Source organism: Bubalus kerabau, chromosome 8 (genome assembly GCF_029407905.1).
Source record: "Bubalus kerabau isolate K-KA32 ecotype Philippines breed swamp buffalo chromosome 8, PCC_UOA_SB_1v2, whole genome shotgun sequence".
NCBI lineage: Eukaryota > Metazoa > Chordata > Mammalia > Artiodactyla > Bovidae > Bubalus > Bubalus kerabau.
The window spans coordinates 79,908,156-79,978,813 of NC_073631.1; the positions used below are offsets into that span (position 1 = coordinate 79,908,156).

A 70,658-nucleotide genomic window follows, 5' to 3' on the forward strand; every position below is an offset into this window, starting at 1 on the left:
GGCGGTGGGCCGCGGCGCGCGCTCAAGAGCGAGTTCCTGGTGCGCGAGAACCGCAAGTACTACCTGGACCTCAAGGAAAACCAGCGCGGCCGCTTCCTGCGCATCCGCCAGACGGTCAACCGCGGCGGCGGTGGCCCGGGACCCGGTGGCCTGCAGAGCGGCCAGACCATTGCGCTGCCCGCGCAGGGCCTCATAGAGTTCCGCGACGCGTTGGCCAAGCTCATCGACGACTACGGCGGCGAGGATGACGAGCTGGCGGGGGGCCCGGGCGGCGGCGCCGGAGGCCCTGGGGGCGGCCTGTACGGGGAGCTCCCAGAAGGCACTTCCATCACGGTAGACTCCAAGCGTTTCTTCTTCGACGTGGGCTGTAACAAGTACGGAGTGTTCCTGCGTGTGAGCGAGGTGAAGCCGTCCTACCGCAACGCCATCACGGTCCCTTTCAAGGCCTGGGGCAAGTTCGGGGGCGCGTTTTGCCGATATGCGGATGAGATGAAAGAGATCCAGGAACGGCAGAGGGATAAGCTTTATGAGCGACGCGGCGGAGACGAGTCAGAGGGAGAGGAGGTGGATGAGGATTGAAACGCGCGGCTTCCTCCCTTACGGGCCTCCCCACCCCACCACCGTCTCCTTGGCTAGAGAACTCCCCTTCCTGTTCATCCCCATTGAGCTAGTGGAGGGGAAGCAAGGGAGGCCCCGGAGGGGGAAAACAAAATTTTAAATAATATAGTTAATTAAGAGAAATAACCATAAGAGAACAGTCAGGACAATTAGAGAAAAGCAGTAAAGTTCCAAGGAATTGACAGTAATCTGCAAAGAGAGGACAACAGCGTCTCCTCACCTGAGCAGAAGTCTCAGCTTCTCTTCCTTCCCAGCTAAGGTTCCTAAATCCATCAGGATAACCCTGGATGGGATAGATCCTTGCACGCTGGCCAAGGAACACCTCATCAGTTACCCAGACCCGTTGATGACAGCTCAATTTGTGTTATATTTGGGTAACTTGATCTAAAGATCTTTCTAGACCTCATTGTTGTAGTGTCTATCCCTTCACCTCCATTGAAATCAGCGTTTTGGATCTAGATCTTCATGGAATTCTTGTGAAGAGAGAGGCCTTTGCAGTTACCCAGTCCTGAGGGTACAAGTTTCATGAAAAGGAATGCAACTTTACATAATCATAGACAGGGCAAAATAAGAATTAAAGAAGCCACCAGGGACAGAAACAAATTGGATCCATTTTTAAATGGTTTTGCATAGAACCTGGACCAAGGCCCATGTCTTGTCTTTGCAGAATTATTTTCCGGGATGCAAATGGATTCAGATGTCAATCCTTGAACTAGAATCCCTTACTATAATGTTTTGGAAGTTGGCAGATATTTTTCAAAGATAAAAGCAGTTTTACATTGGGGGTTGCTGAGGTAGGCACAATAAGAAATCAGGCATAAAGCACAAGGAAAACTGTTTGAGTGGATTGGTTGCTGCTCACTAAAGTTCTTCCCCGATCTCCAAATATGGAGGTCATGGCTTAGATATGAATGAGAGCCAGATACCCGTGGCTCCACCGTGTGAGCCAGTGAATTATGGCTAATTCGGCTGTTTCGGCCACTGGTTGGCTGGATTTTAAACCATAAAACTTGGACATCTTTACAAAAGGAACATTGTGGCTACAAGCCTGAGCTTTAATGGAATATAAGTCCACACAGAAAAGTTGAAAGTAACCAAAACTGAAGTCATCTACCTTCAGTTTAATCTGTGGATTTGTTCAAATACTAAAGATCCTCAGGTCCAGAATTCCAGCATCATTTATTCTTTTAAAATAAATTTTTAAGAACTTGGTCCATTGTATCAGTACCTCACAATCAAAGTTGGCAAATGATGGATGAGTGATTCAAGCAGCGTGCCCTTTGAAGCTGAAATCCATTTGAATGGAGCTGAAATGAACGTGAATATGCTGACTATATCCTGGAAGCATTTTTATACCATCTTGAAATTTCAACAAACTGGCTTTTGCCAGTTTATCCAGCTGTCTTTCAAGAATAAAAGTTGGGGTTTTCAAGGATCGCCTCTTCTATATTTTAAATGGATTTTCAGTATGATTTTTACTAATCAAGTTAATCCCACCCCATCAAAAGGTATTCCTAGAAGTGTCATAGACCTAGGTAACTTTGAATTGAATGGGAGCTAATGGTCTTTCCAAAGTTTTCAGGTATACTTTGTGCGACACCTTCTCAACAAGGAGGCAAGTAACCCCACCTCCACAATCTTAGTTTCGTTTTTTTTTAAACTGCATGCCTGCCCTTTATTTGAGCTGCCTTTTAATTTATTGCATACCTTTTTATTATCTTATTTTGGTATTATTCAACCTACAATCTTTTTGTATTTATTGGGAAATAAGTAGTATACAAAAAGGTCGTTTTCATGAATTGTGGCTGAGAGGGAGGGAATAATTGTGTATATAAAATTAGGCTTTTTTAAAAAATTAGATTTGATTCAGAATATCATTGATGTTAGATTTTTTTGTTTTTGTTTTTAAAAAGTGGAAGAGCCACAAACATTGGTGCCCTTTTCAGACTATTTCTCTACTCATCATCCACAGTAGACTTTTTAAACAGATTTTTTTTAAGCTTTTCTTTTTTAAAAAAAAATTTTCTCCGTTGCAAAGAATGTTTCCTAAATTGTATGGGAGCAATAGTATTTTTGATGTTTTAATGACATCTGTATACTTGTACTGTATTTTGTACTACAAGGCAGCTGTTTTCAATAATGTCCTGCTGTATTTACCTATGTGTTTTGAGTGTTTATTTCTTTGCTGCGGAGAACAAATCCCTAAATAGTTTTAGTAAAGGGGCTGAGAAGATAGCATTATTAGGTTTGCATAAACTGTTTATAAGTTTCAAACTCTGAGGCAGCAATGAAGATTAAAGTTGCAGCTCTTAGTTGATTGCTGTAACTTTTTCATTTTCAAAACATGTATAATTCCTGTATAGACCAACTTGTTTTCCTGCTTCAGTGGTGGTTCTATTGCTCAGCTGCAGTGAGCCAGTTCAATTTTGCAAAGGTGCAGTACCTCTCCTTTTTAAGGGGTTGGTTTATTCTTTTTTCTTTTCTTTTTGTTTGGCTGAATTGCAGTAACTAGCCTTGCCTTTCTACTCTGTAGAAATGACAGGGTCTTCACAATCCTTCACCAGTGGCTACTAAGCTATAATTAGCTGAATAGAAAGAATGTGGAAGTGGTCTGAGGCATATAGAGTATATGCCAAGAACACTACCATATATGGCATCAGCTTTGGTTACCAGAGAAATTTTCTTAGTCATTAGACCATATAACAGTAATATATCATATGTAAATCTTTAGATATCAATTTGAGAATCCTCCAAAAAAAGGAGCAAAGAATGCATAAGCTATGTGTTGGAAAAAGTAATTTATATTAAAATTTTGACCTGCCTATGTAAGATTAAATGGTAAATGTCATAGTGGTGGGTTTTTAAGTCTTAACCAATCTCAAAGGTTTGTTTCTCCTGCAGGGGGTGGTTCATGGCCTCTCTTCTCACTGCAGGAAGATTACAGGAGGATGTGGATTAATTGTAGCATTCACTGATCCTCATTCAGTACTAGGGACAATAGAAATCTGCAAAGCACAGACTACACTTTCGGTGTGTGGTTTGTTAAACAAAGTGATATTAACAGGCTGGCTTTCAGAACTCATTCATAAATACTGCCTATTAAAGGAAATGATCTTTGTTAATTCCAGTCAGAAAATAGCATTATACACACTATGGGAAAGCAATTTTGTGTTTTGTCTTTCAGCCACTACTATGAACAGTGATTTAGGACTGTTTTTCAACTTTGGCAAACATCCCAGCTGATCATGTGTTCAAAACAGTCATATTCCTGAGAAGTAGGAAACTAAAATTCTTTTTCGGAGAATTGGTAGAATGTCTGTTTCTCAAACTGCTGCAGACACAAGAAATTTTAAGAACAAAATCAAAGGATCAAAAATTTGTGATGAGATACTACTCTTGCCTTCTGGTTTCTATTGTCCCTACCTTTCATTCAAGTAGAATGGCAGTTCTAGTCAGCAGAGAAAGTTTTCAGTGCATATGCTGCACAGTACACAGTGTAAGTCTGTATGGCACCAAAAATCAAAGTGAAAACCAAACCAAAAACCCAGACACCCTATGTTACTATGGGAGGCATGCAGGTGGTATAAATGACTGTAGCTGTGATACACACATGGCTACTCGTCAAGTCACTTTCCATAATTATTTACTGCAAAATGATTGAGGCTTTGGTGCAGGCAGGCTGTTAACCTATTGCTTCCCTGTTACCTCTCTATCACTTTGCAATAAATTGCAGGTCTTTTAAGAGATTCAAGCTTCAGTTTTCTCAAAAAACAAAACAATTATCCTGACTTATCTGAAAATGCAGGGTTGTGGGCAAAAGAGGCTGGTTATAATAATGCCCTCATATTGAGTGGTCTGTAAATGGCTGCACACTTCAGGCACTATAGTTGCTGAGAATGCTTTGTTAAATGTGACCTTGACTGGCTTTACAGGGGGTAGAATGTGCTCTCCACAAGGTATTAAAAGGTAACTACCCATTTGTGTCTACCTTGCTCTTGAGGTGGATGAACTTGAGAAGCTTGAGTGTGTAAGCCATGCACATAGGTATTCTTCACTGTAAATTTTGTTTTCATTTTTAACCCAGTTATGGTACTTTGTCCAATGCACAGCTGATCTCTCAGTAGATATTCATTTGAGAATAGTGTGGCCTTGATCTGTGAGAAGGGGAAGGAGAGAAGTGACTTTTTGCTTATGTAAAAATGACTCTTTGTCGAGAGGCATTCTGTAGCACTCTTGGTATCTAATGTGGTCGGTCTCCTTGTTTATTGGGGAAAGTTAATGTTTTTGACCCTGGAGTTATTAATTCAATTGAGTTGTCTTCTATTTTTAGGAAGTATCAGAATTGCTCTGATAAGTAAGAAAGTAGACTGCTTTGATGTACAATCTCAGGTTTTAGAATACATATAGTGGTGTAAAATTCCACTGTTAACTCTTAAAACAATTTTAATTTAGTATACCCTAAAAGTCACCTGCATAAGGCCTGTTCAAAGAGCAGCGCCTCCCATCTTTTTGCTCCTTTTCCATTTTGTACTTCACTTGAGAAAGTGTCAAGTGATTTTTTTCCTTGTATATTTCCATTTTAGCCCTGACATATTTCTCAAAGATAAAGCACTTTTTGATCATGAAATACATGGAATCTGTGTGTGATGTGGATCATGGTTTCTCAGGCTCCCCTAGATAATTTGCTTTTGAATATTGTTTTAACTCTGTATAAGAAAAGTAGAAATCTTTGCTAATGTTAGAAAGTTTGTATTACTGATCTAGAATGCATTTTGCTAGTTTCCAATGGACGGGAGAGTAAACAATGCTGCATTCACAATTTAATAAGTTACTTTCCCTTGAGCCTTAAGGTAACTTTTTTTTTCTGTCAATACGGCACTGAAGTTACAGTAAATGAATGAAATTGCCAGTTTTCAGGGTTGGTTTTAGAGTACTGTAAATCGATTAGGTGTCTTCCTAAACAGTTACTATTCCCGTTGAATAAACTGGATAATGGGGCGGGGGGGCGGGTGGTGATTGTTTGTAGAAAAAGAAAAAAAGAACCACATTTACCTAAAAAATATATGTATAGACACACAAAAGTACATGACAGTGCCCATTTGGAATTCCAGGCATAAGGTGGAAATGGACATTATCACCTCATTTCCCCTGTTTTTAATCTAGAAAAACAAAGTCATTAATTTTCAAATGGTAACACCCAGAAGCTTCAAGAGAGAGTGGACTGTTGAATGATGACTTCTCTTGATATGTTTACCTGCTATTCAGTTAAAGTCGCTGTTCGCAGCCCTCAGTCTTAAAACTTAGTTTCATTACTGATGGATTTAACAGACTCTTATTTAATAAATGTGGTCCAATTGTCAGGATGAAAATTAAATTTGAAAAATACTGCGTCATGAAGACATTAGTAATTTCTAGATATCTAGAAATTGATATCTAGTTGATATCTGTACCCCGATCCAAGTTAAGACCTTTATGAATGTATTTTATATTTCCTAATGAAATAGGGAATATGCCATCAATGTTATCGCCTTTATTTGCAACCTTTTACTCTTCATTTGAAAATTAACTCATGCCTCTTGAATTAGACATTGCAATGGGGATAGGTAAAGCTATGTTAAAATAACAGCAAATGCTGTATTGGTAGTGTCACTGCTTAGTAGGACTTCTAATTACAGCCTCCTGTAAAAAGCTTTATTTGATGCAGAAATGTTATTTTTTTCCATAGGTGATTCTAACATGGTTTGATAAAAGAATATGACTGTACTTTATTAACATGGAATTTTGAGTCTAGGAGCAAATTTCATTTTCCCCATATTATATATATAAAATGCCTACTGACATGGATAAGAGAGGGCTGATCATACCTTTAGTGTGATGAAATGTGGGCCCAGAGTATTGGAGAGAAAGCAATAAACCTATCCAAGTTCATTGTCCACTAGCATGTTGAAGAAGACATGAGTTTGTCTTTTTTTTTTTTTTCTTCCCTACTTCAAAGACATCAGTGAGTAAATCTTTCAAGAAAATTTATGTAGATTGTCTCATTTCTTAAACTCATCCCCATTCTTGCCCTATATTACAAGATCAAGCTGGCTCAAAAAGTCTTTATTATACATATTTGGAAGTAGAGTGGCAAGTGGTAGATTTCTTCCCTTTTAAAATTCCTTTTTCAAGGACATACATAACTGCAGGTAGAGAAATAAAATTGAAAAACAGAAACATTTGTAGAAATTTGAGAGTTGCATCTTAAACTGTTCAGATATGAGGCATAAACCCTTTTCTCCTAGCCCACATGTCACTTCTGTTTCAAAAGCTGCCTGTATTCCTAGAAGCTAATAGATTGGGCAGAAGTCCAGAAACTGATTTTAAATAAGTACAGGGCATATTTGAGAGCTGTGCATGTTACAGTAGCAGGCAAGTAAATTTGAGTTTTTTCCCACTGATTATCAGTAATTGGAATAATAACTGTGGTTATCAGTATATTTGGGTTTCTCTTTTTCTAAAGTTCTAAAATGATTAGTATTTATTCTGTCTTGCACCTCTATGCAGATGTTTTTCCAAGTCCATTTTTTGAAGTCTGTCTATTTTCTGACATATTTCCAAATAACACACTTTCTATAGTAACCTTCACTGCCAGTCAGATCTACCAGGGGCTTCCTTAGACTAGATGATTCTTCATTCCAAAGTTGGGACTGATGTCCTGCCCATAGAGAATCTACAGACATAATTAGAATGAATTAAAACCAAATCTTGATAGCAGGAGACAGAGCTTCCTGATCTAGATGTACAACTAGAGTTTAGGTTGGAAGTTACTTTAAAGAGGGTTTTTTGGGATGTCTTCAGTCTCTGTAAATATCCAAATGCTTGTGCATTGTAAACCAAGTGTGTACTCCTATGTATGAATTTGTAGAACTGATTTCTGCTTCAAGAGAAGCTGCACCTTTAATTTTATAAGGTCCCCTCCACCTGTTACCCTATAAATATTTGTAAATAGAACACTAAAATTTGTAGTGATAGGATCAATTTGGGAATATCTGCTGAGAGACCAAAAAGTTCATTTTTTTAAGTACCTTGGTTAAAGAGTAAAGATTATTCCTCTTATTTTTTAAAAGAAGAATGCACTTTAACAAACACAGCTGCATGGGCAATTCAAACAAATCCGTGAAGTGCAGTACCCATTCAGAACTCATACTTCCTGGAAACCATTCAAAAGCATAGTCTAGACGGGCTGTTGATCTCACTGCCTGGAGGTTGAAGCTGATTCCGGTCAATTTTGAGACGAGCAGGGCTGCTTCAAAAGAACAATGTGAATACAGCCAAAAGCTTCAGTCAGTCTGTAAAATGGCGGGTCCCGTATTTACCACTAACTAGCAAAACTGACAGAAAAACTCATAGAGAAAAAAGAATCCTTACTGCTGGTGTGCACTCCTTACAATAACAGACTTTTGCAAATGGAGTTTTACAGTCTATATTTAAAAAATTGTATGTTTGTAACAAATAAAGTATGCGGAAACGTGAATGACAGTCTTGTGCTGGTTGTCTCTCATTTAAGGAATTACGTGTTGACTGGGAGGGAAATAGCACACACCCTCTACTGGGGTTCATAAATGGGTCTGGAATTGGGTGAGTTTCCACTTGAAGTGATTTAAAAGCTGTTTGCACATTTCATCTGAGATACAGCCATTTAGTTCCAGACCCTCTGGGTTTGCATAACCCTTTTCTAGTTAGTAAGCAGTCTGTGGAGTAAATCAAAGTTGCAAATGGTTTCATGCTTTGGTTCATATTCCAGAGGAAGTGCTTGTTGCTTCCCCTAATTTCTTCCTATTCTACCTGCTCTTAGGCCCTATCACTTCAAATGGCTGTAAAGAAACTCATGTGTTCACTTGTCATTTATCATAACTAACTGCTTAGAAAGTAGGTTAAGCCAGTGTTATATAACCCAAGCTAAAGGAAAAATAAAAATTTTGTATTGATAGATCCTGGCTGTGGTTCCAAACTTTTTGGTCTCAGGAACCCTTTTACTTCCTTAAAATTCACTAAAGACCTTCAAGGAGCAATCCTATTTCAGGCCTGTATCAATTGATACCTATCATATGAAAAAGAACTTTTTTAAGACAACAGTACACATTCCATCTGCCTCAAAGCAGTGACATCACATCATTTAGCCTCTGGAAAACAGTATAAACTTGTGAGAATGAAAGTGAACAAAGCAGCTAACAATTGGGAAAGTAGTTTACACTTCTGGACTCCCTGAAGGTCTTGGGGCTGCTGGAGGTTTCTGGATCACTCTTAGAGACCCGCTGAACTAGCCTGGTTATATGAATTATGCTTTTATATAACATATATATGTTGCCTAAGTTACCCACACGAAGTCCACTTAAACCCCCAAGTAACTAAACTTGAGAAAAGTTTGCAAATGGAATCATCAAGCATTGCATTGGTAGTCCCCTCGCTGGGGAAATGTGTGGCTTTTATTAGCAGAGAGAACCCTTTCGTGTGCATCAGTCACCTCCTTCTGTCCCCTCCCCCCAACCACCACCAGCCCGGCTGTTTCAAGTTTCTGAGCAGGTTTGGGTGTAACCTGAGAAGCTGTATTTCTAACAAGTTCCCAGGTGCTGCTGCTGCTGGTTGAGGATCACACTTTGGGATTCTGCAGCAGAAATCATGAAAGTTCTAGGAAAAATTAGCTATTGCCACCAATTTAAGGTGGCAAGAGGTCAGGAAGCCTTTACCCTGATGCATCAGTTTGCCACAGCCCTGCTGAATTTTTTTTCTTGATGTGAAGTTGTCACCTCAAATTTAAGGATGAAATGTAACCAGGCTATATAGTCTGCAGTTTTATTGGAGCCAGTGCCTCAAGGAATAGGGCTGTTACCACATAGTTTCTGTATTTTGGATGTTGTGAGCTAGGTTCTGTCCCCGAATCTGTCATAAACTGATAGTGTGAGTCTGAGATAGTATCTTTAACACTTAAAAATCCTTAAGGTCCTACAACAGTGTCCCGTTTCCCCAGAGAAGACACTGGGTCTTAGGAAGATGAGAGCCACCTGCTGGTCAGTACTGAAATCTTTTTAATAACCTTTGTGAGATCATACCATTTGTAAATTCATGCATACTATATGCCAGGTGCTAAACTAGGTGTAGAAAATATGGTCCATGATCCAAATGGAACTTAACAGTTTATTCCAGAGGAAAAAAAAGCTTTTAGGAAGAACTAGGAGGAACTAAGTTACATTGGACTGAGGTATATTTAGGATCAAATGTTTTGATCCCTGTGACCCTAGAACTTCAGGAGGCTCCGATGGTTTGCAGCTCAAATTTACTAGACATATCTCCTTCCTCAGTAAAACACCTCTGTGCAGTCTCAGATCCTAAGAAGCTACTTCCCCAGACCCCAGGGAGGAAGTGGGCCAGCGTAGGTGAACAGAGGAAGGAAGGAGTAGGAGAGTTTGCTCAGAGCCCTGATCTGCATTCTCACCACACAGGACCTGGGAGGGGAGAGGTCCCATTGCTGGGGCGTGTGCCCCAAGCTTATGCAGCTAGTGAGCACCAGCACTGGGCTTTGACAAGGCCCTGTAGGTCCTCTTTCTTGCCCACCCTTCCATCAGTTCAGTCGCTCAGTCGTGTCTGACTCTTTGCGACCCCATGAACCCCAGCACATCAGGCCTCCAATCCATCACCAACTCCTGGAGTCCACCCAAACCCATGTCCATTGAGTCAGTGATGCCATCCAACCATCTCATCCTCTGTTGTCCCCTTCTCCTCCTGACCTCAATCTTTCCCAGCATCAGGGTCTTTTCCAATGAGTCAGCACTTATCATCAGGTGGCCAAAGTATTGGAGTTTCAGCTTCAACATCAGTCCTTCCAATGAACACCCAGGACTGATCTCCTTAAGGATGGACTGGTTGGATCTCCTTGCAGTCCAAGGGACTCTCAAGAGTCTCCTTCAACACCACAGTTCAAAAGCATCAATTCTTCGGTGCTCAGCTTTATAGTCCAACTCTCACACCCATACATGACCACTGGAAAAACCATAGCTTTGACTAGACGGACCTCTGTTGGCAAAGTAATGTCTCTGCTTTTTAATATGCTGTCTAGGTTGGTCATAACTTTCCTTCCAACGAGTAAGCGTCTTTTAATTTCATGGCTCCAATTACCATCTGCAGTGATTTTGGAGCCCAGAAAAATAAAGTCAGCCACTGTTTTCCACTGTTTCCCCATCTGTTTGCCATGAAGTGATAGGACCGGATGCCATGATCTTAGTTTTCTGAATGTTGAGCTTTAAGCCAATTTTTTCACTCTTCTCTTTCACTTTCATCAAGAGGCTCTTTAGTTCTTCTTCACTTTCTGCCATAAGGGTGGTGTCATCTGCATATCTGAGGTTATTGATATTTCTCCCGGCAGTCTTGATTCCAGCTTGTGCTTCATCCAGCCCAGCATTTCTCATGATGTACTCTGCATATAAGTTAAATAAGCAGGGTGACAATATACAGCCTTGAAGTACTCCTTTCCCAATTTGGAAGCAGTCTGTTGTTCCATGTCCAGTTCTAAACTGTTGCTTCCTGACCTGCATACAGGTTTCTCAAGAGGCAGGTCAGGTGGTCTGGTATTCCCTTCCCTTTCAGAATTTTCCAAAGTTTATTGTGATCCACACAGTCAAAGGCTTTGGCATAGTCAATAAAGCAGAAATAGATGTTTTTATGGAACTCTCTTGCTTTTTCGATGATCCAGTGGATGTTGGCAATTTGATCTCTGGTTCCTCTGCCTTTTCTAAAACCAGCTTGAACATCTGGAAGTTCACGGTTCACGTACTGCTGAAGCCTGGCTTGGAGAATTTTAAGCATTACTTTACTAGCATGTGAGATGAGTGCAATTGTGCGGTAGTTTGAGCATTCTTTGGCATTGCCTTTCTTTGGGATTAGAATGAAAACTGACCTTTTCCAGTCCTGTGGCCACTGCTGAGTTTTCCAAATTTGCTGGAATATTGAGTGCAGCACTTTCATAGCATCATCTTTCAGGATTTGAAATAGCTCAACTGGAATTCCATCACCTCCACTAGCTTGGTTCATAGGCATGCTTTCTAAAGGCCCACTTGACTTCACGTTCCAGGATGTCTGGCTCTAGGTGAGTGATCACACTATCGTGATTATCTGGGTCGTGAAGATCTTTTTTGTACAGTTCTTCTGTGTATTCTTACCACCTCTTCTTAATATCTTCTGCTTCTGTTAGGTCCCTACCATTTCTGTCCTTTATTGAGCCCATCTTTGCATGAAATGTTCCCTTGGTATCTCTGATTTTCTTGAAGAGATCTCTAGTCTTTCCCATTCTATTGTTTTCCTCTATTTCCGTAAATCAGTTCCTAGTGAGATCTGAGTAAACAAGTCTCCCTCAATCCAGGCAATAGAGAATTTGATTTGCAAGCCTCCTGCCCCAGGCCTTTTACTCCTTACAGGAGACAAGAGAAACTATACTAAGAATGGGATGGGGGGAGGAAAGGGAGGCTCTTGAGGGAGGGGATATACATGTACATAGCTGATAAAAACTTGTACAGCAGAAACTAACACAACTTTGTAAAGCAATTATACTTATACTCCCAATTTTTAAAAATTAAAAAATATATACACTATGCAAATGAACTAAACACAAAAGCTAAAAGCATAAATTAAAAAAAAAAGAAACTGTAGGGACTTCCTAATGGTCCAGTGGTTAAGAATCCACCTCCCAATGCAGAGAACATGGGTTCAATCCCTGGTCTGAGAAGATCCCACATGCCACAGGGCAACTAAGCCTGTGTGCCACAATTACTGAGCCTGTGAGCTTTGGAGCCCACATGCCACATTGAAGATCTCGTGTGCTGTAACGAAGGCCCAACACAGCCAAATAAATAAATAAATAACCAAAACTGTAAATAAAAATGTTCTCCACACAAGAGGTAACTTCTCTTCAACTTCTGTGGTACCCTGGAAGACGTCTCAGTGGACCCAATTAAGGTCTCCAAACTAATTAGCGGCAAGAGTGAACACACATCTAAACTGGTTCTCTCAGCTGCTACACCACAGAGCCACAGAAAGGAGTGCATTCCTGTGCTGGGAGCCTAAGATGACACATGATGAATCCACAGGTATTTCACAAAACTCTGCAGAACTGAGTAAAGTTTCTGCCCAGAGGCAGTTAGATGTAGAAACTGTGGGTCATGTTAATGTTTTCAGGATAAAGTCTCTGAGAACCAAATTTAAAATAGTTCCTCTAGTTTAAAAAAAAAAAAGATAAAAACATACCAGTCTGATTCATTTGTATCAATGACCAAAAATAAAATTCTAGTCTTCTATCAGGGTAAACAGCTTAGGATCCCCATTTCAATCATAAGTACCAGCAGCCCACCCTCTACATGTTAAAATCATGTCCTCATCAGAATACAAATGGTTACAATGTCATGTTGCCAGAGCAGATTGGAATCAGGTACTCACTATGAAATCAGCAACATAAAGCAATATGGATCTGAAAATACCTCTTTTCTATGTCATTTTGTATTTTTCCTATCTTAGGTGTCAAACCAAGAAATAGCCGAGAATGAGCAGTGGTCCACATGCAACTCTAGATCTGGATTCCCACAGGTATTTTATGGAACAGATGTTGGGGAAGATGGAGTGAGGCTCTCAAGCCTATACGTACAGGACTGGCCAAGACACAACCATTACGTGGGCTTCCCCATCTTCTCACCTTCAGGACTCTACCAGGAAGCTGTCCCTAGATGTCCAACCCTCAAAACTGCCTTGTCCTTTGCCTGTTTATTCAGTACCCCTCATAATTGGCGGGCATCATTTTTGGCAGTTATAATCTCCAAACTTTCATCATAAAAATGAATGCAGTCAATTTAACAAGTATGAACAAAAGAGAATCACTGTAAAGAAACAAAAATGAATGTGCTCTCTTCCTTCAAACGCACTTTTGTTTTTTGTTTTTTTGGCTGAGCCATACAGCATGTGGGATCTTCATTCCCCAACCAGGAATCCAACCTGTAGCCCCTGCAGTGGGAACTCAGAGTCTTAACCACTGGACTGCCAGGGAAGTCCCTAAACCCACTTTTTAAGGGTAACTACTGTTACATAATTTAGCATACATCCTTCTGAAATTTTTTGATAATTAAAAAAAACTCAACAGGATTAAATGGCCATCACATTTACATATGTAGTGATATACATTGAAAAAATGTTATATTAACTAAATAGGTTTAATAAGGAGTTCATGTTAGGTACACTGATAACTATTGCCTGTGATATTTTCTAATGTACACACTTTATTATTAAGCTGTGCCACAAAGCCAACAACTCATGGAGAAATTAAATTGAAAAGTAATTTAATTTTCATTATTTTAGGTTCCATCACAGGCAAACACATCTTCTCTGGTGGTAAAACAAAAAACTCTCCAGCCTCTAGGTTTAGAGAAAAATGTCTTTATTCCATGAGGTCTGAAAAATGAGCATTTACTGATTGCATTTCATAGATCTTTTCTACTTTGTGTTTCTCTTTCAGGTAAACAATGTGCATAAAAATTAATAAATCAATAAATGAAGTGATTGGGGATTAACCTGGCAATCCACTGATTAAGACTCTGCCTTTCAAGGAGAGGGCATGGGTTTGATACCTGGTCAGGGAACTAAGATCCCACATTCTGTGCAGTGCAGCCAATAAATAATTTTTTTCAAAAATGAAATGATTGCTGAGAATCCATTCAGCTGAGTAGAGGTACCCATACCCTTAGGTTTTATGTTAAGAGATTACTGTTATGAATAAGAAAACTTGGTTTTGTTATATGACCTATAGTGAAGTATTCTGTTTGTAGATTTAAAAAAATTATACCTATATCTAGCTGCTTCTAATCTTGAAGATTTTGCTCAGAATTAAGACAGCATCTTTATGAATATATAATATCTCCTATAAGAAACCTATATGCAGGTCAGGAAGCAACAGTTAGAACTGGACATGGAACAACAAACTGGTTCCAAATAGGAAAAGGAGTACATCAAGGCTGTATATTGTCACCCTGCTTATTTAACTTATATGCAGAGTACATCATGCGAAACACTGGGCTGGATGACGCACAAGCTGGAATCAAGACTGCCGGGAGAAATATCAATAACCTCGGATATGCAGATGACACCACCCTTATGGCAGAAAGTGAAGAAGAACTAAAGAGCCTCTTGATGAAAGTGAAAGAGAAGAGTGAAAAAGTTGGCTTAAAACTCAACATTCAGAAAACGAAGATCATGGCATCTGGTCCCATCACTTCATGGGAAATAGATGGGGGAACAGTGGAAACAGTGTCAGACTTTATTTTTTTGGCTCCAAAATCACTGCAGATGGTGACTGCAGCCATGAAATTAAAATACGCTTGCTCCTTGGAAGGAAAGTTATGTCCAACCTAGATAGCATATTAAAAAGCAGAGACATTACTTTGCCAACAAAGGTCCGTCTAGTCAAAGCTATGGTTTTTCCAGTAGTCATGTATGGATGTGAGAGTTGGACTATAAATAACTCTGAGTGCCGAGGAATTGATGCTTTTGAAGTGTGGTGTTGGAGAAGACTCTTGAGAGTCCCTTGGACTGCAAGGAGATCAAACCAGTCCATCCTAAAGGAAATCAGTCCTGAATATTCATTGGAAGGACTGATGCTGAAGCTGAAACGCCAATACTTTGACCACCTGATTTGAAGAACTGATTCACTGGAAAAGCCCCTGATGCTGGGAAAGATTGAAGGCAGGGGGAAAAGGGGAGGACAGAGGATGAGATGGTTGGATGGCATTACTGACTCAATGGATATGAGTTTGAGCAAGCTCCAGGAGTTGGTGATGATCAGGGAAACCTGGTGTGCTAGTCCATGGGGTCAAAAAGACATGACTGAGCGACTGAACTGACTAATGAAGTGAAGTCGCTCAGTCGTGTCTGACTCTTTGCAACCCTGTGGACTGTAGTCTACCAGGCTCCTCCATCCATGGGATTTTCCAGGCAAGAATACTGGAGTGGAGTGCCACTGATAGTATAATCCTAACCTTTGCTTTTACAGCAAGCTGAGTAGTTTACTTGGAATAACAAAAGGATTTCCTTATATTTTTGACTTCTCACTGACTACAAGTCAAATTTGAGGAGCCTCAGAATATTGTTTAAAAAGAAATTATAGGGAGTTCCTTGCTGGTCCAGTGGCTGAAACTCTGAGCTCCCAATGCAGGGGATCTGAGTTTAATTCCTGATCAGGAAACTAGGTTCCACATGCCGTAACTAAGACCTGGAACAGTCAAATAAATAAATAAATATTTTAAAAAAGAATTTCTGGTAGTCTTTAGAAAAAGAAATTATAGGCAGGTGGTTTTTTTTTAATAAATAGATGACATTCTATATATTATTTTTAAATTTTTAATTAATCAATTTATTTAATTGTTGGCTGTGCTGGGTCTTTATTGCTGTGTGCAGGCTTTTCCTAATTGTGGCCAGCAGAGGCTACTCCTCGCTGCATGCATGGGCTTATTTCAGTGGTTTCTCTTGGGGAGCACAGACTCGGTAGTTGTGGCACATGGGTTTAGTTGCTCCATGACATGTGGGACCTTCCTGGACCAGGGATCAAATCTGCGTTGGCAGGTGGAGTCTTAACCACTGGACCACCAAGGAAGTCCCTATAAATTATTTTACTTCTTGCTTTTCTTTAACTTTTAAAATAAAGAATGTTTACATATTTCAAAATCAAAACAATATAAAAAGGAAATTGAAAAGTCTTGTTCCTAACTGTCTTCTCTACGCATTTCCATTCTTTCCACAGGTCGTGTTTGCTCTGGACCCTCCCATTTTTGTCTGTTTTCACAGTGTCCCATTTGTCCAACTTTTATTACAAGGTAATATTTATTTCTACTGCTATTAAAATAAGCAGAAATGGGTTTGGAAATCAAGAAGGGTAAGTCCTCCAACTTCACTCTTCTTCAAGGTTATTTTGGCTGTTCTTGCTCACTTATTTTCCCATATGAATTTTAGGATGGTTTCATCAATGTGTACAAAGAAGCATGCTGAGATTCTGGTTGTATCTTTAACTTTATTCACCAGTGTTTTGTAGTTTTCAGAGTATGTCTTGTGTTTCTTTTGTGAAATTCATTCCCAAGTACTTTATTCTGTTAGACGCTGTTATAAATGGAAGTTCTTTTCAGTTCACTCTTTGCTAGTGTATGGAATAAAACTGATTTTTGTATGTCGATCTTATATACTGCAGTCTTGCTGCACTTGTTTCTTAGTTTCAATAGCTTTTTAGTGGATTCCTTTTTCTTGCCTAATTACCCTTACTAGAAGTTCCAGTAAAATGTTAGATAAAAGTGGCAAGAGTAGACATCCCCATCTTGTTCCAGATCTCAGGAATATTATCTTTTCCTATAAGTATGATAGTTGTGGGTTTTTCAGATGACTTGCATCAGGCTAAAGAAGTTCCCTTCTAATCCTAGTTGTTGAATGTTTTTTGATGAGACTATTGCATCTTGTTGAACGCTTTCCTTCCTGCATTGAAATGATCATGTGGTTTTGTCCATTAGTCTATTAATATGGCACGTTATATGGATTGAATTATTAGGATATTGGCCTGTAGGTTTTTTGTTGTTTTGTTGCTGTATCTTTGTCTCTTTTTGATATTAGAGTAACACTGGCATCATACAATGAATGTGGAAATGTTCCCTCCTATATTTTGGAAGAGTTTGTGATGGATTGGTATTCTTTTTTTAAAAAATTGATTTAAAAGTATTTTTGGCTGCACTGGGTCTTTGATGTTGTGAGAACTTAGTTGCTTCAAGGCGTGTGGGATCTTCCTGGACAAGGGATCAAAACTACGTCCCCTGCATTGCCAGGCAGACTCTTAACCACTGGACCCCGACAGAAGCCCGGTATTAATTCTTCTTTAAACATTTGATAGAATACAACAGTAAAGACTGGGCTTTTCTCTGTAGGAAGTTTTTTTTTTTTAATTGGAGGATACATGCTTTACAATGTTGTGTTGGTTTCTGCCACATAACAACTTGAATCAACCATAAGTACAGATATATATATATATATATATATATATATATATACACACACACACACACACACACACAGAGATAGATACATAGATAGATAGATAGATAGATAGATATCTCCCCTTCCTCTTGTGCCTCTCCCACCCCACTCCCCATCCCACCACTCTAGGTCATCACAGAGCATAGGGCTGGCCTCCTGTTGGAAGATTTTAAATCACTAATTCAATTTCTTTATTTGTCATAGGTCTATCGATTTTCTATTTTTTTCTTGAGTAAGTTTCAGTAGTTTATTTCTTCCTAAGAATACCCATTTCATCTAGGTTATTTAATTTGCTGGCACACAGTTGTCCAAAAGGATTCCAATAGTCCTTTTTATTTCTGTAAGCTCAGTAGTGATTTACCCTCTTTAACGTCTTAGTAACTTGAATCTTTCTTCTTTTCTAAAGATTTGTCAATTTTGTTGAACTTTACAAAGAGCCAACTTTTGATTTCATTTTTTCCTATTGATCTTATTCTCTATTTCTGTGTGTGTGTGTGTGTGTGTGTGTGTGTGTGTATGTTAGTCGCTCAGTCGTCTCTGACTCTTTGAGACCCCATGGGTGTAGCCCATCAGGCTCCTCCATCCATGGGATTCTCCAGGCAAGAATGCTGGAATGGGTTGCCAATTCCTTCTCCTTTTTTTTTTTTTCCTAATCTTTATTGTTTTCTTGGTTCTGCTTGTTTTTTGTTTGCTCTTTTTTTAAAAAATATTTATTTATTTATTTTTGGCTGTGCTGGGATTTTGTTACTGTGGGCTTTTCTCTAGTTCTGGTGAGTGGGGGCTACTCGAGTCACAGCGCACAAGTTTCTCATTACAATGGCTTTTCCCACTGCGGAGCACAGTCCCTAGGCCCAGGGGCTTCAGCTGTTACAGCTCCCAGGCTCTAGAGCACAGGCTTAGTAGTTGTGGCATTCAAGCTTGGTTGCTCCGCAGTAGTTTGGGATCTTCCTGGACCAGGGATCAAACCTGTGTATCCTACATTGGCAGGCGGATTCTTTACTACTAAACCACCAGGGAAGTCCTGCTCTTCTTTTTTGTCTTCCTGTTTAGGTAAGCAATGAATGTATATTGTACAAATTCAAGATGACCCGTTTTTGTAAGGAAACTATTTTCCTGTAAAAATATTTATTGTCCCTTTCCTTTACTTTGAATTTGTTTCAGTGTAACCCACTTAGGGGAGGGGCAGATGTAAATGTGAACGTAAAATAAAACAAATGTGGCCATGAATTAATGATCATTACAATTGTATGACATTGTACATCAGGTTCATTTTACTATTTTCTTTACTTTGTATATCTTTAACTTTCCATAATAAAAAGTTAGAAATATATATATATCTCATCAGATCAGATCAGATCAGTTGCTCAGTCGTGTCCGACTCTGCGACCCCATGAATGGCAGCACGCCAGGCCTCCCTGTCCATCACCAACTCCCCGGAGTTCACCAAGACTCACGTCCATCGAGTCAGTGATGCCATCCAGCCATCTCATCCTCTGTCGTCCCCTTCTCCTCCTGCCCCCAATCCCTCCCAGCATCAGAGTCTTTTCCAGTGAGTCAGCTCTTCGCATGAGGTGGCCAAAGTACTGGAGTTTCAGCTTTAGCATCAATCAGGGTCCATTCGGTGTGCAGAAAACATACCAATTATTTGAACAAAGAGTACTAACAGAGTACTACTGTTAACTGGATATGAAGTTGTTAACTGCTAAATGGTAAAAAGAGAACTCTAAGGTGTCATGGAAGTTAACAAATAGCTACCCTGAAGAAACAAAGGGAACGCCTTAGAAACCTAGAGGAAGGGCCCCGTGGAGCTAGAAAGAACTCAAACCTCTGGGAAAGGAGCTGGTTGCTGGTAAAGGGGGAGGGAGGAATGAGACTGGTTTCTCAAGTGTTGAGAAAGCTAATTTAGCTGCTTTTACAAAAGGAACTGCTGCTGCCAGAGTAAAGAAGCACTGCGTGGGGGATGATGCTGAGGAACAGAAAGCAGCAAGTCCCTTCTTCCTCCACTCTTACAGTTTCCCTCTAGTGCTCCTAACGGGCAAAGCCTTAGCAGGGAAGCAGAAGGCAAAGCAGAAATGTTTGCAGAGTCCCAGCCTCAGAATCACAAAGCTCAATGTAGGTAGGTGGATACTGCATCCTGACTGACCTCATTAGAATCTGACAGCTTCTGGCTCATGTAAATGGCTGCCCAGCCACTGGGATCTGGCATTAACCTCCAGGAATATTTTCAAAAATAAAAAGAATTTGTCCTATAACTAGAGTGACTAAAAGAAAATTTCTGTCTCTTAACAGCTTTATATTATTTGAGGGGAGTACTGCAGTGTTAAAGGGGAATTTAAAATTAAACATAGAAATTAAAAACTCCTGGAATCTATGTAATGATTAAGACCCTCCTCTCTAAAGGCTAAAATATTTCTACTATACTGACAACATTGGTTGCCTATCCAGAGGTAAAATGGATAATTGGGTAAGGGATGGGAAGGGTCTTTTCACTGTATATCCTTCGAACCTTTAAAATATTGTACATGTGAATATATTGCCCTATCAAAAACTAACTAAATTTTTTCAGAGAGACACCATCGTCTTATATCAGGCTTCCCAGCAGACTCTGAGGCTTCACTGGGGTGGCTCACTAGTAAAGAATTTGCCTACAATGCAGGAGATGTGGGTTCGATTCCTGGGTCAGGATAATCCCTTGGAGAAGAAAATGGCAACCCACTCCAGTATCCTTGCTTGGGAAATGCCATGGACAGAGAAGCCTGGCAGGCTACAGTCTATGAGGTCGCAAGAGTCCAACACAACTCAGTGACTAAACAACAACCCCCAGATTCTAATTTACCTTCATGAAGTTTACTGTGATTCCACAGTGATATTCTTGGCAACATTATTATGAGAAAATGAAGGAAATAGGATTAAGTAGAGGGAGAAGTTGAACTGCCACACAGTTCAAACACTGGTGTTAATCACACAGAAAATTCTGGACCTGAAATGACCCTTTAGAGAGTTGTCCCAAATTAAGGCAAAGCAGCTGGGCAACTATCTCACTTTACCAGTCCTTGGAAGGAGGCTGCCTGCTGAAAAGGGGTTAAACTTGGGTGTTGCAGCTCATTTTGAGCAAGTACAATTCCTCGGAGGAGACTACTAGGCAATAATCAGTCAACACTGAACTATAGACCATAGTTTATACTATACCAGTGGTTCTCACATTTTAGTGTGCACCACATTCCCCTGAAGGGCTTGATGGGCCCCACCGCAGTTTCTGATTCAGTAGGTGTAGGCTGGAGGTCAGAATCTACATTTCTCACAAGTTCTAGGTGGTACTGATGCTGCTGTTTAGGGATCACATTTTGAGAACCAATACTGGGGCTTTCCAGGTGGCTCAGTGCCAAGCAGGAGATGGGGGTTTGATCCCTGGGTCAGGAAGATCCCCTGGAGGAGGAAATGGCAACCCACTCCAGTATTCTTGCCTGGGAAATCCCATGGACAGAGGAGCCTGGTGGGCTACAGTCCATGGGTTGCAGAGTTGGACACAACTTAGCAACTAAACAACAATAGCACACTGTGCCTTACTGGGTTAAATCTAGCAAAGGTGAATAATTTGTTAATGTTTGGTAGTTTATAATTTATAGATGCTAATACTTAAGATTCTCTAGTTAGATGTGCTCCTTATGAGTCAATACTGCCTTCCTTGCAACCCCAGTTCACTGTAAACTAGATTTTATTCACTAACACACTTGCTTCATAGAGTTAATAGGCAGTTTTTCTATTTACAGATGTCAGAAAACTTGCATCCATTTTCCCTAAGTCTGTGGGCTTCGATGTATTTAATTCCTAAACAGGATGTATAAATCACTAAAGAGATTACTATTGTCTGTGATGAGAACCAGTTTCTTTCAACCTGATTCCATTTTCATCAAAATGTGAATCAATGAAATGGAGAATGGCAAGTGAGAAAATGAACTTCCTGTTAAGGAAAGAAATTAATATTTACTGGCTATTTATTACATGCTACTGCTAAGTCACTTCAGTTGTGTCCGACTCTGTGCAACCCCATAGACGGCAGCCCACCAGGCTCCCCCGTCCCTGGGATTCTCCAGGCAAGAACACTGGAGTGGGTTGCCATTTCCTTCTCCAATGCAGGAAAGTGAAAAGTAAAAGTGAAGTCGCTCAGTCGTGTCTGACTCTTCAAGATCCCATAGCTGAAGCCTACCAGGCTCCTCTGTCCATGGGATTTTCCAGGCAAGAGTACTGGAGTGGGTTGCCATTGCCTTCTCCAATTTATTACATACTAGGTACCTTTTTATACATCATTGAATTAGTCTTAATTCAAAACCTGTAAAATAGGTTTTGCTATTCTCAGTTTTACAAATGACAAAATAGATAATATTAAATCCCTCACCCAGATCACACAACTAGTAAGTAAGGAGTTTGGATTCAAACTCAAATCTTTCCACAGACCACACTGCCTATCTAAAAATTAGTTCTTTTCATTTGCCAAGTGACATTTTCAGGGTACTAAGTACTGTACCAAGCAAAGAGTGACAACCAAGGGAGATCAACACAATTGAGCATGACAAGGACTGATGATAGCAGAATATACTAGGTGATACAAGGCATCCAAATCAGGGCTGTCAAGGAAGACATACTGAAGAAAGTGATATTTAGGTTGGCCCTTGAAGGATGATTAAAAGTTAGCCAAAAAGAAGCTAAGATGGAGGAATGTTCCAAGCAAAGGCATGAGCAAAGGCAAGATTGAGTTTCAGGGGTGGTAAGGAGAAGAAACAAAATCTGAGATGAGCAAAAGCCAGAAAAATGTAGGGCTTTTACACCATGCTAAGGATCTGGATTTTATTCTAAAGTCAATGAGGTTAAAGGAAAATATATCAAGAATTGTATTTAAGAAAGAGTGAAGTGAAGGAAGAAAAGGACAGGACATTTGTTAAGAGGTTTTTGCACTATTAAGGTGGAAAATGGCAAATGCTAAACTGCTGCTGCTGCTGCTAAGTCGCTTCAGTTGTGCCCGACTCTGTGTGACCCCAGAGACGGCAGCCCACCAGGCTCCCCCGTCCCTGGGATTCTCCAGGCAAGAACACTGAAGTGGGTTGCCATTTCCCTTTCCAATGCATGAAAGTGAAAAGTGAAAGTGAAGTCATTCAGTCGTGTCTGACTCCTAGTGACCCCATGGACTGCAGCCTACCAGGCTCCTCCGTCCATGCTAAACTAAATCAGTGTTAATACACAGGGGTGGGGGTGGGGCAGAAGCCAGATTTGATATTCAGAAAGTAGAGGGATCTGGATATAATTGCAACAGCCACACCAGCTTGCTTTTAAAGTCCCTTCATTGTGACAATTCTTTCTCACCTTAAGAACCTTTATACTTGCTTTCTTCTTCACAGAACACTGCTAAATTACACCTTATGAAGAGAAATGAATGACAGAGGATGAGATGGTTGGATGGCATCACTGACTAAATGGACATGAGTTTAACCAAGCTCAGGAAGATAGTGAAGGACAGGCAAGCCTGGCATGCTGCAGTTTATGCAGTCACAAAGGGTTAGACACCGCTTAGGGGCTGAACATTGTAAATTACATCTCCTCCACTTCTTCTCTCAAAACACCTTGTTCTTTTCCTACTATGCACTTGCATTTATTATAATTCACACATTTGACTGTTTACTTCTTTAAGATCTCACCCCTGCTAGCAAGGACTGTTAGGGCAGGGACAAGTCTATTTTGCCAATCCCTGAATCCCAAGGACCTAGCACAGTGCCTTCAAACAGTGCCAACAAACCACTAGGTGACTGGTTGATGGTGAAGTCACAGATGGATGCCTTGGCAGACGTATAATGCCATCCACTGAGGCCAAAAACACGAAAGGAGGAGCAGCAATTAACTAAAAATGGTTATTGCTTACTGAATTGACTCCCAACTCTTGCACCTTTTCAGGGTTCCCTCCCCCTGTCTTCAGGCACCTCCTTCCTCACGTTCATCTACACCTTCACTCATTATTTTTCCAAACACTCTCACTCCAACCAGTCCATTCTAAAGGAGATCAGTCCTGGGTGTTCTTTGGAAGGAATGATGCTAAAGCTGAAACTGCAGTACTTTGGCCACCTCATGCGAAGAGTTGACTCACTGGAAAAGACTCTGATGCTGGAAGGGATTGGGGGCAGGAGGAGAAGGGGACGACAGAGGATGAGATGGCTGGTGGGCATCACCGACTCGATGGACGTGAGTCTCAGTGAACTCCGGGAGTTGGTGATGGACAGGGAGGCCTGGTGTGCTGCAATTCATAGGGTTGCAAAGAGGCGGACACGATTGAGCGACTGAACTGACTGATATTTTTCCAAACTCTTATGTAGAAGCTCTGCCTTTTCCTCTCCTGGAACTCGTTACATTTCCTTAGAGACTCAGGGGTCCCTCCACCCAACATGTTACTTCTCCATATCAGAAGAGAATTCTCACTTTGGGATAGGATCTGCCCATCTGGTATACTTCTGAAATTCCGGCCTTGGTAAATCCCGCCAGAACAAAATCTCCGCGGGGACCATCGGCTCCACACACCAGGAACGCTGCCCGGCGCGGTCACTGCAGACAACTGTGAAAAGAAGCAAAGGTTCCTAACTGCAGCGGGTGAGAACTGGCCCGGAGCCTGGGCCTGGGACCCGGCAACCAGGGGCGGTGCGGTCCGGGGGATGATCAGGCCAGCACACCGCCTAGGGGCTGCCGCGGTTGCGGGGAGTGGGGAGCAGCCGTAGGCTGACAAGTGAGAAAGCCCTGCTTCAAGCCGGTCCCTCAGCTTCGCAGCGGGCGCGGGGACTCCAACCCCATTTCCGAATTTCTCTCCCTTTGCAACGAGCATCTAACCTAAGGCCAACGGGAAGGCGCTGCGGAGAAGGGCTGCCAGGCCTGGAAATAGTGCCCACCGCGGAGCGAGTCCCCGCTAGCACAGAGAAATCCTCGGAATCTGTGAAAAACCACGAGGAGAAACAACGAACACGACCGTTTCCTTCCCAATCAAATCTCAGAAATCCTAGAGTCGACGCTGAGAAAGAGCGGGAAAGCCCGCGCAGCCACCAATCTGTCCACCCATTGGCCAATCGCGCTGTCTTTCCCTAAGGTCCGCCTCCCTTGCTCGCGGGCGATGTTCTTATCGGCTGATTTCCGCCAGCCTTCAGCTCTCATTGGTCAGCTCCTCCGTTCATCAGGTTGGGCCTTGTAGACAGGCGGAGAACGGCGTCTGGCTCCGCCCCCAGTCGCGCACAGGCGCGTCTGTGTAGGAGTAGGAGGCTCCGCCTCCGCGTGCCGTGTGCAAAAACAAACAGCCGTTAGGGAGGAGGGGCTGAGGGGCGGGGCCTGGTTAGAAGGAAGTGCGCGATTGGGCAGCCGACAGGGTTCAAACGAGCAAGGCGAGCGGGCATTGGCCGGGGCGGCGCGAGGCGGGCCCCGGTTATTGTCCGGGCTCTCGCGGCCGCGGCGGCAACGGCGGTCGGTGCTGCGCTAGCGGCGGCGGCGGCTCGGCGGGACCGAGGGCACGAGCGGCCGAGACCATGGTGAGGGCTGCGGGGCGGCCGGGAGGGCGGCGATGGCCGAGTGGCGCCGCTACCTGTTGAGGCGGCGGGCGTCAGGCGGCGACGACATCGGTGGGGCGGGCGTCAGGCGCCCGGGCTGCCAGCGGTCCCGGCCTCGCTCGCCGCGGCGCCGGCGCGAATCGAGGTGCGCGGGCTGAGGCCGGGTGTCCATGAGCAGGACAACCCTCGCGGCTCCACAGCACCTCCGCTGCTGCTGCGACTGACTTTGAGTCCTAAATTGTGCGTTGGTAAGAAAAGTGCGGCTTTTTAGAAACGCGAATGGAGGGAACCGGGCTCCTTGTGAAGTTGAGAGGGAAAGGCGTTGGAGGGGGGCCGTGCCCTGCGCGGGAGTGAAGCAGTAAAGCCGAGGCGATGAGTGGTGTCCGCCCGAGCGCCCTCCGGAGACAGCCCTGCCAGAGGCTGAACCACAAACAGAAATTGTGGTTATTGTGACGTTCTCGCGTCTTAGATCTGGAGTCGACCTTGCGGATGGTAGCACCCGGGCTCTGTAACTTGTTGTGCCGTTAACGGAAGCGCTTTCACAGGCAGACTCTGGCATAGATTACATCTGTTCTGTAAACTGATTTGTTCGAGCCGACAATTCTCGTGATGCTTGCTGGTTTCAAAAGGTGTCACTCATTTAATCTCTAGCAACCTACCATATACTGGCTGTCCCTTTACCAGCAGCTAAAAATACATACACGTTCGCATGGCTAAAAATACAGGAGGCGTGGAGTTGTCATTCTTGTTTTGAAATTTTAAACGTGATGGGAAGTGAACATCTATCTGTTAAACAAATTTGCAACTTGCTTGACGTCCAGTTTGCGACTTTTTCTGAATGAAATATACTCCATTAGCCTCCATAGGCATATTTTCTACCTGGATATGCTTACTTAGCCCAGGTTAATACTAACTCAGTTTTCAGAATAAAAAATTTTATCGTTCTTGTATTTTGTTTCTCAGCAAACGTATTAAAATGATTGTGCGAAGTTGGGAGGGTGTGTTTATAGACTTTGAGGAGGTTGTGAAACGAAAGTATTCATTTACTATGCAATTTTATATTCACAAGTTTAATTAAAATTTTGTTTTTGTTGAGTATAAGAAATGTATCTGGACTCTTCCAAGCCACGGAAATAGTCATTTAATTTACTGAGATTTTTAAAAACTGATTTCCTGCCTACTTCCTTAAAAAACAAATAGGTTATACAGCAAATGTAATGGATTTGAAACGGTAGGGATAAAATTGCTTAAGATAAGTAAATTGGGAAACCTGAGGAGTTTTGCAGTTAATAACTTTTTTATTGATAACTGTGTGTTTCATAATTCAGTCATAGAGAAATAATGATTATAGTTTTACCCTCATTCATTAGTTGAGATGTTTCTTACGTTTTACATCAGGGCAAATAGAGCTGAAAAGATTTATTTGAAGAATAAGTGAAAACACATGGTTACTTGAACGACCTCAGAAATCCAAAGATGATGCAGTATCTTTTTCTTGTATAGCAGTATGGTCAGAAATTATTAAAAATATATGAGGCATTCTTGTAGAAATCTAAAGATTTTCAGTTCTCTTTGTTAAACTTAAATCAGTCTCTCTTGCTAGATTATTAAATTTAAGAAAGATACTAATTATTCATTTTTTGTTCCTGCTCCTAACAACTGCCAAGGCCTTTTATTTTTTTCCCTTAAATATAGATTTGAGAGATAAACATTGGCTCAACTGAAACATGGGGTATGGGGCATACCTAGTTGATTTTTAGTCTAAAAAATAAAAGCATTACAAAAGGGATATGCCATTTCTACTTCACAAATACCCTCAAACAACTGGCCAGTTTTGTAAACTGATTTTTTTTTTTTTTTAAACAGACAAGAAATAGATTTAAATAGTAAAATCGAGCAGTTCAAAAGGGATTATTGGTTTCCTTCTCAAGTCAGATCCTTAGTATTCCCTCCCTAGTAGCAAATAACTTTTCTGGTGTGTTGTGTGACCTTCTAGAAATGTATGTTATACACATACTCTGCAGTACCTCATTTTTACATAAACAAAAGCTCACTGCGCTTGCACATACCTTGCCTTTTACCCAAATATGTATTGTGATTTCTTCCATATCAGCACATGTCTATAATTCATTTGTTGAAATGGCTGTATAATATTCCATTGCATTTATATACTGTGTCCTATTTGTGAACATTCAGGTTATTTGAGAAACATTTCTATCATTTGAAAGTGTTTTTTCTTTAACTCCTTAAGAATAAGTTTGAATGTCTTTTCTTTTTTTTAAACACACATAACAGTGACCATTTTGCAATTTTTTAAATGCCTGCCAAGTCTCTATTCCATCCTCTTCCCAGCCTCTGGCAGCCACCCTTCTGCCTTCTGCTTTATGTTCCTGTGATTTTGACTAGGTAGGTCATGTTAAGTGGAATCAGACATATTGGTCCTTTTGCAACTGGCTTATTTCACTTAGCATCATGTCTTCAAGATTTATTCGTGCATTAGCATGTATCAGAATTTCCTTCATTCTTACAGTATGTACCACAATTTTCCATGATGGACATTTAGGTTGTTTCTGTCTTTTAGCTGCTATTTATAATACTGCTGTGAATAAAATAGCAAATAGTATACAAAATATATTTGAGTCCCTACTCTCAATTATTGAGTATGTGCCTAGAAGTGCTAGATCATAAGGTAATTCTGTGTTTAATTTTTTGAGGGTTTTTTTTTTTCTCAAGATGGTATTTTTTTTCCTCTCAAAAGAGGTAAGTTGTGAATATTTCTATGGAAATGATAGATGCTAACATTTAAAAATTATTTTATTATAAACTATTTCTAACATAAGAGTTACATTGATGAATATTCTTCAGTCTGAAATTTGAAAAATATGTTCAAATTTTTAGAAATCTCATTTTAAATAAATATTTAAGTTTTGATTTCGTCTTTATATAAATCAATAAATGGTGATATGGCATGTATATTTAAAATTGAAAGAGATTTTTTTTAACTATCTAAAATAAAACTAGAAGAAATTTTGTTTCCTAGATATTTTTGAAATAGCATTTTTGATTCTTCATCTGGAACTTTTTTCACTTAGGCTGGAGGCAAAGCTGGAAAGGACAGTGGGAAGGCCAAGGCCAAGGCAGTGTCTCGCTCACAGAGAGCTGGGCTACAGGTAACCGATTCATTATTAAATTAATTTCTTAACAGTTGTAACTCATGACTCAAATGTTTCTTTAATTACAAAAATGTATTATTGACCTCTGATAGTGAAATTAATTGGTCAAAATATAAACAACAAAGCAACTGCCTTTTAATTTTTACTCTCTTCTAAGCAGCGACAAGTTAGGAAAACATCTTAGGCAAATTTGGTGATTTTGTGGTCTTAAAATCTGTTATTTCTAGATAATAATTATGTTTCTAGTACTTTTATAAACTATCATATTGAAGTGAGTATGCTGTTGCTTTCATTTTGAAGAAGGTGTTTGTAGTGGTATATCAGCTTTCAGGATGAAATAGAAGAATGGACTGTCCACTAGTCCTCTGAGTCTTTCCCCAATACCTTCAAATGTAGACTAAGTTATATATACTCAAGAACACTAGATAATTTCAAATTTTATATATATGAATTGCTGCAACTTTAATCCATAAACTCAAATTTTTCTGGATGAGTAAGAATTAATTGCCTTACATATAAGAGATACTTTTAAACAGGAAAGTTTGAAGGCCAGACTATAAGGTAGTGATGGAAAATTTTTAAGGAAGAAGATGACATTTTCTGAATGGTACTGAAGGAAGTGGGGGGGCAAGAACTTACCCTTTACGGGTACTTTCTCTGTTTTGGAGCATCATGCAAATATCAATTAGAATTTATTTGAGGGAATTCCTTGGCAGTCCAGCGGTTAGGACTTGGTCCTCTCACTGCAAAAAGCCCGGGTTTGATCCGTGGTCAAGGAACTAAGATCCTGCAAGCTGCATAGCCAAAAAAAAAACAAGTGGAATTTATTTGAAGTATCCTTACCTTGAAGTTGCAGGTGGAAGACAGATTACAGGTTATTGCAGTGGTTTAGGAATAAGGTAACGCATACTTGAACTTACATGTGTGTGTGTGTATGTTGGTTGCTTAGTCGTGTCTGACTCTTTGCAACCCCATAAACTGTAGCCCACCAGGCCCCTCTGTCCATGGGATCCTCCAGGCAAGAACACTGGAGTGGGTTGCCATTTCCTTCTCCAAGAGGAACTATAGAAAGAAAGAAAGTAAAGTTGCTCAGTCGTGTCCGACTCCTTGCAACCCCATGGACTGTAGCCTACCAGGCTACTCCATCCATGGAATTTTCCAGGCAAGAGTACTGGAGTGGGTTGCCATTTCCTTCTCCAACTTGAACTTGAGTGGGATGTAAAAGAATAGAAGGCATGTATATGCTCCTAAAAAATGAGAGGAGAGGTACAGGTTTGAGAGGAAGGTCAGAAGTTTCTCTAAGGCCTAGACCCTAAGGAGAGTTTGTAGTAGGAGCAAGTTATAAAATAAAAATTTAAGTGGAATCATTTGGAAATTCCAGTAAAATATCCATGTGAAAATATCCAAAAGTTGTAGATTTGAGTCTAGCTTTCCAAGAGAAGTGATCAAAAGAATTACAAATTTAAAATCACTTAAGTAAAATGGGTAGTTTGTGATATGGATGAGTTTCCTCAGTAGTGCTTGAGAAAAGAACAAAAAGGCATTGGTGGACTCCTCATCGTATTTGACATATTTGAGTCAAACAATGAAGACTGAAAAGTAGTCAGTGTTAGAACTGTGTAATCCCTGTGGCCTGAGAAGAATGGTTTTTGAGGTCCTCTGTGTCAGACAACATGTCAATCACTGAGGATCTAAAAGGGAGTAAGGCATAGATCCTGGTCTTGGGGGCCTTAGAATTAGGGAAGGAATGTAAATAGAACAGTCATGCATTTTCTTCTGAAACACGCAATCTGGAAGTGGCTAGTAGATTTGATAATTAAAATGTTATTGCTGATCTTTAAGAATGGTGTTTAACAGAAGCCAAGTTTGGATTGGGAGAAAATGGGTGACAAGAAAGAGGTTTCAAGTTTACTTTTAAATTTTGCCTTTGGAAAGGAATGTTTAGACTGTAACTGGAGGCAGTTACAGTAGACTAGACTAGACGTGTAGAGACCTTTGAACTGTGCAGAAAAGGAGCCAGCAAAAAGGAGGTAATCGAGTTGTTAAATGATGGAGCAGTAACAGGATGAGGAAGGTCCTTAAAGTCGGGGGGTGGGGTGGATGTAGTCAGAGGCATAGATAAGTGGGATTAGGGTACTGTAGAAATAAGAAAGTACCTATTCTCATAAAGTAGGAAGTCACAATGTTGGTTTTCTTAACTATCAGGTTACCTCTTGAAACTGAGGAAGGAAGAATAAAGTTGGGGCCTAAAGAAGGTGGTAGAGGTTCATAGTCACATGAGCCTGTTATGTGAAGGAATTAATTAAATAGAAATACGGTTATTAGGCCCTGTGGAATGTGCAGTTGGTGACTATACTGCATAGTTTCTCTTTATTTTGTATAATGACTCCATATTATGCAGGAATTAATTTGTAAAACTGTGTTTTTTGTTTGTTTTTAAATTCTGTCTTCAGGGGGTGTAAAATTAGGCATGACCATTTGGGGCTAATTATTAGGACATACTAACTTACAAGCCCGAAGAACTGTTAATTGGCAAATAATTTTGGCTTCTAATAAGTGTAACCAAGTTTTTTATCTTGATTTACTTATGTCATTCGGCTGTTCGTTATGTTCAGTTACGTGATGTTAAAACTTCAGTGTTTCCCGTTTTGATGGTCTCTCTTTCAGTTTCCCGTGGGCCGCATCCATAGACATTTGAAGACTCGTACCACGAGCCACGGAAGGGTCGGTGCCACTGCTGCAGTGTATAGTGCTGCAATCCTGGAGTACCTCACCGCTGAGGTTAGTGGTGGAAATAATTATGTGTTGGAATCCCAGAGTTGTCCTAGACATAAATGGCTGAAACCCATGGAATATGAGTTTGAAACAAAAAGACTCACTCTTGTTAGTTTCTTTTAATAGCAGTTTTTAGATGGATCTTATCAGCCAGTACTAGTGTCAAACAGAACTTTGGTGTGCTCACTTTTAAAGTTAGGACGATAAAGGACAGAAATGGTATGGACCTGCTGCCGCTGCTGCCAAGTCGCTTCAGTCGTGTCTGACTCTGTGCGACCCCATAGACGGCAGCCCACCAGGCTCCGTCGTCCCTGGGATTCTCAAGGCAAAAACACTGGAGTGGGTTGCCATTTACTTCTCCAAGGCATGAAAGTGATAAGTGAAAGTGAAGTCGCTCAGTCGTTTCCGACTCTTTGCAACCCCATGGACTGCAGCCCACCAGGCTCCTCCACCCATGGGATTTTCCAGGCAAGAGTACTGGAGTGGGTTACCATTGCCTTCTCCTACCAGAAGCAGATATTAAAAAGAGGTGTCAAGAATGCAGGAGAACTATACAAAAAAGATCTTAATGACCCAGATAACTGCGATGGTGTGATCATTCACCTAGAGCCAGACATCCTGGAACGTGAAGTCAAGTGGGCCTTAGGAAGCATCACTATGAACAAAGCTAGTGGAGGTGATGGAATTCCGGCTGAGCTATTTCAAATCCTAAAAGATGATGCTGTGAAAGTGTTGTACTCTGTATGCCAACAAATTTGGAAAACACAGCAGTGGCCACAGGACTGGAAAAGGTCAATTTTCATTCCAGTCCCAAAAAAAGGCAATGCCAAAGAATGCTCAAACTACCATACAATTCTACTCATCTCACACCCTAGCAAAGGAATCCTCAAAATTCTCCAAGCCAGGCTTCAACAGTACATGAACCATGAACTTCCAGATGTTCAATCTGGATTTAGAAAAGGCAGAGGAACCAGAGATCAAATTGCCAACATCCTCTGGATCATCAAAAAAGCAAGAGAGTTCCAGAAAAACATCTACTTCTATTTCATTGACTATGCTAAAGTCTTTGTGTGGATCACAACAAACTGTGGAAAATTCTTCAAGAGATGGGAATACCAGACCACCTGACCTGCCTCCTGAGAAATCTGTATGCAGGTCAAAAAGCCACAGTTAGACCCTACATGGAACAACAGACTGGTTCCAAATTGGGAAAGGAGTACATCAAGGCTGTATATTGTCACCCTGCTTATTTAACTTATATGCAGAGTACATCATTTGAAATGCCTGGCTGGATGAAGCACAAGCGGGACTCAAGATTGCCAGGAGAAATATCAATAACCTCAGATATTCAGATGACACCACCCTTATGGCAGAAAGAGAAGAACTAAAGAGCCTCCTGATGAAAGTGAAAGAGGAGAGTGAAAAGCTGGCTTAAAACTCAACATTCAAACTAAATCATGATACCCGGTCCCATCACTTCATGGTAAATAGTTGGAGAAACAATGGAAACAGTGGGAGACTTTATTTTTGGGGGGCTCCAAAATCACTGCAGATGGTGACTGCAGCCACGAAATTAAAAGATGCTTACTCCTTGAAAGAAAAGCTATGACTAACTTAGCGTATTAAAAAGCAGAGACATTACTTTGCCAACAAAGGTTCATCTAGTCAAAGCTATGGTTTTTCCTGTAGTCATGTATGTATGTGAGAGTTGGACCTTGAAGAAAGCTGAGCACTGACGAACTGATGCTTTTGAACTGTGTTGTTGGGGAAGACTTGAGAGTCCCTTGGACTGCAAGGAGGAGCAGGCCAGTCAATCCTAAAGGAAATCAGTCCTGAATATTCATTGGAAGGACTGATGCTGAAGCTCCAATAGTTTGGCCACCTGATGTAAAGAACTGACTCATTGGAAAAGACCCTGTTGCTGGGAAAGATTGAAGGCGGGATGAGAAGGGGATGACAGAGAATGAGATGGTTTGATGGTATCACAGTCTCAATGGACATGAGTTTGAGCAAGCCCCAGGAGTTGGTGATGGACAGGGAAGCCTAGAGTGCAGCAGTCCATGGAGTCGCAAAGAGTAGGACATGACTGAGCGACTGAACTATACCAGCTGAGCTACCAGGAAAGCCTGAACTGAGCGTCAGTAATCCATATTTTTAAGTGACTTGACAAACAAGTGTAAAATAATTTAAATACCATACTGCTAATTAAACAAATTCTGAACTATGTATATAAGCAGTAGGTGATATTTGTGGACTTCACTAATGGTCCGTCCAGTGGTAAAGACTCTGCACCCCCCTGCAGGGAGGTTTGATCCCAGGTCAGGAAAGATTCCCAAATGCTGGGCATCATGGCCAAAAAAAAAAAAGTATTTGTAAAGTTACAGGATAACTCTTAGTTAATAAAAATTTAAAGTGAAGTAACGTTTTACCAGTGTGATCATACATTTTTTTAATGTTATATTATTAATTTGGCTGCACTGGATCTTCATTGCAGTACATAGGCTTCTCGTTGCATTGGTTTCTTTTGTTGTGGAGCAGGGGCTCTAGGGTGCACAAGCTTCAGTGATTTTGGCACATGGGCTTAGTTGTTCCACGGCATGTGGAATCTTGCCAGACCAGGGATCAAACACATGTCCCTTGCATTGGCAGGCGGATTCTTCACCACTGAATCACCAAGGAAGTCCATCACAACTCTTATTATGATGATATGATGACATGAAATTTGGTAAAAGACTTAATCAATCCTGGTGCTCTTTGTGGTTGTACACATAAATTGGTCTATCTTAACTCAGTTTGACTTTTCAGGAAATTAGATAAGTTATTTGGACAAAAGTTCTTAATTCATGGACCATCACTTCCTCCATAGTAATCTCTCCTAAGTAAAACAAAAGGGACATCATGAGACTCCTTCAACTGCATTCCAAACCAGGAGAGTAATTTGAGTAGCAAGCAAGTCAAGTGATAGAGTTAGCCAGTCTAGTAGAAGCAAGGGGAAGATTCTTACTTGGGAAAGATGTGCTTGGGAGCTAGGTTGAAAGGTTTAGGTTTAACCTGTGTGTTAATTATCACTGCTGTCATTTCATTAACTTTACCAAATCATTTGTTTTCCCACTGGAGATTTACCATTTACTTTAACATTGATAGTGTCAACTTTATTGTGTCACAAGGAGGGATTTTTGTGTTGGTAATATTTTTGTTGGTACTAGTTAGGAGCCTGTCTCCTCTATCACTTTTATATCAGTTTTTATTAATATTTGTTTAGCTGCAGGCTTTTCAGAAAGGTATGCATTTTGTTCATTTATGTGAAGATACAGGCTTCTGCTTCAGAACGTTCATGTCCCATCTGAATTCCCATTTTCTTTATTCTTACGAACTTTGATTACGACTTTTTAGGTTAAGATTAAATAATAAAGTAAATATACACATTCACTCACACACACAAGCATATACACATATATAATCAACACGTATCTTCCAGATATCTAAGTTTGGGGTTTTAGAAGTAAAGGAAATACTGAAATCTGAGTTTGGAGGTAATTAACTTTTCAGTGTTTGTTTCACACTAGAATCACTTGCAAAAGCTTTCAAAAGATGGTGGTGCCTGACCTCACCTCAGTCTACTCAGAGTTGCAGAGGAGAATGGAATAGAGAGTGCTGGTGGTTTTTAAAGCATACTGATTGTTCCATATGTATACCAAGGCTTTCCACCACTCTGCTTAAATCAGGAGGCTCTGTGGAGTTAGTTTTGTATTGTTTCCATCAAAAGTTTTATAATGCCAGTACAGTCTATGGAGGAGAAAAGAGAAATGCAGTTTTATGGCTAGCTGGGACTTTGAAATTACTCTTGCTGAAAATTCCCATTATAGAATAAAGGGCTTCTGGCATACCGCCTACATATTATAAAGCCCAGCGGTGTTAGAAATTCTGAATAAGGAATTATCTTTATACTTTTAAACTTTTCTACAAGTCGTAAGCAATAAATTCCAGCTGTTAAGGGCTATGAAAAATTAGACTACTCAGGTATATTAAAATATAATCATTTTCTAGATGTTCACAATTAGAATCTTGGCTAAGGGATAATAACACTTATTTCTTGCTATAGAAGTTGATGATTTTTGCTCATTTCTAGTTATTTTGCAGAGAATTAATATAAAAGGACCAAATGAAGTACTAAGAGTTCCCTAACATTACTGTAGAAATTTGGAAATAAATTATTGTTGGTTTATTTATGTATCTTTTGTGTTTTATGTGTAGATGCTACAGTGATCTTTTAGCTATAATTGCAAGTCTAAACAGAATCCTTAAACACTTCACCCTTGTTTGATATGCTGTCTCATGGGTGCTTTGTAGGTGCTGGAGCTGGCAGGTAATGCATCCAAGGATCTCAAAGTTAAGCGGATCACTCCACGCCACTTGCAGCTTGCAATCCGTGGTGATGAAGAGTTGGATTCTCTTATCAAAGCTACCATAGCTGGGGGTGGTATGTATTATTTACTCTTCAACGTAGACTGTTATTGGCCTTTATGACTAATACGTAATTCAGATCAGTGATCCAGTACTGAGAACATAGAAAGTTAAATTCCAAAAGTGTTAAGTCTTACTATTCTAGGCTTCTTCTCATGATCTGAATATTTCTTCTCCACATACAATGCTGTTATTAAAAGGAAGTTTTTCAGCTAAATTTCATAGATGAGATTTGAAACCAAGTGTTTAAAATATTTCCTGTATCCTTTAAACTGTGTTTGAAAAAAATCATCTTGAGAAATTGCATAATGTGGTGCTCTTGAAAGTCAGACTTAGGGTAACTGAATGAGTCAGAATCAGTGAAGGTGAGAAATAAGTTGGTGGTTCTTCATCCTTTTTGGATTACATTTGGAGAACCTCTTGAAAGCCGTGGTTACTCTTCTCAAAAACAAAAAAACAAACAAACCAAAAAAACCAAAATCACACCATTTTACATACAGTTTTAGAGGGGGTTCCCAGACCCCAAGATGAAGATCCCTTGGTATAGATACTTAAGTAAACTTCATTCTAACAGAAAAACAAATACCGTATATTAACACCGTATGTGGAATCTAGAAAAATATTACTGATAAGCCTATTTGCAGGGCAGGAATAAAGATTCAGACATAGAGAATGGATTTGTGAACACAGTAGGGGGAAGGAGAGCATGGGAGGAACTGAGAAAGTAACATTGACATAGATACACTACCATGTGTAAAATAGATGACTAGTGGGAAACTGCTGTATAGCACAGGGAGCTCCGCTCAGTGCACTGTGATGACCTGGTGGGGTGGGAGGGAGGCTCCAGAGGGAGGGGATATATGTATCCTTAGAGCTGATTCACGTTGTTGTGCGGCAGAAACCAGCACAGCATTGTAAAGCAGTTATCCTTCAGTTTAAAAAAAAACACCTTCACTCTTTGTGAATTGCTCTTTGGGGTTGAGGGCCTGAACTGATAAAGTTTTTCTGCTAATACAGTTTCATTTCATTTCATTCTAGGAGTGATCCCTCACATCCACAAGTCTCTGATTGGAAAGAAGGGACAGCAGAAAACTGCTTAGAGAGCTGTCGTAACCAGCCCTCTTCCTCCCTGTCACTGTACTGTAACGGGACAGAATAAATAATGGGGTTATGTGGAATTTTTAAAACAGTTAAATGGAAAACCATAGACAATTACTGTAGACATGATAAAAGAAACATTTGTACGTTCTTAGAATCGAAGTTTGATAAAAGTACCTTTTCATGTGGCAACAGTTGTGTTGATTGGCTAGGTTTCTCCCTTGTGTTTTATACAAAAATGGAATTGATAAACCATTTTTTAAAAAAAATAACTTGTCTCAAAACTGTTCTGTTTGTGCTGTGTTGGAAATATTTTGCTCATCCTTTGAAATTTTTAATATTTCAAACTGGTTATATATTCAGAAAAATTAGAAATTGGGAATCAGCTTCTATCATTGATACCATATTATATTGGATCTTAGATGCTACCTATTTGTAGTATGTACAATTATTTTACATACCACTAAAGAAAGAAAAACTGCCAATTAAACCATGATATGCCATCAATTATAAGATGCATCCAAATTTCAGATCTTAGAATATTTCAAGAACTGATGAAATACGAGTGAAATTATTTGAATTAAATGAGTACTTACTATATGACAGGTTCTGTACTAAGTGCTTTACTGATGAAATTTTATTACCCCCATCTTAAAGGTATGGAAGCTGAGGCTCACAGATGTTAAATGGCTTGCCAGAAAACATTTATCCAGTAGATTGAAAAAGGCAGAAGTAGGATACAAACTTAGATTTGGCTGACTCCAGAACCCACACACTTAAACCTAGAATTGAAGTGAAGGTTATGTAAGTTGTCTGCTTTTGGCTTAAAATTCAAGCTTTTAGTGATCTTTTATTGGTACAGTAATATTCAGTAATTTGTACAATATTTTAAAAATATTTTTGTCAGTTTCTAAGTACTGTTGTAAGATTTAAGTTAATGTACCAGTTAATGGTCCATCAGGAAATTATATTTTTTCTGCCTGGAAGTCTTCATTGACAATGGAAATTCTTGAATGTTTTCTAATACAATACCAGTACAAAACTCTCATTTTTAAAAACTTATTTTATTATGGAAATTTTCAAAAATAAAGAGAATAGTATGATGAACCCCCGTGTACTCATCCTCCAACTTCAGCAGTTATCCTGTGGTCAATTTTGTTTTACCTATATCCCTCCTCAGCCCTCATGTTGATTAGTTTATCCTGTTCCAGGCATGAATAATTTTCATATCTACATACTTAAGTATGTGTCACTAAAGAAGGGGTACTTTTTAGACTATAACCACAATACCATTATTTTAAGACAGCTAAGACATTTTGTAATACAAATATCCAGTCAGTATTCAAATATTCCTGATTGTTTCCTAATTTTACAGTTGGTTTGTTTGAATCAGGATCCATACACTATGTCTCCATTTTACTGATAGCTCTTCAGTTTCTCTTTATAGGTCTCTTTTTTTTCCTTAAAATTTAATTTTTGAAGAAACAGTTCTATAGGATTGTCTCTAAGTGTGGATTTTACTGAATCTTGGCGCACATTTTGAAGAAGCTTCTATACTGAGAAGATCTACAATTATCATGTGTGAAGTTTTGTAGTTTTTAGAAAACAGGAGCAATAGAAAAGAAGGCAAAATAATCTTAACAGAATTACTAGAGTTTTAATAGAGTTCTCTGGAGAATTGCTTCAAATTTTGGTAATGTAATTATTTGCTATGTCCTGTATTCCCAGGATTGTATTTTTGTTTTCTAATGGAAGAAAACTAGAGCAATTGGCCCAGGTTCTTTGGGCCTCAGCCTCACGTTTGGTCCATCTTGCTGCATCTGTATACCACTTCCTCCTCCTGGCTTGTTGTAAAGTGTGTCCCAGCCATCAAATTTCATCTATTGTACCTTCACAGGTAACTAGGAAGGGTTTATGTGTGTGTGTGTGTGTTACATGTTTTTTTGTATGTGTGTGTGTGATTTTTTTTTTTTTTCCCTGACACTGAGTGGCATGCAGGATCTTAGTTCCCTGACCTTAGTTCCCTCAGGATGGACCTGAGCCCCTGCTTTAGGAGCATGGAATCTTAACCACTGAACTGCCAGGGAAGTCCCAATAATAATTTGAAGTGAGCCAAATTTGGTCATACTTCAGAATCCATGCAGGATTGGTTCCAGGACCCCTCGGATACTCAGATCCACAAGATGCTCAAATTCGTTATATAAAATGGCGTAACACTTGCACACAAGATTGGACCATCCTCCCAAATACGTTAACTTATCTCTGGATTACTTATACTACCTAAAACACTGTAAATACTATATATAGTTGTAAATACAGTGTAAATGTTCTGTAAATAGTTGTCAGTGCATGGCAAATTCAAGTTTTGCTTTCTGGAAATTTGTGGAATATTTTTCTCCAATATTATTTTTTAATTTGGCTGCACCAGCTCTTACTTGCAGCATGTGGGATCTAGTTTTCTGACCAGGGATGGAACCTGGGCCCACTGCGTTAAGGAGAGCAGAGTGTTAACTGCTGTACACCAGGTTAGTCCTTCCAATATTTATTTTTGGTTATGCTGGGTCTTCACTGCTGAAGGCATATTTTCTCTTGTTCTGGAGGGTTGGGGCTACTCTCTAGTTGTGTGGGCACTTCTCATTGTGATGGCTTCTCTTGTGGAGCACAGGCTCTAGGGCATGTAGATTCAGTAGTTATGCACAAGCTTAGTTGCCCTTCAACATGACTTGTCCTAGACAAGGGATTGAACCCATGTCCCCTGCATTGGCAGACGAATTCTTAATCAATGGATTACCAGGGAAGCTCCCTCCCAAATATTTTTGATCCATGATTGGTTGAATCTGTGGACATAAAACCTGTGGATATGGAGGACAAACTATACTATAGATTTGTTTTAAAATTAATGTTTTTGAAATTTTAAATATTTAGTACAGGTAAAAGGAATGTGTTATGAGAGTCCTCTCTGCCCATAGGCCTTCACCCCTCTACCCAAAGACACCCACTGGAAAACATTTCTCTGTATTCTCCGAAGGATATATAAAAGCACAAAGATACACTTTATTCTGCTTTTTTACAAAAACTATCATGTTATAGGGCTTCCCTGATGGCTCAGTGGTTAAGAATCTGCTTGCCAATGCAGGAGACTTGGGTTTGATCCCCGGTCAGGAAGATTCCCTGGAGGAGGAAATGGCTACCCACTCCAGTATCCTTGCCTTGGAAATCCCATTGACAGAGAAGTCTGGCGGGCTACAGTCCTTGGAGTCAAAAGAGTCGGACACGACTTAGCCTAATCACAACAGTATATGTTATATTGCATTCTACTGCCTTTTTTTTTTTTTTTTCACCTAAAAGTCTAGTTGATGCTATTCTGGAGATGTTTTTTTAACAACTACATCCTATCTCATTATGTCAGTGATTTTTAGCCAGAAGGCAGTTTGAAAATGTGTGGGCCTCTGACAATAGATGGGGGTAGTGCTGGATGTATTACAATGCCTGAGACTGCCCCACTGACTTCCAAACATCAGATGTTTGTGCATGTGAAAAATGCATCGAAGTTTAAACTCCATTTTACATGTTAACACAAAAAGTTTCGTTTTGGGTTGAAAATTTGAATATCCCTGACACTTCCCAGGCCTCTGACTGCTTTGTAATCTAAAGGAAGCATAAACTTTAGAAAGGCCTAAAGGCTCCTGGAATTATGTCAAAGAGACACAGAGGTCAATTTAGGGGGGCTTGTACTAGTCAAATTTGGGATGATTTGAACATCAAAAATAATGAGTGCAATCATAATACATTGAAAATCCTTGAGTCTATTGTGATAGGAGGGAGGGAGAGATTAGAAGATTTCTCAATTTTTTGCAACCACAGAATAATTGATTGAGGGGAATTCCCTCGTGGTCCAGTGGTTAGGACTTCATACACTCACTGCTGAGAGCATGGGTTCCATCCCTGATTCCCTGACTAGAGAAATAGGATCCCTCAAGCCATGTGATGCAGCCAAAAACTTTTTTTAATTGATTCAGGTGAAGACCAGTAATTGATATTGAAACAAAACAATCAGGTGAAAGATCTGGGAACAGAGTCTTCACACAGGCAAAGTACCATCCCACAGGTTACCTACTCAGCAGGAAGTGTACAAAGTACCTTTCCAGTGGAGCAGCTGATGGTCTGTTGAGTCTAAGCTCATATGCCAACTGACAAGGGGCAGAATTAACAATATCTGATTATATTCTTTGCAGTCAAAGATGGAGCTCTGTACAGTCAGCAAAAACAAGACCGGGAGCTGACTGGCTCAGATCATGAGCTACTTATTGCCAAACTCAGACTTAAAATGAAGAAAGTAGGGAAAACCACTATTCAGGTATGACCTAAATCAAATCCCTTATGATTATACAGTGGAAGTGAGAAATAGATTCAGGGGACTAGATCTGATAGAGTGCCTAAAGAACTATGGACGAAGGTTTGTGACATTGTGCAGGAAAACCATCCCCAAGAAAAATGCAAAGGCAAAATGGTTGTCTGAGGAGGCCTTACAAATAGCTGTGAAAAGAAGAGAAGCAAAAGGCAAAGGAGAAAAGGAAAGATATACCCATTTGGATGTAGAGTTCCAAAGAATAGCAAGGAGAGAGAAGAAAGCCTTCCTCAGTGATCAATGCAAAGAAATAGAGGAAAACAATAGAATGGGAAAGACTAGAGACCTCTTCAAAAAAAAAAAGACATACCAAAGTAATATTTAATGCAAAGATGGGTACAATAAAGGACAGAAATGGTATGGACCTAACAGAAGCAGAAGGTAGAAGAGGTGGCGTGGTAGGGGGGTTCAGGATGGGGAACACGTACACCCGTGGCTGATTCATGTCAGTGTTTGGCATGACTACAAAAAACCACTACAAAAAAAAAGGTGGCAATAATACACAGAAGAACTATACAAAAAAAGATTTACATGACCCAGATAATCACGATGGTGTGATGACTCATCTAGAGCCAGACATCCTGGAATGAGAAGATAAGTGGGCCTTAGGAAATACCGCTACAAACAAAGCTAGTGGAGGTGATGGAATTCTAGCTGAGCTATTTCAAATCCTAAAAGATGATGCTGTGAAAGTGCTGCACTCAGTATGCCAGCAAATTTGGAAAACTCAGCAGTGGCCATAGGACTGCAAAAGGTCCGTTTTCATTCCAATCCCAAAGAAAGGCAATGCCAAAGAATGCTCAAACTACTGCACAATTGCACTCATCTCACACACTAGCAAAGGAATGCTCAAAATTCTCCAAGCCAGGCTTCAGCAGTACATGAACCTTGAATTTCTAGATGTACAAGCTGGATTTAGCAAAGTTAGAGGAAGCCAAGATCAAATTGCCAACACCCGTTGGATCATAGAAAAAGCAAGAGTTCCAGAAAAACATCTGCTTTATTGACTATGCCAAAGCCTTTGACTGTGTGGATCGCAACAAACTGTGGGAAATTCTTTAAGAGATGGGAATACCAGACCACTTGACCTGGCTCTTGAGAAATCTGTATGCAGGTCAAGAAGCCCTAGTTAGAATCTACATGGAACAACAGACTGATTCCAAATTGGGAAAGGAGTACATCAAGGCTGTATATTGTCACCCTGCTTATTTAACTTATATGCAGAGTACATCATGAGAAAACGCTGGACTGGGAGAAACACAAGCTGGAATCAAGAGTGCTGGGAGAAATATCAATAACCTCAGATATGCAGAAGACACCACCCTTATGGCAGAAAGAGAAGAACTAAAGAGCCTCTTGATGAAAGAGAGTGAAAAAGTTGGCTTAAAACTCAACATTCAGACAACTAAAATCATGGCATCCGGTCCCATCACTTCATGGTAAACAGATGGAGAAACAATGGAAAGACTTTATTTGTGGGGGGGGGTTCCAAACTCACTGCAGATGGTGACTGCAGCCATGAAATTAAAAGATGTTTACTCCTTGGAAGAATAGCTATGACCATCCTAGACAGCATATTAAAAAGCAGAGACATTACTTTGCCAACAAAGGTCCATCTAGTCAAAGCTATGGTTTTTCCAGTAGTCATGTATGGATGTGAGTTGGACTAGAAAGAAGGCTGAGTGCCGACGAAGTTTTGAACTGTGGTGTTGAAGACTCTTGAGTCCCTTGGACTGCAAGGTGGTCCAACCAGTCCATCCTAAAGGAAAAGTCCTGAATATTCATTGGAAGGACTGATGCTAAACCTGAAACTCCCATAGTTTGACCACCTGATGTGAAGAACTGACTCATTGGAAAAGACCCTGTTGCTAGGAAAGATTGAAGGCGGGAAGAGAAAGGGACACAGAGGATGAGATGGTTGGATGGCATCACGGACTCAGTGGACATGAGTTTGAGTTGGCTCCAGGAGTTGTTGATGGACAGGGAAGCCTGGCATGCTTTAGTCCATGAGGTCACGGAGTCAGGCACAACTGAGTGATCGAACTGAACGATGCCTTTCTGCTTAAACATTGAACTTGTGTCCATTGAAGCTTCTCGAATTTCCAATTTACAGATAATTAAGAAGTAGAAGCAGCAGCAAGTAACACAAAGTGGAGACACTGGCAGCAGCTCCAGTGATATTCACCAAGTCAATGTGCTGGACTTAAAGAGTACAAGTCAGAGGGACTGCAGATGGGCATGAGGTTCTTCCTAGTGTGGTCGATTACAGGGATGGTTGCATTCACTACTGTACTCTTAAAATGGGTGAATTTTATGGTATATACATACCATATATGGTATATACCTGCTTGTCTGCCAACTCACTTCAGTTGTGTGCAACTCTTTGTGACCCCATGGACTGTAGCCCACCAGGCTTCACCGTTCAGAGGATTTTTCAGACAATAGTGAAGTAGGTTGCCATGAAGATCCTCCAGGGAATCTTCCCAGCCCAGGGGTTGAACCTACATCTACCTAACATCTCCTGCGTTGGCAGGCAGATTCTTTACCACTAGCGCCACCTGGTTTATTATGTAGTGTGTATTACACATTATAATACCAATAGTTTTTAATATTAATAGAAATTGTTAGAAAATAGGACTGTTCTAGATTAAAAAGACATCTAACAATCAGATAGGCTTCCCAGATGGCGCTAGGGGTAAAGAATCCACTGATGCAGATTCGATCACTGGGTTGGGAAGATCCTCTGGAGTGGCAACCCTCTCCAGTATTCTTGCCTGGAAAACTCCATGGACAGAGGAGCCTGGTGGGTTACAGTCCATGAGGCTGCAACAGGATACTACTGAGCGACTGAACACACAGCAAACTAGGGACTGCCCTGGTGGCTCAGATGGTGAAGAATCTGCCTGCAATGCAAGATAACTGGGTTCAAACACTAGGTAGGGAAGAATCCCAGTATTCTTGCCTGGAGAATTCCATGTACAGAGGAACCTGGTAGGCTACAGTACATGGAGTTGCAGAGTCAGACATGTCTGAGCGACTTTCAAATATGTAAAACCTAAGTTAGATCATGGTGGGGTTGGAAGAGAATAGCATTAAGACACTGATTGTAAAGAAACTGTACCTTAATAAAGCAGATTTGGGGCTTTCCTGGTGGCTTGATGGTAAAGAATCCACCTGCCAAGGCAGGAGACATGTGCTTGATCCCTGGGTAGGAGGAAATGGCAACCTGCTCCAGTATTCTTGCCTGGGAAATCCCATGTACAAGGAAGCCTGACATGTTAATATAGTCCATAGGGTCAGTCAGACACAACTTAGCAACTGAACAAAAGCTGATTCTAAACACAACTTTTGTCTTAGAAGTAACCTGTTGCTGCTTAAAATGAAACCTACGTCAATACTCTAATGCAAACAAAGACAGATAATTGTTTAGTTTTTATTTCATAATCATAAATTTAACTTTGCAATCCAGCTAAACTTGGAGGGGGATAAGGAAAATATGGAACCCAAAGAACTGTAGCAAGAGCACAAAGATTATAGGATACTTCAAGCAGATGGGGTGAAGGGGTGCTCTCCTGGGCTACAGAAGGAATGGTCTGGTGCTTAAGTAAAACACAAGTCAAATTTATTAGATTTGTCCACAGTCAGCAATGGTGATCTTCTTGCTGGTCTTGCCATTCCTGGACCCAAAGCGCTCCATGGCTTCCACAATATTCATGCCCTCTTTCACCTTGCCAAAGACCACATGCTTGCCATCCAACCTAGAAGAGAATAATAAACATTATTACCTGTGGCCAGAGATGTTAAATACTGGAAACATTTTTATTCTTCTACCTAAAAAAAGTTGGCAACACCAATAGATTGCTTTAGGCCAGTCTAAGAAACATAAAGAGTCTCCACTGTTAAGAATCCTAATTTTAGAACGGACCCCTTAAAAAGAACCAACAAATCACAAGCAAATTAGATGAAAGCACCACTTGTAACTAAACCAATCAGCTAAATGCCCTGTTTTGCTAGAGTATCTCCACTTACTTTCTATAAGCACACTCTAGAAATTTTCACTATGGTCCATGCCCTTCCACTACCTTAGAGCAGGCAACAGCAGGGAAAGGGTGCCTTTGCCATGCCCTGTCTTACCACTCAGTCTTGGCAGTGCAGATGAAAAACTGGGAACCATTTGTGTTGGGGCCAGCATTTGCCATGGACAAGATGCCAGGACCTGTATGCTTCAGAATGAAATTCTCATCATCAAATTTCTCGCCATAGATGGACTTGCCACCAGTACCATTATGGCGTGTGAAGTCACCACCCTGTGAACATAAAGAGAAACATGTCACATTTGGACAGTCAGAAAACATGCCATGTCTACAAGGTTCAAACTTTTAAGACTCAAGTTCAAAACAAGGTGGTCAAGGGACTTCTCAGGTGGTCCAGTGGCTAAGACTGTGCTTGCAATACAGCGGGTCCAGGTTCAATTTCTTGTCAGGGAACTAGATCCCACACATTGCAACCAAGACCCAGCGGAGCCAAATAAATGAATATTAAATAAATAAAACTAAAAGGTCACTTGGAACCAAAATGGTAGAACAGCACTTCGTATGTGCACATATTTTTTTTAATAACATTTTAGACCTATAGCAATTTAGATGGCATCCTATCAGTGCAAAATCGTAAAATAAACAAATGGACCAGAAAAGTTTAACAGCAAACTGGCACCAGTGCAGACAAACCATATATACACATTCTGGAGTATTCTAGTTCAATCCTAAATTAAGACAACCCAAGTCAGTATCAGTCTATTTCATACCTGGCACATAAATCCCGGAATTATTCTGTGAAAGCAGGAACCTTTATAACCAAATCCTTTCTCTCCAGTGCTCAGAGCACGAAAGTTTTCTGTTAAAATAAAGTATATATACATATATAGAGAGAGAGAGGGAGACACACACACACAGAGAACAGAATAAGAATAATAAAAATAGTAATCAGAATACCTTTGTTAAACTAACCTGCTGTCTTTGGAACTTTGTCTGCAAACAGCTGTTAAGAGAAAAATGACAGTTAATTAACAACATCTGTTTGCATATTTTGTTGCTTAGTACCCTCGTCTTTAGGGGTTTCTGAATCATAAATTCATTTTCTCACAAGAACATAATGCTTCTTCAGTAATTGCTCTGAACCCCAAATAAGAACTGTTCCTGACAGCCTTAAGTCCTGTGGTGTTGGGTTAGCAACATGAAACCCAAAGACGTGCCAAAAATCCAGAACCAGCAATGACTCAAATAGTGTGAGGCTTCTAAAAAGTGACTTAAAACTTTTATGTGTTATCACACCTACTTCTGAACAGATATATGGCTTCTCAAATGTACATCACCTCCCCCAACTTCAGTCTGAACCTAAGGACAAGATTTTCAGGAATAGCAAGTACTCCTGCTTGATCAGGGAGTAAACAGGTGTAATTTCAGTCACTGGTAATGAAAATGCTACTACCTCCAATCTGTTAACATAGCTTTACGGATTGGATGAGCAGTCACTTCTTGGTTTCCAGGTCCCTTACCTAGTAGTGGGGTAAAAAATAAAGATTGGTTTCTAGTACAACTGCTTCAAACCTTTCCTGCATATATAAAACATTCTGCCCAAAAATGCTTAAACATCACACTTAAACAAACCCTTTAAAATATTTTATGAACTATTCCAGAGATCTGTGACTAAATCATCTATTGAAATCCTGTATGTTTCTTACATCTAGTTATTTAGCTTCTAAATATTATATGTAAAACATATGGTCTCTCCTAAGTCTAACGTTTCTCAAATCCTGTACTCAACCGCTTCCCTTAAAAGTCCGTACTGGCAGTTCCATCTCTATTCTCACCAATGGATGTGCCAAGAGCTCCTATCTCATTTCCATTAAGCCCTCTGGCTAACCGGAGACACACGCTAGGAAGCGTTAGGCTTAGGCCAAGTTTCCACGTGGCTCCCAATCAATTATCAGCTGACTACAGATAAAAGTGGGGCGTAGATCAATAGGATCTATTATTTCTCCGAAGAGTTTTACCTCAGGGCAAGCGTCCCCATGGGCCCTTACCAATTCTTAGCTCTGACTACATTACGAGTAGGTACAGACTCAATAGGACCTAATGTTTTCTCACAGGGTTTAGGCGTCTTCTATGTGTCTCCAACGTGGACAGTTATCATGACAGGAAACCCTCTGCCCTCATCTGCATGGGGGCCTATCCATCCTTGGGATAAGATCCTAAAACTAACCACTGACAGCTTTTGAGAGGTCGTTAAGGAGGATAAAACCACTTAGGGCTACACCCTAAGTGAGACAGCAGGACAGAGGAGCCTGGCGTGCTGCAGTCCATGCGGTCAGAGTTGGACACGATTTAGCGACTGGACACTTCAAGTCCTACCGGTTAACTGTAACGGAATCGCATTTACCGTTTCAAGAGCACGCCAAGTAACTTAACTACCTTGCTGTAACCACAAACTGATTAATAAGTACTCTAACTAGTTAAGAAACCATCAGAGGTGGCCTGCCGCGGAGCCAGTCTGGACTAGCCCATTCTGCAGGACGACGACCGGGAGGAGCCCGGGCGCCTCCCACCCACCCACCGTCACCGCAGCGGAAGGCGGGCCTCGGCGCCAGCGGAGAGAAGGCCGCCAGTGCATTTCCGCTCGGGGTGGGGGCCGGGAGGGGCACGAGGGGCCTCTTTCTACATTTATCTCAAGATTTTAAGACATCTGGGGAAACCCTGGAGTCTGCCAGCCCCACAGCCCTATAACCCAACCCTGAACTAGCAGGCGTCCTCCGGGACCAGGGCTAGGCTGCTAACCCCACCGACCCTGACGCGCCCGGGGCGGGAAAAGCAGCCTTCAGGTGCGACCGTCGCGCCAGCGCGAAGAGAGCCGCTTCCGAGCCCTCGAGAGTGGCCTTGGGACGGTGGCAGCGGCCTGGGGCCGGCGTCTGCCTTCCGTTTAGGGCGTTGTCGACCCTCTGGGGCCTGCGGTCCCGCGTGGCGACCAACAGCTAGCAGCCCGAGCACGTGCGCGGCCGGAAGGGCGCGGCCGCCCCTCCCCCGCCCGCCCCGCCTTTGTCTACCCGCCGCCCCCGGCCTCCCAAAATGGCCCCTCGTCAGGAAATGGCGCCGCGCCGCCCGCGTTCCTCAAGCAGGGTGCCCGCACCCGGTTACTCCGCCTCTCCCCCCGCCGCCCACTCGGGCCCACCCGGCTCGTCGCCGCCTGCCCCAACCTCAAAAGAGACGCGGCCCAAGGGCTCGCCGTCGACAGCGATGTCGAAGAACACGGTGGGGTTGACCATGGCTAGACAGCAAAGGAAACTCCGGTGTGACGGCGTCTGCAAGGCAGCACGAGCCCCGCCGCCCTCCTCTTTTATAGCCAGTTCAAGCCCCGCCCACAGCCGGTCGCGCGCCTCATCTCTGGCCAATCGCGACCACGGGTCAATCGAAATGACGGCATGGCTGGCCTATGAGTAGAGATGGCGCCCTAGAGGCAGGTCTGGAGACGCGCGTGCGTGCTGGGCGTTGCGGGCAGGTTCCCGCCCGCGGGCTCCGTCTCCGCGCTGCGGCGTGGGGTCGCGCGCTAGCGACTGCTATGGGGATGGGGATCGGGCGTGGCGATCTCCCTGGTGGGCCGGTGGGAGCTGGAGGGCCGTGCACCTGCCTGGCCTCGCGACCAGGATGTCTCCCCATTGCTCAGAGTGGGTAACTGAGGCGAACGAAGGCCTCAAGGTCGCGCCGCCCGCCAAGGTCGCTTGGGGTCCAGGGAGCGCGCCTCTTTGGGAGGCTAGGTGGCCTTGGCCATCACCATTTTCTCACTGCAGATGAGGTTAATTAAGGCCCAGTCGCCTCCCTCTTTGCTTCCCCCTCTCCCTTCTAGTCTGAGAGGTTATGAAATGTTTCCAAAATGTCCTACTTTCCGAAAATATCTTGCACACTCTACTTGAATTTTCTCCAGGAGGAAGACATTAAAGCAAGAGGTTGGCAGACACTTATCTATAAAGACACGCTGCGCAGTTTTGCCTTCCTTTTAAATCTTTTAAATTCTCTACCCCGCACCCCGTCTTTCAGAGGCAGAATTGAGTTCTGGGTGAAAGACAAAGCCCAACTTAAAAATGAATTCCCTTAGTCAAAGATATTAATAATGCTTTTATTACTAGTACTGAATGCACTTATATGACCCTGGTTTTTTGTTCAGAAAACCTTGAGAAAAAAATTTATATATCCTCCAACATTTAGTTGCAACATTCAGAGTTATGTAATATCTCTGAAACTTAGTTTTTTCATCTGCAAAACCAGGATAGGGATCTGAGAAGCAAATGAGAATTTATGACTGGTGAAATCCAGTGTCTGGCATCATGCCATCATTATTAATAATGGCATTGTGAGCTTACATGTGCTCAGAATTTATAGAGTGTGGTTTTGTTCTCACAACCACCCCATAATCCCCATTTACAGAAAAGTGGAAAGTAAGCATCTTCCATGTTAAATAGCTTGCTCAAAATAACCAGTTTAGGAGTATTAACAAAGCCAGAACTGGAAACTGAACTGCCTTTTTTTTTTGCTCATTCCACATCACCTTTTGCTTTATGACCCTGAGGAAGCTGCTTGTCCTTATCTGATACAGAAAAGATGACCCAAGGCCCTCAGGGGTAAACTCTCTCAACTTCTATCTCCTTCACTCTGAATCTTAAAGCAATTAGGAACCCCTCCTAAGAAATAAATGAATGAATAGTAAGGGCATCACTTATGGGTTCCCTCACATTACTATTCAAAGTCTAGTCTTCTCTTTACTATCATCCTCTCACTTCACACAGGTATACCATATGTACACTCAAGAAAATAAATATGCACGTGTTTTGTTTGTTAAAGGGGGAGCCAGTGTTGTAGGGGATCCTTTATTAGCATTATCTCTTGAATAGGACTTCCTTACCGAGTAAAATTTCAGCAGACATAGAACCTCAGGAATGTGAGGCCGTCCAGTGCCTTATTTGGATGATTCCGACCAAAAGCAAATCCAACTGAATTCAACACAGCCCTGATCTGGTTAGCTGGAGGGGTACTATACCAACCACCAACTGGTAAGCAGAAGTCTGTGACTTTGTCCATGGAGCATATTATAAACAAATGCTTACTTCAAAAATGTCTCTAGAGAGAATGTAAAAGGGGGAAAAGTCAGGTTATTCAAAATTATAAAAACAGGCTACTTTTTTTTCATGGTAGATGGTGGAAGATGGTAACTTGTCTCATATGCACTTCTTGCCCAGGGCCTCGCTTGTGCTTCTGCCACGTGGCTGCTGCTGAGACCTGCAGTGACATCATAACCCACATACCCATGGCTTTCTCCAGGCCACATCTTCCCTGTTATGACTCTCCATCAGGCACAACCTCCTGCTTCCTTGATGGGCTGGACTTTTCTCTCCCATTTCTCCAACCCTGACCTTTTCCTCTTGAACTGTTCCACACATTTGTCCTGTCATAGTCATATATTTGATCTTGTTTTCTTCCTTACACATTGGCTATGGTCAACCTTGTTCACTCTCATGGCTCAGATTCTCAGGTAACTTCTCAACCAAGCTCCAGGCCCACATTTACTCCAGAGCTGCAGGTGGCTCCTCCCTGCCCACTGGGTCTCTCCTCAAGAATAAACCCTCAGACAGAGCTCTGCCACCTACCCCTCTTCCCCAGGCCTCTCCGTCCCCTAGGCCTGCTCTCCCTCCCCACCGCAACAACTCTGGCTTGGCCTTTTGCAGCAGCTTCCTAACTGGTTACTTGGCCCAGGTTTTTCTTGTTATTTCTAGAACGGTCATTTGCAAAGTAATCCGATTTTGTAACTCCCAAGCTGTACAACCTCTTGGTCACCCATAGTGACCAGGCAGCCCCTTCACAGTCTGGTCTTAACTTGCTCTTCAGCCTCCTGGCTGGGATTTTTCCTGCCATGTTGAGTTTCTCATTGCCACCCCTACCCTGCCTTTCCAGTACTCCTTTTTTGCCTGTGGCCTGTGCCACCAAACCTCACCCTGTGGTCCCCATGGGAAATCTTCCTTAGCTCTCCCAGAGGTACTGGGTCTGCTCTGCAGCTTCAAAACTCAGAAGACATGTATTGAATGAATGCATAAATCCATGAAGAAAGGGCCAACCAAAACCTGGCCCTGGGGACTCCCCTGGTGGTCCTTAGGTCTTCCACAACAGGAGGCAAGGGTTCAATCCCTGGTGGACAAACTAAGATCTCACATGCCACACTGCTTAAAAAACAAAAGAGGGCCCTGTAGTGTGACTCGTCAATGGGGTTGTTAATTAATTTGCACACACTGCTCAGAGCTGATGACTCTGCACCCAACTCAGGCATCAGTAATCATCCAGCCACTTGACAAGCAGCTCCTCACTGAACATCATCGTTCAGGCGCTGAAGATGTTCACTTCAGCCCCATCATATGTCCGCCCATCTGCGGAGGATGCCTGCCCGCACCCTCACTCCTTGCTGGTTCCATCCTCGCTCCTGTCCACATCTATCCAGGCCCATCCTGGCTGTCTAGCCCCATGGCTGCTCTTCCTTTCCCCTTAGAGGAAAAGAGCTTCCTGCATCTCCTCTGGCTACCTGGTCTTCCTTATCCACCAGTCCCTGAAGACCACATCCTTGCCACCCTCCTCTTCCCTCCTAATTCACTCACGAGAGTAGTCCACGCTTCTGTGATCTGTCCAATCACTCCCCACTCCATACATGTCATCAGACTCCTGCTCCCACCCTTAACCCCAAGCTGCCCTAGCCAAGGCCTCCAGGGACCTCGCATTTATAAACTTGAGATTCATTTGCTTTATGACCGCTGGCATTTGACCCCATCATGCTGCAGGATTCTGAGCTCTCAGCCCCAGGTACCCAACCTGCTGTTCAGAATGTGTTCAGTAGCAAGCAGGAGAAACCTCAGGCAGGAGCCGGTTTCAACAATAGAAATCCATGGCAGGGCGCTGATCAGAGTGGTGCTGAGTAGATGGGCCTACTGAGCTGTGGTTAGAAGTTAGGAAAGCCGCATGGAATGATAGAAATTCCAGCAGGACCACTTTCCCACCCCTGAGAGTTATGTGCGCCTGGGAAGTCTATACAGGAGTTCAGAATGCCTACCACATACAGAGATGATCAGATGCGGACAGAAAAGATGTTTATGTAGCTGAGGATTCATTCAAGTTGAAAGGAAGGCAGATTGTTCTGTGCAGGGCCAAGATGGGGGCCTCTGCGGCAGGCCAAAAGGAGTCTGTCTGCAGCCAGGCCAGCCTGGCCATTATTGACCTGAGTCAGGTGTTAAAACGTGCAGTAGGTTTCTCTCTCTCTTTGACTTAGGTATGCAATTTTTTTTTCCTTGCTGCACTGCCCAGCATGCAGGGATCTTAGTTCCCTGACCAGGAATCGAACCCATTCCCTCTGCAGTTAATGCTCAGAGCTCTAACCACTTGACTGCCAGGGGATTCCTTGCATTTCCTTTTTTTTTTTTTTTTTTTAATTTATTTGGCTGCGCCAGGTCTTAGTTGTGGTATGCAGGATTTTTAGTTAGGGCATGTGGGATCTTGTTCCCTAACCAGGCATCAAACTCAGGCCCACTGCACTGGGAGCTCAGAGTCTTAACTGGTTCAGAAACTGCCAGGGAAGTCCCTGCATTTCTTTTTGAACAGCTTTTAACAAGTGAATTTCATGGTGTGTAAGTTTTATTGAGATGTAGTTTACATACCATGACATTCACTTGTTTTAATCATACAATTCAGTAATTTTTTAGCAAATTCAGAGCAGTGCAAATATCTCCACAGTCTAATTTTAGAAAATGTCCCTCACCCCAAGTACCTTGTACCCTTTTTTAGTAATTCCTTGTTTCCACCCAGCAACTGCTTTTAAAATTCTGTAGTTAAAAAGTGATTTAGACTTGTGGTTTAAAATGGAAATACTATAAAGTTTATATATTGTGTTTAAACATTTAAGAGAACTTTAGGTTCAACATATCCGAAAGCCTATTAGAACTATTTATTGCTCGAGGTGGTTTTTTTCTTTGCTAATTTGGACAATTAAGTACTTCAAAAGGAAACCAAATGTATTACACCTATAAATGCAGTTTAAATGTTGGAAGATGTAGTAAAAGAATTCAAATCTGCCATGTTTATAAAGAGATTAATATGATGTACAAGCTAAAGAACTAGGTTTTAAAATGGTAGTTTAATAAGTTAAATATCAGTTGTGAAAATATAATTAATATAAAATATAACAAACACTGAGTAGCTTTTTTACATAAAAAAGAAGCTGCAGGACTCCAATTTACATGTCAAGGGCCCTAGGGCCTTTGGTTTTCTGTCCTCAGGACGGTGACTTCACAGTTCCGGGTGGTGCCACCACCTCCCCTCCCCTCCTGCATCGCCCCAAGTTCATGTTCAAGATAGGCTGGTTGCCGCGAAGACTAAGGAAGAGGGAGAAAGGGAAAGAGGAAGAAGCCCGAAAATTACGCCACCACAATCCTGTTGGCTAAGCTTTCCCAGGAGCCCCACCCAGTGGCTTTCACCCTTGGCTGCAGGAATCCAGGAAGATGAATATTTTGATCTGGGCACATTGCCAACCGAGCCACCCGGCTTCTGTTAGTAAGAAGGAAGGCAAAATGGATGCTTTGGGAGATAACAGGCAGCATCCAAGGCACCAACTATTGTCACCCAGCAGAAAAGGGATAGACTGGGAGGGATGGGGGCGTTCTCAGTCCTCAGGAAACCTGCACAATAGTGCACAGGGAGAAACCCCACTCAGCCTGGTGGGGGAGGACCATGCCCCCCCCCACCAGAAATGTTGGATCTGATGGCACAGTGGGGATTGCATCTGCTTAGTGGAGCCCTGATCATTCCAATCTCCCCGATCACAGGAGGCTGGGAAAAGTGATGTCTGGTGTTCTCATGTATTTCCCACTCAGAAGGTGGGGCATTTCCCTAATGCAGAAAAGGGCACAGTAACCAAACAAGGATAAATAAGGCTTACGATAGTTAAGTCAGGATTCCAGGAGGAATTGGGTGCCATTATTAAGATCATTATTTAATTCTCACAGCAGTCCTTTGAAGTAGGTACTATTATTTTTGCTATTTTTCACAAGAGGAGACAAGCTCAGAGAAGTTGAGTAACTTCCTTGGAGAGAGAGAGCCAGGGTTGATGCCCATTCTACCTGGCTCTGGTCCTGTGCTACTCACTGTCACGCCACGTCCTGAAATTTTTAAAAATCATGTTAAATATATGTAACATAAAGTTTGCCATTTTAACTAATAAGTGTACAGTTCATAGGCATAAAGTGCATTCCTATTACTATGCAGCCATCACCACCATCCATCTCCAGAACTTTTTTATCTTCCCAAACTGAAACTGTCCCCATTAAACACTAACTACCCATCTTCCACTCCCAGCTCCTGGCACCCATCAATCTGCTTTCTGCCGCTATGAATTTGCTTATTCTAGAAACTTCACATAAGTGGAGTCATACAGTATTTGTCCTTCCGTGACTGGCTTATTTCACTTAGCATAATGTCCTCAAGCTCTATTCAGGTTGTGTCAGAATTTCCTTCTTTTTTGCAGCTGCATAATATTCCTTTGTTTATCCATCCTTCTATCCATGAACGCTTAGGTTGCTTCCATCTTTTGGCTATCGTGGATAACGCTGCTATGAACATTGGTGAGTCCTTTCTTTCAATCTCTTCGTGCATATTCTATGAAGTAGAATTTCTGAATCAGACAATAATACTGCTTTAATTTTTTGAGGAACTTCCATACTGCACCATTTCCACGGCTACACCATTTTGCATTCATTCCAGCCATGCACAACAGTTCCAATTTCTCCACATCCTCACCAACGTGTTATTTTCTGTTTGTTTTTATAAGAGCCGTTCTAATGGGTGTGAGGCGGTGCCTCGTTGTGGTTTTGACTTGCATTTCCCTAATGATTAGTGCTGTTGAGCATCTTTTCTTGTGCTTTTGGCCATTTGTATGTCTTCCTTGAACAGAGAAATATCTGTTCAAGCCTAATCTATTCTTTAAGTGAGTTGTCTGGCTTTTTGTTGTTGAGTTTTAGGAAGACTTTACATATTCTGGATATTAATCCCTTACCATATATATAATTTACAAATATGTTCTCCCATTCTGTAGGTTGCCTTTTCATTCTGTTGATAGTGTCATGAATTTTTTTGAGTGCCCAGGCTGTAGCCATTATCTTGATCTCATCTTTGGCTGTGTGATAAGTCACACTCAGTTTGGGTGTGTATTTGAGTCCTACCAGAAAGGGAAGGTCACTTTACCCACAGAGCCCAGTTCTCCAGGTTCCTGGGGTGATTTCAGCCAAGTCCCTGTGGTGATCATCCAGGCCTCTTTCTCTAATGCTGAAGGCAGAACTGCAGCAGGTGAAGACAGAGCCAGCAGAGGAAACTGAGGCAAGGACCATTCAGCCCACTGCCCAGGAGCAGCTACAGCACATACGGTTGTGTTGTTGTTTTAGTTGCTCAGTCGTGTCCGACTCTTTGCGACCCATGAACTGTAGCCCACCAGGCTCCTCTGCCCATGGGGATTCTCCAGGCAAGAATCCTGGAGTGGGTTGCCATTCCCTTCTCCAGGGGATCTTCCTGACTCACAGATCGAACCCAGGTCTCCTGCATGGCAAGCAGATTCTTTACCATCTGAGCCACCAGGGAAGCCCATCATGTACAGAGCGCAGAGCAAAATGAAATGTGAGGCCCCTTGTTAAAAAATTATCAAGGGTTCCAGGACAGAGACAGCAGAATATTAAACCAAGTGCAGGGGTTGGGTGGTGGTACGGGGGTTACAAGCAGCTCCTGCAGCCAGCTCTGCCACTGCCTTTGGTGGCAAAGCATCAGGTGCCTGGCAGCCCTGGGCACAGGGGACTTTACACACACACCCTGTTTTCCAAGGCCATCACCAAGTGCTCATGAGGAAGAGTGGAGGCTGGTCCAGGAGATGGAGACTACCTGAGGCTCTGGGGGAGGAACAGGGGCCTGAGGGACCCTCCAATGACAGAGGCTTGGCAGTAAGCACCCGGCAGTGACTGTCTGCCCCTGAGGGGGCAACGAGTGAGACCTGGGTCTGAGGCTCAAGCATGTGGGGCTCCTGGAGCCTGAGAGTAACCATGCCAACCCTGACACCACGTGCCACTGGCGATGTGGCAGGAGAGCCAAGACCTTCCGAAGGACAGGCATGTGGGGCCTCTATGTCTGTGCTGAACTGAATCTAACGCCACAACAGAGCTCACCCACAGGCCAGGCGGGCTGAGCCCAACAGCTGACAAGCAAGGATGTTCCATTTCCTGGGTGTCCTGACCCTTTACTTTAGCCGCTGCTGCTCTTTACACACTGTGTCTGGAATTCAGTATCGAATGCCTCGTGCCTGACTGCCTTTGAAGTGGGGCATTGACTTTTTCCTGCCATTGGACTGGAACTTACGTTTTTGGTTCTCCTGGATGTCTAGCTTGCTAACTCACCCCACAGATCTTGGGGCTTGTCAGCCTCCATAATCATGTGAGCTAATTCCTCACAATAAACAAACAAATATACATATCTCCTGTTGGTTCTGTTTCTCTGGAGAACTCTAAATATAGACACAAAAAAGAAGGAAAAGGAAAAAAAAAAAAATACTAGATAAAGTGACCCATCATCTAGAAAGACAACAGTTAATAGAGCCAGACCCAGTGATGGCCTGTGTCATAAGGCAGAGACTTGATTTATTTAAAGGCATTTATTTATTTACTAATTTGGCTGCTCCAGGTCTTACTTTCAGCTTTATGGGATCTGGTTCTATGACTAGGGACCGAACCCAGGCCCCCTGCACTGGAGTCTTAGCCACTGGATGACCAGGGAAGTCCTTGTTCTGCTTTGTTTTTAAGTCAGTAACAATAACTAAGAATTGTATTTACAAATAATACATAAGATGTCAATTTTTTAACAGACTTTCTAAAAAGAAACTATTTTTAAAAGCAGTTTTAGACTCAGCAAAATTTAGGGGCAAGCACAGACATTTCCTGTACATTCCCTGTCCTCGCCCACCCATCCCCTGCCCTGCCAGCCTCCCCATTATCAACATCGCTTACCAGAGCAGTGTATGTGTTACAGCTGATGAAACTGCATAGACACCTTGTACTTACCCAAACAGTTTACATTAGGGTTCTCTCTTGGTGTTGTGTATTCTATGGGATTTGGGGATTTTTTTGGCCATGCCTGATGTCTTGTGGAATCTTTGTTCCCTGACCAAGGATGGAACCATCTGTTCCATCTGCTTTGGAAGTACAGAGTCTTAACCACCAGACTACCAGAGAAGTCCCTTCTATGGGTTTTAACAAACATATAAATACAAGTGTCCACACCTGACCTGCCTCTTGAGAAACCTGTATACAGGTCAGGAAGCAACAGTTAGAACTGGACATGGAACAACAGACTGGTTCCAAATAGGAAAAGGAGTACGTCAAGGCTGTATATTGTCACCCTGCTTATTTAACTTATATGCAGAGTACATCATGAGAAACGCTGGGCTGGAAGAAGCACAAGCTGGAATCAAGATTGCCGGGGAGAAATATCAATAACCTCAGATATGTAGATGACACCACTCTTATGGCAGAAAGTGAAGAAGAACTAAAGAGCCTCTGGATGAAAGTGAAAGAAGAGAGTGAAAAAGTTGGCTTAAAGCTCAATATTCAGAAAACAAAGATCATGGCATCCAGTCCCATCACTTCATGGCAAATGGATGGGGAAACAGTGGAAACAGTGTCAGACTTTATTTTTCTGGGCTCCAAAATCACTGTGGATGGTGATTGCAGCCATGAAATTAAAAGACACTTGCTCCTTGGAAGGAAAGTTATGACCAATCTAGACAGCATATTAAAAAGCAGAGACATTACTTTGCCAGCAAAGGTCCGTCTAGTCAAGGCTATGGTGTTTCTAGTAGTTATGTATGGATGTGAGAGTTGGACTATAAGGAAAGCTGAGCACCGAAGAATTGATGCTTTTGAACTGTGTTGGAGAAGACTCTTGAGAGTCCGTTGGACTGCAAGGAAATCCAACCAGTCCATCCTAAAGGAGATCAGTCCTGGGTGTTCATTGGAAGTACTGATGTTGAAGCTGAAACTCCAATACTTTGGCCACCTGATGCAGAGAGCTGACTCGTTTGAAAGGACCCTGATGCTGAGAAAGATTGAGGGCAGGAGGAGAAGGGGATGACAGAGGATGAGATGGTTAGGTGGCATCACGGACTTGATGGACATGAGTTTGGGTAAACTCCGGGAGTTGGTGATGGACAGGGAGGCCTGGCGTGCTGCGGTTCATGGGGTCGCAAAGAGTCGGACATGACTGAGCGACTGAACTGAACTGTTAAGGATTACACAGAACATTTTTATTGCTCTAAAAATCCCCTGTGCTTCACCTGTTCATCTCCCATCCCCCAAACCCTGGCAACCACTGATCTTCTTACTGTCTCCATAGTTTTGTCTTTTCCAGAATGTCATATAGTGAAAATCACACAGTATGTATTCTTTTCAGGTTGACTCTTTCACTTAGTAATATGCGTTTAAGTTTCCTCTATGCAGTTCAACTGTTTATTTCTTTTTAAAAAATTTTTATTGAAGTGTAGTTGATGCACAATATTATAAAAGTTGCAGGTGTACAACAGATGGCTTATTTTTTAGTGCTGAATAATATTCCATTGTCTGATTGTTCCACAGTTTATTTATCCATTCATCTATTGAAAGACATCTTGGTGGCTTCCAGATTTTGGCAATTGTGAATAAAGGTGCTATAAACATCTGTGTGCAAGTTTGTGTGGACATGTTTTCCACTCCTTTGCATAAATACCAAAGAGTCTGACTGCTGGATTGTGTAGTAGGAGTGTGTCGAATTTTATAAGAAACCATCAAACTGTTTTCTAAAGTGGACAGACTATTTTGCATTCCCACCAGCTGTGAATGAGGGTTCCTGTTGCCTTGGTGTTTTATTTTTTATCATGAGTGTGTATTTTCTATACAAAAGCAGCATTTCCTGCTCGGGTTGCAAGAAAGTCAAGCAGACAGTGACACTGTTGGGAGTAGGCAGCAGCTCCACTTCAGACTCTTCTTATATGGGCTCCTGTGGATAGGGTGGGAAAAAGAGCAGACCCCAGCCTCTGGACACCTCGGGCTCTGTGGTCCCACTCTGTCGCAGTCAGGAGGGATTTTGGCTACAGACTGGAAACACCAAACAACATCAGCTCAGGTCACGTGGTCTCCTTTGATGTCAGCAGGGTCGGTTGGCCAGTCCATCTGGCGGAGCTTGCTCCACCCTCCTTCACCTCCTGGTCCAGTCCTGACCCCCGCCCACATCCAGCAGCAGGAGGGAAGAGCAGGACGGAGGAGACAGCCCCTTGAAGCCAGCCAGGGTCTCAGCACCTGAAGGGGGCCATAAGGAGCTTCAAGGGAGCCAGGAAGGAAGCTGCTTCTCCGGGGGAGGGCAAGGTTACCATGTCTAGGTCTTGCTCTGCCACCAAGCATCAAAGCTGAGGGCAGAACTCTTCCTCAATCAAACTTGCAAATGCCCCCTGGACACCTAAATGGAGAAGATGTCAACAAGAGTGCAGTGTGCTTGTGAGATGCTTAGCAACGGGCAGATGTGACAGCCCTTGGGGAGCGTGGGCCAGGCCACGGCACCTCCCGCAGGCAGCTTTGCATCCACCCTATTCGTTCCTGCCTTAATCTCTTTGACAAATGTTCTGGGCGTCGGAATAAATCAGGATACAGGAGCGATCTTGTCCCTGCCCTCACGGAGTTCACAGTCTTGTGGGGAAGAACAAATAAAAATTATGATCTCCTCTGCTCAAGAATGTTTAATCAAGCTCTAGACTTCCCTGGTAGGGACAGGACACATGGGAGATAAAGGAGAAAACTGAGCAATGCGAGGAGGGAACAGCCAGGTGAGTGTGGGACATTCTATAATGTGACTTGTCTGAACTGTTAAAAAAAAAATTCAATGTAAGGGGAAAAAAGGCCAAAGACTGTTGTAGATTAAATGAGACTAAAGAGATACAATAACCAGTTGCAAAAGTAAACCTTGATTGGATCCCAGATTGAAAAAGAAAAGTGATAAAATGCATTTCAGGGGACTTCCCTGGTGGTCCAGTGGTTGAGAATCTGCCTTCCAATGCAGGGGATGCAGGCTCGATCTCTGGTTGGGGAACTAAGACCCCACACACCACAGTGTGACTAAGCCCACGTGCCTCAACCAGAGAGCCTGCGCACCGCAACTGCTGAGCCTGTGTGCTCTAGACCCTGTGCTCCATAACTAAAGAAGCCCCCGTGCACTACAGCTAGAGAAAGCCTGTAAGCCACAACAAAGACCCAGTGCAACCAAAAAAGGGGGGGTGCATTTTTGGGGGGGTGTCTTTTTTTAATTTTTAAATTGAAGGATAATTGCTTTACAGAATTTTTGTCATACATCAACAAGAATCAGTCATAGATAGGGGACACCCATGTCCCCTCTCTCCCAGACCTCCCTCTCCATCCAACCCTTCAGCCTGTTGCAGAGCCCCTGTTTGAGTTCCCTGAGTCACACAGCAAATTCCCATTGGCCATCTATTTTACAAACGGTATTGTAAATTTCTATGTTGCTCTCTCTATACATCTCTTCTCCCTCCTCTCCTCCCACCATGTCCATAGGTCTGTTCTCTATGTCTGTTTCTCCACTGCTGCCCTGAAAATAAATTCATCAGTGCCATCTCTTCAGATTCCATATATATGTGTCAGTATGTGATATTTACATGTCTCTTTCTGACTTACTTCACTCTGTATAATAGGCTCTAGTTTCGTCCACCTCATTAGAACAGATTCAAATGCGTTCCTTTTTATGGCTGAGTAGTATTCCATCATATATATGTACCACAGCTTCTTTATTCAGTCATCTGTCGATGGACATGTAGGTTGCTTCCATGTTCTAGCTATTGTAAATAGTGCTGCATTGAACATTGGGGTACATGTGTCTTTGTTGTGTAAGCCACAACAAAGACCCAGTGTAACCAAAAAACTGGGGGCTGCATTTTAGGACAAATGGGAAATTTGAATGTAATAGATGAGGCTGTGGAATTACTGTTCATTTTCTTAGGTGTGATAATGGTAGCAGAGAATGCTTTTGTTTCTCCAAGGTGCATGTTGGAGTATGTAGAGATGAAATGTTTGGAGGCGTGAGTTGGTTCCTTATACAGAGTGAGGGTAGGGGTAGGTTCAGGGGTTGAGCTGGAGGCGTGGCTTAGGTGGTTTGCGTATCCCTTGGATGGTGTTGAGTGCAGGGGGTATACGCAGTACCCTGCTTTCGCTCCCAACACCCACTTTTTCCTCCCAGCTCTTCAAAAGTGGCAGTTGGGTTTTGAGGCTCTTTGTATCTTTTTGTCCATAATTTGCTCCAGCTGCACATACACCCAGTTGTCTTTAGTCCCATATAGTATCTTTGTATTTTGTTGCTCAAAGAGACATTTGTCCAGGTACCAGCATTGCAGCAAAGGGCCCAGGGTCCCAGCCTGTCTCACCCCAAGGTCCTTGGCGGCCCTTTCAGGATGGTAGTTTTGAACCCTTCTTTTGCAAGCTGGTTCTGGCTGGGTCACAGTCACCTGCAGCTGGGTGGTGGCTAACACCCCCATGGAGAAGGTTTTAATAGAGGAGCGCCCTGGCCAGAAAGAGCTGGGTGTCTCACTGGGGGAGCAGTGTCAATCACTGCTAGTCACAGCTAAGAATGAAGAAACAGGAGCAACTTACATGGAAATAAAGACATGAACTTTAAGGAAGGGGCAGCTAACCAAGGGATGATTCACTTATATCAGGCTCAAGTCCAGGCTGAATTAATCTCTGGTGAAAGAGGCCAGATCAGCGATAGCTGAGGGGGTGGGGGGAGTGGTGGAAAATTCTGTCTTCGCTGCGACAGTGGATCCACAGGTGCGTGACTTTAGAGAACTCACTTCTGTATGTCAAGTTAAACAAATGGATCAGGCCAATGACTTCCAACACAAAAAGTAAACAGTAAAAAAAAGAAAAAAATCTTCCACAGTCCCTGGGCTGATGAAACACTTCCTTAATGCTGTCTCGACTCCCTCCAACCGTTGCCCTACCATCCCGGCCTTCTCTCGTTGAACCTGTGGCAGGTAAGGACACTCTCAACGGCCACCCAAGCTTGGAAAGGCAGAGAGGCTGGGGCTGCAGTGAGTGGAGCTAAGAGGAACGAGGTGGCACGGCAGCCCCCTACTGCAAGGAGAGGACATGTGTGCGGGCTGTGCGTGCTAAGTCACTTCAGTGGTTCCAACTCTGTTTGCTACTATGGACTGTAGCCTACCAGGCTCCTCTGTCTATTGGATTCAGCAAGAATACGGCAGTGGGTTGCCATGCCCTCTGCCAGGGGATCTTCCTGATCTAGGGATTGACCTTTCATTTCTTTTCTCCTGCTTCAGCAGGCAGGTTCTTTACACTAGCACCGCTTTGGAAGCCCCAGGGAGAGGACACAGACCGCCAAACCTAGAGGGAGACAAGGCTGGCAACGTAGGGAGCCGCCTCTAAGAAACAGTAAGTATTCCCTCCTTGTCAATGTTTACAGAAGTGGGGGGAAGGTTGGTGTAATCCTTTACATGGTAGGATTCACCCTTCAAGCCATGTGCCCCCAGAACTTTTCTGTGTTGGACGAGGTTTAACTATTGTTTCAATCTCTGTACTGGTAAGTCTGCTCCTATTTTGTTTCTTGTTGGGTCAGTTTTGGTTATTTGTGTTTCTAGGAATTAAAGCATTTCACCTAAGTTATATAATTTGTTGGTGCATGACTGTTTATAATATTCTCTTACCCTCCTAAGGATAAGAGATCTTCATGACCGAGATAATCATGAAGGTATGATCACTCACCTAGAGCCAGACATACTGGAGTGTGAAGTCAAGTGGGCCTTAGAAAGCATCACTATGAACAAAGCTAGTGGAGGTGATGGAATTCCAGTTGAGCTATTTCAAATCCTAAAAGATGATCCTGTGAAAGTGCTGCAATCAATATGCCAGCAAATTTGGAAAAGTCAGCAGTGGCCAAAGGACTGGAGGTCAGTTTTCATCCCAATTCCAAAGAAAGACAATGCCAAAAAATGTCCAAACTACCGCACAATTGCACTCATCTCATATGCTAGTAAAGTAATGCTCAAAATTCTCCAAGCCAGGGTTCAACAATATGTGAACCATGAACTTCCAGATGTTCAAGCTGGTTTTAGAAAAGGCAGAGGAACCAGAGATCAAATTGCCAACATCCGCTGGGTCATCGAAAAAGCAAGAGAGTTCCAAAAACACATCTACTTCTGCTTTATTGACTATGCCAGAGCTTTTGACTGTGTGGATCACAATAAACTGGAAAATTCTGAAAGAGATGGGAATACCACATCACCTGACCTGCCTCCTGAGAAATCTGTATGCAGGTCAGGAAGCAACAGTTAGAACTGGACATGGAACAACAGACTGGTTCCAAATAGGAAAAGGAGTATGTATATTATCACCCTGCTTATTTAACTTATATGCAGAGTACATCATGAGAAATGCTGGGCTGGAAGAAGCACAAAGCTGGAATCAAGATTGCCAGAAGAAATATCAATAACCTCAGATATGCAGATGACACCACCCTTATGGCAGAAAGAGAACTAAAGAGCTTCTTGATGAAAGTGAAAGAAGAGAGCAAAAAAGTTTGCTTAAAGCTCAACATTCAGAAAACTAAGATCATGGCATCTAGCCCCATCACTTCATGGAAAATAGATAGAGAAACAGCGGAAACAGTGGCTGACTTTATTTCTGGAGGCCCTCAAATCACTGCAAATGGTGACCGCAGCCATGAAATTAAAAGACGCTTACTCCTTGGAAGAAAAGTTATGACCAACCTAGACTGCATATTAAAAAGCAGAGATGTTACTTTGCCAAAAAAGGTCCATCTAGTCAAGGCTATGGTTTTTCCAGTGGTCATGTATGGATGTGAGACTTGGACTACAAAGAAAGCTGAGTGCCGAAGAATTGATGTTTTTGAACTGTGGTGTTGGAAAAGACTCTTGAGAGTCCCTTTGACTGCAAGGAGATCCAAGCAGTCCATCCTAAATGAGATCAGTCCTGAATAGTCCATTGGAAGGACTGATGTTGAAGCTGAAACTCCCAATACTTGGGCCACTTGATACAAAGAACAGACTCATTTGAAAAGGCCCTGATGCTGGGAAAGATTGAAGGTGGGAGGAAAAGGGGACAACAGAGGTTGAGATGGTTGGATGACATCACCTACTCAGTGGGCATGAGTTTGAGTAGGCTTCAGAGTAAGTGATGGACAGGGAGGACTGAGGTGCTGCAGTCCATGGGGTCACAAAGAGTCAGACACAGCTGAACAACTGAACTGACTGACTGATCCTCCTAAGATGAGCTCATTAATAATTTCCCTGGATTTCATTTCATATTTTGGTCATTTGTTTCTTTTCCTTTAGTCAGTCTAGCTGAAGGTTTGTTCATTCTGTTGCTTTTCAAAGAAACATCTTTGCTGACAATGGTTCTCTATTGTTTTCCTACTCGCTCTTCTGTCATTTCCTTCCATGAGCTCTGGATTTAGTTTTTTCTACTGCCTTTAGTTGTAGTTAGGTTGACTGAGTTCTCTATTTGTAGACATTTACATCTATAAATTTCCCTACTTAAGCTTTAAGTTCAATCGCTCGTGTCCGACTCTTTGCGACCCCATGAATCGCAGCATGCCAGGCCTCCCTGTCCATCACCAACTCCCGGAGTTTACCCAAACTCATGTCCATTGAGTCAGTGATGCCATCCAGCCATCTCATCCTCTGTCGTCCCCTTCTCTTCCTGCTTAATTGCATATTAAATTTTGGTGTGTAGGGCTACCCTGGTGGCTCAGTGGTAAAGAATCATCTGCCAATGCAGGAGACGACAGGTTAGATCCCACATACCGCAGAGTAACTAAGCCCATGAGCCACAACTATTGAGCCCATGTTCCAGAGCCCAGGAACCACAACCACTGAACCCGTACACCACAGCTACTGAAGTCCAAGCACCCTAGAGCCCGTGCTCCACAAAATGAGAAGCCACAATAAAAAGCCTGCACACTGCAACAAAGAATAGACCCCTCTCGCCGCAACTAGAGGAAAGCTTGTGCAACAAGAACCCAGCACAGCCAAAAATAAAATTAAAAAAAAAAAAATTTGCTTACAAAAAAACAATTTGTGTAGTGTTTTATACTGTAGTTCATTTGTGGTTTCTCCTTTGACCCTTCAGTTTTTGAAGTGTCCATTTCCACATATTTGAGTTTTCCAGCAGATAACAGTCTTCTGTTCTGTTATCTACATTTCACTGTGGTCAGACTATATTCTTTGTATGATTTCAACCTTTTTTTTATTGAGACTTGTTTTACAGTCTAACACGTGGTCTCTCCTGGAGAATGTTCCACATGCACTTAAAAATAACATGTCCTCTGCTTCTGTTGGGTGAACCGTTCTGTTAGGCCTAGTTGGCTTTTTTTTTTTAAGATGTGTATTTGCTATGTACATTGTGCTTAGTCGCTCATTTGTGTCCAACTCTGTGACCCTTTGGACTGTAGCCCTCCAAGCTCCTGTCTGTGGGATTCTCCAGGCAAGACTGGAGTGGGTTGCCATTTTCCTCCTCCAGGGGATCTTCCTGACCTAGGAACAGAACCTACATCTCCTGTCTTCAACATTGTAGGCACATTCTTCACCTGCTGAGCCATCAAGGACTTACTGGGATATACAATATATGAAGCATGTGAAACTCATGAAACCGCCGCTCCCCTTGTGGATAAGGACACCATTGATACTAACCACCCTCCCTGGACACACCCATGCTGTTCCGACGGGGAGCACTGTGGCCAACATGTCGACCATCTTGCTTCCCTTCATCACTGCTTCATGTGTGTGAATCCATGAAATGTATATATTCGGTGTCATGTTTTATAGGAATGCCATCACATTTCATCGGCTCCCACACCTTAATTTCATCCTGCTCTGTTTGAGAAGATGCTGCAGTGACACTGGAGCTGGGGGCCCTGATGGTGTGCACTTGCCCCTCAGACCCGCTCCACCGCCACCCCCCGCCCTGCCACCCCCGCCCTGGGTGGTTTAAGTAGCTAGAAGCTATCTTGGCTCATCCCCACCTCCTGGTCTCTCCACTCCACCCAACATCCAGAATGTTACAGGCTGAGGGTGCAGAGGCCTGGTGAGACCACATTCCCAACTATGCCTAATGTCCCCCAGAACAGGTAGGGGAGCACGCTCCCCCACTCCTAGGGGTGGGCTCTGCTGGGCCTGTCCCTGATCCCACTGCCTACCTGTCCTTGGGGTGGGCCTCTAGGCAAACCCTGGGGGCACTGTTCCTCCCTAAGCCTTTCTCTCCTTTTGTACCCTTGGGCAGGAACACGGCTGCAGAGGGATAGGAAGGCACACACCTGGGGTTTCAAGATGTCAGTGGGCAACTTGGAGCCCCCCCATCCTGGACACTGCCCCACGTCCACTGGGGCCGGTCTGTGGGTGTGCTACCCCCTCTCCCTGACAGGGCTCATAAGCCTTTTCTGCTGGACTGGAAGGCCCATGGGGCCACTTGGGCAGTGAGCACACAGATGAACCAGTGTCCAGCTGGTCAGGCACTCAGACCCTGCTCCTTGGCCCCACAGCTGGCTCCACGCCTGAGGCAAGCCCACACGGTGACGTGGTGGCAGATGTGTCTCCCAGCCCTGGTGACACTTCATAAATAGCTCTCTAGCCAGAGCCAACTTGGAAAATTCCAGGGACAAGGAAATTTACCACGGGTTGCAAATAGCTGGGCCTTGCCTTAAGCAGGGAGCCCCGCCCATGTGTGGTAAGCAGGTTGAGCAGGAAGGAGGGACTTTGCAGGCCCACCACGAGGGAGTCCTTTAATAGAGACAGGCAGACAGGGGACACGACTTGGCCCTGCACCTAGAGTGTGGTGGCCCCTCCTCCCCCACCTGGCGTGGCCCCAGGGTGGACGTGGGAGGACAGGTGGATTTAAAAAACACTGTGGGACCAATTCTTCACTCGTACAGAAAAGGGCAACTTGGGGGGAACAGGCTGCTGGAGAATCTGCACATGGAGCTGAGTCTGAGCCCGACCGCCAGTAGGAGGGAGCCTGCTGCCCCCCACCCCTCCCAGCCTGCACATGGGTGAGGGCAGGAGCCCATGGAGACCCAAGCTGCACAGAGCGACCAGCCATCCTACATCTATTAGTGTTTCTACACTATGTACACTATTGTGCTTTAGAGCCCCCCACCCCCAGCCTCAGCCTGAAGCCCCTGCCATAGCAGGTTGGGCGAGACTAGGCCCCAGGACAGAGTAACCCCCTCCTTGCTGGCCTAGGGCCAAATGGGTCATTGAAACAGAAAGGTCAACTCTGGACAAGATGCAGGCTGGTGGGAGCAAGTGGGGTGGGGGCCTGGGTGAGGCTGGAGTTCAGGGGTGGTGGGTATGCATGAACCAGGCAGGGCTGGACAAGCATGGGCTGGTACAGATGGGGGCAGGGCTGGGCATCTCCTCAAAAACAGTTCTGCAGCTGCAAACCGGGCCAGTGAGAACCCTGCCCCAGGGCTCCTCTCCCAGCCAGTGCAGTGCGGCCTCCAGCAGCCAGGTGTCAGGGGCGGGTCCCAGCTCCAGGTGTACACGTGGGGAGGGCCGCTGGTGTCAGGTGGGGCTGGGCTGGAAAGAAGGGTGCGAGACATCGGTGGGCATGTCTCTGCCAGCCAGGTGGTCGACGGATAGGGTCAGTTGTTCTCGAAGAGAGAAAGCAGGTCATCGTTGCTGTTCGTGGGGAGGTCAGGTGGGCCCAGGTAGGACAGCAGCTCATCGGGGTTAGTCAGTTCTGGAAGCAGCTGGGGACAAAGCAAACCTGATAGCAGCTCTGGCCTCAGACCTGCCACATCATCCCAACCGGGTGGGTCCCCAGGCCCAGCCGGGAAGTGGGGTGCCCCCCCGCTAGCCTCCAACACAGGCTACCACCGGAGCCCCTCAGTCTGCTCCTCACAGGGCATCTTCCTGCCGAAGACTGCTCTGCAACCAGGAATCACTTTTGTTAAGCTGTCCAAGGACAACATGGGACACACCGGCCCGTGAGGGGTCCTGAACACGAACAGCATGAATGCAGAAGGTGGAATTTTCTACTTTGAGCTGTGTTTTCCACATTTTTTCACACTGAACTTTGTATTCATTTATCAGGATGGAGGGACAATCACCTGTCTTTTATGCACTGGTTCTGGCTCGCACACCACCTGTGAGTCAGACAAGTCAAGTCAGACCCTTGTATCATTGGCCACAAGCCAAGTCTTCCCAGGGACTCTGCATGTGCCACGTTGGCGCACAGGTCCCGAGAACCAGGTGCCTGGACACAATCACCCCACAGCTACTCTGGACACCTGACACTCAACAAAAATGCTGGCATCACCCAGCCAGCTCTCCCCGAGTCTGGAAGCCATGGAGGAGTCACTGTCTTTCCTTCTATGAAGTGCATGAACCCTGGGGACAACAGATAAGCACCCCCGATCCCCAGCTCCAAGTGCTCCCCAGCACAGGACCCAGTACTCACCTCCAGAGCCGGTTCCGGGGCCTCCCCTGCCCCAGACACGGGGGGCCCCATCATGCCTGTGGCAGCACTGAAGGCCAGCTCGCTGAGAGGCCCCGAGTTCACTGGGCCCAGAGCTGGCCGGGATGCTGGGGGAGGGTTTGGATGATGCAGCTGGGGCCCTGGGGGGCCTCCAAGGTTAGGGGCGTGCAGCCCCGGGGGCCCAGGGTTATGGGCTGGGTCCAGGTGACCTGCTGGTGCCATCTGAGGAGGAGAGAATAACCTAGTAAAACGGCTCGAGGGCTCCCTGGGGGGACACCTCCACAGCCCCTCGACTCGACACTGACCTGGCCTGGGAGGCAGGGGCCAGACTTCTCTGGCGTCAGGAGGTTGCTGGGAATGTCGGGTTGATAGGAGACAGGCGGAGGCCCTGGGGTGAACTCAGTCAGGGTTGGGGTGCTGGGTGTGGTGGGTGGGAAGGATTCAGGGAAGGTCCCGGGTCCCAGGAAGCTGGAACCTGAGAAAGGAGAGCCAGGTCCAGGTGAGGGCAGGGGGCTCACGCTGGCCGAGCCACAAGGGCAGACTGGCCACAGCACGGGTGGGACTCACGGCGCTCGCCCAGAGGATGTTGGCCTTTATGGAAGTTGCTACTTGGAAAAGGGCATTTCTTCTCATTGCTGCCGGGGGAAGTGGTCATGACACTGCCAGGAGGCTGTGAGGGGACAGGAATGGGACCCACCACACCCAGATACTCCCACCCGCAGGGCTGGATGGGGCTGGTCTGGAAGTGTGCCAACACAGACCTCTGTTCTAAACCTCTGGAGAGGTGGGCACAGCCACAGCCCAGGCCCTGCTGCCCACCCCCCACACCCAGCTGGGCATCTGTACCCCCAAGTCCCCAACCAGGCCCCCATGCTTGTGGCCCTCAGAGCAACGTATTCACAGGCGGTAGACTGGTGGGAGAGGCTGGATCATCGCCCAGGGGCCTAATTTTCCAGGGCGAGTCCCCTGTACTCACCCTGGCCAGGGTAGTCGCCAGGGGCCGGGGCTGAGGGGGGTTGCAGGGGGGTGAAGGGCGTGGCACCCGGGCCCAGGGCGGCGATCATCTCCATCACGCTGGGCATGAGCATGTGGGCAGGGCTCACAGTGCGGCAGCGCTTCAGCACTGGCCCATCTGGCTCTTCCTTGACGTGTAAGTCAGGCTTCACCGGCACTGGCTTCCAGCTGCACGTGGGGTCGATGGTGATCTCCTCGAAGTCAGAGCTGGGCGGGCACAGCAGGGCTGGTTACCAGCTGCCCTGCTGTCTCTCCCGGCCCTGCACTGTTCCTAGGCCAACCTTCCACTCAAATGCTTGTGGCCGCCCAGCACGCTCCACGTGCCTGTGGCATCCAAGTTGGACATGGATTCCGTCCACGGCCTGGAGCCGAGGCTGCTCCATGCTGAGTCAGCACGGGGTGTCTCCACGCCTGTCCCAGGGCTGCCCTCTGGGGCTGTAGGAAAGACTTACTTCTGAATGTAAATGAGAATGCCCAGCATGTACTGGTCCACCTCCAGGCCCTCCAGCAACGCCGTCTTGCTGTAGAAAACCAAGGGGACACAGCTCAGAAGGCTGGCCTAATCTCACCTGGAGCACGGGCCCCATCACATCTCCACCCCGTGTGAGATGACCCTGCGTGAGGTCGCTGCCTCGAGCAGCACCTTGCTTCCAGGCCTGTACTGTGAGCCCCACATCTGGGGCAGGCACTTCTCAGTGCTGATGGAAGGAAATGACTGATAATAGTCCCTGAGGACGTGCCACCCACCCCCAGAGCCACGGGGACCATCTCTGACGCACTCACTTGCACACGGGGCACCTCCAGGTCCCTCGCTC

The 70,658-nt window shown here is 43.3% G+C and overlaps 4 protein-coding genes and 1 long non-coding RNA gene across 8 annotated transcripts in view; 2 read left to right on the top strand and 3 right to left on the bottom strand.

Annotated features, from left to right (window-relative positions):
- Window positions 1-8,140, top strand: part of PURB (purine rich element binding protein B) — an 8,620-nt gene extending 480 nt beyond the window's left edge. The window contains exon 1 of the mRNA XM_055590674.1: window positions 1-8,140. This exon is cut by the window's left edge and continues 480 nt beyond it. Coding sequence (XP_055446649.1) covers window positions 1-579 — 579 coding nt within the window. The 3' untranslated portion in view covers window positions 580-8,140.
- A 14,648-nt stretch (window positions 8,141-22,788) lies between these two features.
- LOC129659386 (uncharacterized) lies at window positions 22,789-24,897 on the bottom strand. The gene is made up of 3 exons (XR_008718057.1): window positions 24,562-24,897; window positions 24,160-24,292; window positions 22,789-23,977 (listed from the first exon to the last, which is right to left on the bottom strand). It is a non-coding gene; the product is annotated as an uncharacterized LOC129659386 (long non-coding RNA).
- A 196-nt stretch (window positions 24,898-25,093) lies between these two features.
- On the top strand, window positions 25,094-37,047 carry LOC129659385 (histone H2A.V). Its single transcript, XM_055590678.1, has 5 exons — window positions 25,094-25,247; window positions 28,358-28,435; window positions 31,106-31,219; window positions 35,564-35,693; window positions 36,716-37,047. The coding sequence occupies exons 1-5, from the start codon at window positions 25,245-25,247 to the stop codon at window positions 36,775-36,777; spliced, it is 387 nt and encodes a 128-aa protein (XP_055446653.1). The 5' UTR covers window positions 25,094-25,244; the 3' UTR covers window positions 36,778-37,047.
- A 7,549-nt stretch (window positions 37,048-44,596) lies between these two features.
- On the bottom strand, window positions 44,597-48,577 carry PPIA (peptidylprolyl isomerase A). Of its 3 annotated transcripts, none has more exons than XM_055590675.1 (5): window positions 48,433-48,577; window positions 46,190-46,220; window positions 45,988-46,076; window positions 45,318-45,490; window positions 44,597-44,941 (listed from the first exon to the last, which is right to left on the bottom strand). In XM_055590675.1, exons 1-5 carry the CDS (start codon window positions 48,499-48,501, stop codon window positions 44,809-44,811), a joined length of 495 nt encoding a protein of 164 aa, XP_055446650.1. In that variant the 5' UTR covers window positions 48,502-48,577; the 3' UTR covers window positions 44,597-44,808. The 3 variants fall into 3 exon arrangements, with proteins under 3 accessions (XP_055446650.1, XP_055446651.1, XP_055446652.1); XM_055590676.1 differs by lacking the exon at window positions 45,988-46,076 and adding an exon at window positions 46,671-46,737 and having other exon boundaries at window positions 48,433-48,570; XM_055590677.1 differs by lacking the exon at window positions 48,433-48,577 and having other exon boundaries at window positions 46,175-46,226.
- An 18,525-nt stretch (window positions 48,578-67,102) lies between these two features.
- Window positions 67,103-70,658, bottom strand: part of ZMIZ2 (zinc finger MIZ-type containing 2) — a 16,268-nt gene continuing 12,712 nt past the window's right edge. Inside the window, exons 14-20 of one of the 2 annotated variants that reach the window (XM_055590680.1) lie at window positions 70,627-70,658; window positions 70,296-70,364; window positions 69,806-70,050; window positions 69,135-69,304; window positions 68,812-69,051; window positions 68,462-68,497; window positions 67,103-68,101 (exon numbers count right to left, since the gene is read on the bottom strand). The exon at window positions 70,627-70,658 is cut by the window's right edge and continues 36 nt beyond it. In XM_055590680.1, coding sequence (XP_055446655.1) covers window positions 67,994-68,101; window positions 68,462-68,497; window positions 68,812-69,051; window positions 69,135-69,304; window positions 69,806-70,050; window positions 70,296-70,364; window positions 70,627-70,658 — 900 coding nt within the window. In that variant the 3' untranslated portion in view covers window positions 67,103-67,993. The remainder of the gene's footprint in view (window positions 68,102-68,461; window positions 68,498-68,811; window positions 69,052-69,134; window positions 69,305-69,805; window positions 70,051-70,295; window positions 70,365-70,626) is intronic. The other variant, XM_055590681.1, reaches the window with a different exon arrangement.

Bases quoted from the DNA above. Each gene is read 5' to 3' on its own strand.
- LOC129659385 (XM_055590678.1), top strand. The intron at 28,436-31,105 runs GTAACCGATTCA...TCTCTCTTTCAG, and splicing joins CACAGAGAGCTGGGCTACAG to TTTCCCGTGGGCCGCATCCA. The intron at 35,694-36,715 runs GTATGTATTATT...ATTTCATTCTAG, and splicing joins AGCTACCATAGCTGGGGGTG to GAGTGATCCCTCACATCCAC.
- PPIA (XM_055590675.1), bottom strand. From the start codon at position 48,501: ATGGTCAACCCCACCGTGTTCTTCGACATCGCTGTCGACGGCGAGCCC. The intron at 45,491-45,987 runs GTATGAAATAGA...TTATGTTCACAG, and splicing joins TTCCGGGATTTATGTGCCAG to GGTGGTGACTTCACACGCCA. The intron at 44,942-45,317 runs GTAAGACAGGGC...ATTCTCTTCTAG, and splicing joins TGCACTGCCAAGACTGAGTG to GTTGGATGGCAAGCATGTGG.